Here is a 52,500-nt window from a genome sequence, read left to right as displayed (position 1 = left end):
GAAAAAAAATGTACGGGTCATTGTACTCAAGGAGATTTATTACTTAAATTAAACTATATTCGTTGATATTTTGATTATTATTTGTGTGACAATAACAACACGATTTAAATTAAATAATCTGACTAATTCTTGTCCGAATTATTTTGAATGATTTAGCGCGCGTTCCTAATGTAAACAATCCCATGCCATCATGCCGCACATTGCTACATTTGATGAGTACCAAGAGTTAGAATCGTTTATTGAAAATTTAGAGCGGGACACAACATCGCGGTTCATCACACAGAGGATAAGTAACAAAAGACACTTCAGTTTGCAACCCGGAGGTAAGATTTACTTGCTGTGAATATTACTTAAATGGAGGCTACATGACATACAGCTACAAAGAAAATAAACTCTGGGATCCAAAAAAAAATAATTACATTCATTGAAACTTAAAGCGTCTATAGATCTTAATAGTAAAGCTATAAATTTACATGTATTCAGTATAATTACTAAAAAACAAATCTTAATTCACACTGCATTTTAAGTTCACACAGTTCTGTCACTTAAACGATACTTACAAAACAGGTAAGAGATCAGTACCCTAGGCTATTGATACGGTCTACCAAGTACTACATTACATGTAAGAGATCAGTACCCTAGGCTAGGCTATTGATACGGTCTCTCCCGAATACTACAAGACAGGTAAGAGTCCAATACCCTAGCTAGGCTATTGATATGGTCTACTGAGTACTACAGGACAGGTAAGAGATCAGTACCCTATGCTATTAATACTGAGTACTACAAGACAGGTAACAGACTATTACCCTAGGCTATTGATACGGTCTACCGAGTACTACAGGACAGGTAAGTGACCAGAACCCTAGGCTATTGATACGGTCTACTGAGTACTACAGGACAGGTAAGAGACAGAACCCTAGGCTATTGATACGGTCTACTGAGTACTACATTACAGGTAAGAGATCAGTACCCTTGGCTATTGATATGGTCTACCGAGTACTACATTACAGGTAAGAGTCCAGTACCCTAGGCTATTGATACGGTCTACAGAGTAGTACAGGACAGGTAAGAGACTAGTACCCTAGGCTATTGATATGGTCTACAGAGTCCTACAGGACATGTAAGTGACCAGAACCCTAGGCTATTGATACAGTCTACTGAGTACTACAGGACAGGTGAGAGTCCAGTACCCTAGGCTATTGATACGGTCTACCGAGTACTACATGACAGGTAAGTGACCGAACCCTAGGCTATTGATATGGTCTACCGAGTACTACAGGACAGGTAAGAGTCCAGTACCCTAGACTATTGATACAGTCTACCGAGTACTACAGGACAGGTAGAGTCCAGTACCCTAGGCTATTGATATGGTCTACTGAGTATTACAGGACAAGTAAGTGACCGAACCCTAGGCTATTGATATGGTCTACTGAGTACTAGAGGACAGGTAAGTGACCATAACCCTAGGCGATCGATACGGTAGACCGAGTACTACAGGACAGGTAAGTGTCCAATACCCTAGGCTATTGATACGGTCTACTGAGTACTACAGGACCGGAAAGTGACCAGAACCCAGTACTCGGTAGACCGTATCAATAGTCTAGGGCACTAGACCCTTACCTGTCCTGTAGCACTTGGTAGACCGTATCAATAGCCTAGGGTTCAGTCTCTTGCCTTTCCTGTAGTACTTGATAGACCGTATCGATAGCCTAGGGTACTGGACTCTTACCTGTCCTGTAGTACTCGGTAGACCGTATCAATAGCCTAGGGTTCGGTCTCTTACCTGTCCTGTAGTACTCGGTAGACCGTATCAATAGCCTAGGGTACTGGACTCTTACCTGTCCTGTAGTACTCGGTAGACCATATCAATAGCCTAGGGTACTGGACTCTTACCTGTCCTGTAGTACTCGGTAGACCGTATCAATAGCCTAGGGTACTGGACTCTTACCTGTCCTGTAGTACTTGGTAGACCGTATCAATAGCCTAGGGTTCGGTCTCTTACCTGTCCTGTAGTACTCGGTAGACCGTATCAATAGCCTAGGGTTCAGTCTCTTACCTGTCCTGTAGTACTTTGTAGACCATATCAATAGCCTAGGGTACTGGACTCTTACCTGTCCTGTAGTACTCGGTAGACCGTATCAGTAGCCTAGGGTTTGGTCTCTTACCTGTCCTGTAGTACTCGGTAGACCGTATCAATAGCCTAGGGTACTGGACTCTTACATGTCGTGTAGTACTCGGTAGACCGTATCAGTAGGCTAGGGTTCAGTCTCTTACCTGTCCTGTAGTACTCGGTAGACCATATCAATAGCCTAGGGTACTGGACTCTTACCTGTTCTGTAGTACTCTGTAGACCGTATCAATAGCCTAGGGTTCGGTTTCTTACCTGTCCTGTAGTACTCCATAGACCATATCAATAGCCTAGGGTACTTGACTCTTACCTGTCCTGTAGTACTCGGTAGACCGTATCAATAGCCTAGGGTTCGGTCTCTTACCTGTCCTGTAGTACTCGGTAGACCGTATCAATAGCCTAGGGTTCTCGTCTCTTACCTGTCTTGTAGTACTCAGTAGTCTGTATCAATAGCCTAGGGTACAGGACTCTCACCTGTATTGTTGTACTCAGGTACTCAATGGAATGTATCAATATCTTTTGTTACATGTATTATACTATTCTGTTATGTTTTTGTTGCATTAAAGTGATCGACTCTTCAAACAGCCTTGTTTAATTATATTGTACTCAGAGGGAAGTACATATCATCAGTGCCGGAAAGTAAATGCTGTTATTAGTTTGATTATTTCAGTTCAAGTGAGCTTTTGAAATATTTGGAATAAATGTTTCATATTTTCTTCTTTTTTGTTTTATTTTATGGTGTTAATTTTTGTATTATTAAGCAAATAGATTATGCTGTTATTTATTTACTAATTAAACAGATTACATTTTATTGAGTGTTGTTTTCTATATGTAAAATTGATATTTATGTTTCAGTCCTTATCACTCTCATTTAAGTTCAATTTTTAAACTATTTTCTCATTTAAATGTTCTTTTTTTTTTGTAATATTCTTTTCTTTAGTTTTCATATTTATTTACGATTCTTTGAATATTCTATATTAATTAATAAGTATTTCCCTGATGTTAATCTACCAATTGAAATAGCTTAAAATCATTTTTTTTTCTCTCAAAAAATAACTAATTCATTTATTTTATGCATGAAATTTAACGTTAAATCGGTGTTTAATGCATTAAAAACAAAACATTGACATGGTTTTCTTATCAACGATGATTAAAAAAACATTCCGGAAATAATATAAACCACCGGGTTTCTTCTTATCGTTAGAGACATCTCATAAATATTCATAAATACGCTAGGCCCGTGATATTTAGACTCAACTAAAGCGAGATCTGAAAGATAGCTTGGTTTAGTGTAAAATTCATCGATACGAGTGCCATTCAAAAAGTTTCACCCGTTCAAAGGACAAATAAAATGCTGACGACTTTGTTGCACAATGACATGCTGGTGAGATAATTATGTATTCGTTTCAAAAGTATCTCTCTGTATATTATTTTCCTCCCCCAGGTTTTAAACTGCCCGTGGTAGCTGTTGCATATTGCCAGCGAGCAGCAACATTGTTTAGGTCTCTGTTATAGAAAAGGGTTGCTTATGCATCAGATGTAATGAATAAAACTATGGGAGAAGTTCAGTCCATTTGAGGAAGAAATTGTTAAGGCAAGAATATACAAATATATACAGGCATGTAGTATCATTTGTATCAGCCAGAAAAAAATATTTTACACTTGATTGAAAAAATGTTCACCCTACACCCGCAATACCCCCTGTCTGTTTTATGATAGGATTAAATTTTAGAACAATGTCTACACATTCAGTGTCATTCACCTAACACATATTAAAAAAATGAAGATATATTGATAGACTTTTAAAGAATTGATTTTTTTATATATATTTTGACCAACATCACAAAATTTATATAACTGGCCCAAACTGGCAGATGATGAAATAAGCAATTAAATGTTTTACTTTCCTATTTGTAAGCATTATGTGTCCAGTGGTGCGGAGCCTATTATAATAGCATAAAAAAAAGAATGTACAAATGTTAATAATTGATTTATCAAAAAAAAAAAATTTGATTTCCTTCTCCTTTGGGACTTTTTTATTCTCATGTTCATAACTAAACCTAAACAAAAAAAAATGCTGGCCTTATAATGAAGAAATGGGCCTCTTTCAAAATAGATACTTTCAGGGACGCTGGGTCAGGGGTACCAGGGGGGGGGGGGTACTTTGACTAAAAATAAATTAATGCTTTGAAATCTGACCTTTGATAAGCAATGGTGCCTTCTTCAAAATTTGTGAATTTCATGGCTTTTGGATTAAAACACGAATCAAATACAATCGCTGGAAAGTTGTTACATGATACTCAGGTGACCTATAAGGCCCGTGGGCCTCTTGTTTCAAACGTCAAAGAAATGCATTTGAATTTGAGGACAAAGTAAACTATTGAAGGCCACAAGCACAGTTGCGGTACTGGTACCATAACGAAGTAATTTGTATACATTGTATAATTTTCTTTAAAGAAATATTTTGTTTTTTTGAGTGTCATGCTGTCGTTCTTATAAAAAAAGCTTTCTAGAATGAAACCCATTCTTCCTCTGGACATTTTTGCAGCTAGGTTGACTATACATAAATATAAATGTAAATAAAGAGCGAGAATCGTGATGTTTTAACTGTAATTGTAACACCTATCTGATTAGAAGGTGATGTGTGGATCATTCTGATTTACCAATTTGCTCATTTTTAGCCGGGCTTATTGCTCAAAGAGCAATTGCCGGCTTATGTGATCCTGTTCAAGGCAGGATGTTAACCCCATAGTCGCCATTTCAAAGTTACGTGCAAAAATATAGTTCTTCCTCTCAACCGCGTTTGAGATAATACAAACACTAAATAAAGCAACAAAAATAAAACGAAGTTTTATCTATATAAAATAAACATTAGTAGTAATGACTTTGAAAACTTCATAAGTCAAAGAACATGGTTCATTAGCGTAAGGATTTTTGATAATCAGTGTTACCGTAGTTCTCTACACATACGAGGTAACGCAGGAGTGGGAACCAGACTGGCCTGTTTGTTTACATTCAGCTGCGGTACCAGATTAATTCTGATTCTGACAAAATCGGACCATGGTATTTGGATTGAAAAAACTCACTGTCAGTGTCTTATCATTTATATTGATACATGTAGTTTTAAAATATTTTTTTCATCAGAATATAAACGTGATTCATGTAAGAAATCCATTCTACTCTGTATGAGCCCGGCTCTCTGTACTTCTGAGTACTTTGATTGAATTTAATGAATATGACGATCTTTGTTCATTCTTATCCTGAAAATAATACCATTTGCTCCATTCACTAATCCCTGTCTGATATGTTCAAAGTCTTTACAATAGATACTCTTCCTCCAACTGCAAGACGAAGCACAAAATGCAATCCGCCTTTTAAATGACGACTTTCAGGAATATATAGTTTTCTTGCACCTTCAACGCTGATGTGATCATGGCATTGGACTGTAATAGTAGTTGTGTCTGTGGATTTCTGTAACTTCTGTCGATATGTTGGACTATGTGTGGACAGATGACAGACTATATTTCTTGAAGATAACACCAATATATCTTCTCTTGTTTGGTTCCCAACTCTCATTCTGCCTTTGTGCTTATGCCAATTCAATATATCGAAAGTGTTTTTTTTTCTCTCGCAGACAAGGATACACGATACACTGAATTGTTTGGAGAAGCAAACAAAGGAAAATTCTAAGTGGTGGTAGTTGTAGAAAATCAACAATATCTAATACTGAAACACCATCAAATGGATCATCATCATTCTTTTCATCCCTTATATCTTTCAGTCTTTTGTGAATGTTGATCACTGTTTGTGCACTAACCATATATGAATATTCTCAGATGCTGCAGTCTACACAAACATTCCTAAATTCGTTAATACGGCAAACATTAGAAAAATTCTTGCACCTTAAGAAAGAGAAAATAATTACAGTAAATTAATGTTTAACGAATTTTTAGTACCTGTTTTTGCTAGCTCAAGTTAAACTTTGCGCACTATTACAGCGATTTTAGCCATAATCGAAATCAACTATGTGGTAAAATTTAAAAATGTTGAATTCTGGTAATTACCTCCAAACCCTATCCCATCTCCCAATACATGTAGTTAAAATTGGTTTTAAAAAACTGCTCATAATTTTCAACAGTAAAATTTAATTCTTAAATATATTTCATCAGTGATGAATACTTTCAGATGTTGCAGTCTACATTTAAAGGAATTTTTGTCATTTTATAGAGGTATGTATTCATGATGACATGGCATTAGTGCTTCCTTGACAAGAAGACTCAATGCTGAGTGAATTGTCATGCCTTCAATATTAATATCTGCATTTCAGTGGAAGATTTTCCTTTGCAACCTTCTCCACTGAAAACAGATGAAATGGTTGGGAATTTGGTTTTGTTTGATCGTCCAGCACCAATCTACAATAAAATCATGCACCAATCTTTTTCATTTAATGTCTTAACCATACTACTGTACTTGTTTGGAGAAATATTTACATTGGAATACTCCATGGAGAAATGCTTATTTTGGTTTAATGAGTTTCATCAAACTCTCTTGAATTCTATGACAGATCTAAGTCTTGTCTCGTGGTATAAGATTTGCTTCGTCAATTTTTTCTCTTGCTCTGCCTGTGCAGCTTATGTATCCCATGCATGCTTCCAATTGAAGCTTTTGGCTTCTAGATTTTTAATTGAATTTTAAGAGTTTTTATTTTATTGTACATGTTGGATGCATGTCCTTGGAAAACATCACTGTCATTTTTAGAATCATTTCTATTTCAGTCTGGAAAACATTTTTAATTATGTGACGCAATTCTTTTCTGTAATTTTCATTCTGACTGAAATTCCGAGGCACTGCTCTTGGTGAGGAATTGTTCAGCAATGATTTCAAAGCTGCCTGTTCATATCATCTCTGATAATCTTGAATCTTTCCACTCCATTATACTTCACAAGTATCTATATAATGATAAAATATTCCATGGAATGCCTATTCTTTAGAGTTTAAACAAATTTCAAATATTGTAAAATGGTTTACATCCAACAACTGAAAAGCTAAAACAAATCAAGGGCACTTAGTTACTCTCCAAAGTCAATAAAAGCGCGCAAATGATGTTTTTCAGGTTCTACAAAATAAAGTAGAAAAACATTTTAATTATTTTGGTTTCATTGGGTCTCAGTCTCCGTACCTACTTCTTGTACGCATTTTCGTTCTTCCCTTGGCACAGTATTTAAAGCATCTGCTCTAGATGTCGTTAAGTAAAGAGTCAGTCTTTACGTCGCTTTCCGAATCCCACTTTTGGACGTGGAGACCGGTCCTTCCGCTGAGACCGTATAAGCCGAGGTCCCGTGTCGCAGTAGGTGCTGGCACGAAAAAGATCCCTCCCTGCTCAATGACCCTGATTGGGTGCCGAGCATAGGACAAATTTATAGCTCTGCGCCGGGAAGTGGTGGCGTCTCCATATGAGTGAAAATTTCCCGAGAGAGACTTAAAACAATATACAATCTCATCCCTTTGTGGAAAAATAAGTTACCCAGCAATATTAATGTTCAAATAACTCAACTTGTAACAAACGATACTGTAGCCACGCGGACGTTTTATAATCAGGGATGATTCTTCAACAACTTAATTGTCATTCAAGGATGCGTTCGCCATCTGTATGAGCTGACTTCATGCGCAAAGAGGCGACCTTATTTAAGCGATGCTTCATTTTTTGGTGATAGGGCCGTTTAAATGGCAATAGCATCCTTTTAATGACGAGTAAGTTGTAGAAGAATCACCCCATTACTTATTTCTTAGGTCTTAGGAGTTAGGCAAAAGATAGGCAAAGTCGCGACACCAGCTGATATCACTGAATTCCCACATTTCAATATGGTCTCCGCTCTGACTCTCCCCTGCACTTGTCCCAGTTGAGTATAAAAAGAAAGGTTTAAGTCAGAGTCAGAAGAATCTGGGATTAGGGTTACATATATTTATAGAAAAACCGTTGTTGAGAGAGACAACAGTCGTATGCAACCAGGGAAGAGGAAATCAACTAACAGAAGAAGGGGAGCTGCAAACCAGAATTCTTATAGACGACATCGTTAAATTGTACGAAAAATTCCTATCTGAGAATCCAGCTGTACAAATCATAGGCACTCCCCATCTTAATTGTTAAAAAATGTTAAAAAAAATATGTCTTTAGCAACATTTCGAAGTCTATGACTAAAGCATATCCTGACAACAACATTCCTCAGCCGATCTACCTGTCTCTGTACTCGTCACCAAAATCTTTGTATGTATTGAAATTAAGAATGTTTAAGACGCAAGGTTTTGATTGATTGTGTATTAAACGTCCCATTCAAGAATTTTTCACTCATATAGAGACATCACCGTATGCCGGTGAAGGGCTTGAAATTTAGACCTATACTCGGCACTCAGTACCATTGAGCAGTGAGGGTACTTGATCATGCCAACGCCTACCGTGACAGGGGACCTACGTTTTTAATGTCATATCCGAAAGACCCGAGACTTACTTCTAATACCGAGCGCTTGGCGAAGAAACACTAGTTTACGTCCGAGACTTTTACTTCTAATGCCGAGCGCTTGGCGAAGAAACACTAGTTTACGTCTTAGGTTTGATGCGGCGCCGAGAACGAGAATTGAACCCAGCCGTCCCGATCACGAAACGAACGCTCTACCACTAGGCTACCGTGACCAGTAGAGGGTGTTCAAAATATTATAGACATAAAATATACACAATTTCTATTTCAGAATAGGATCCACTTCACACCTAAGACATTCTTTTGTTGCCTTGTGCCACCACTGGTTTCTAATGGTTGGCGATCCAAAATTCGAATTTGGATTCAACAGACAGAGAGAAAAAAATTGCCAGACACTTGAGGCACACATTTTTAAATATTTTGCCAATTCTTTTTCCCTTATATTTAATGTAAAATTAGAGATTACGCAAGAGAATTGTCAAAATCTCTCTTCATCACCTTACAAAAGTAATTGATTGTATAAAATTATGTCAAAAGAATTTAAATACATGTAATAACAATATGCACACTAAACTTTAAAAGTAAAAAGCAATTCTATTTTGTTTAAATTAATTACTTATGCAAATTGAATGTAGGATTTGGAGACCTACATTAATCAAGAGGATACCTAATACATTCATTTTCAGAATTTGTAAAATTCTGCAGCCGTTTTATCGCTCATTTCCCCCAAATTCATGCAGCTATGTCACGTAAAGGCCTGTTGAGCTTATGTGCATGGAGAGCTTCTCACTCGTGGGAAATACGAGAGGAGCCTCGCATGCGACCTTCCCTTATGTACAGCAAGCTACAAGAAGCTGATTCAGTGCAACTCCTGTTTTAAGATGATGCCACCATGCCTTGGCATCTAGGAGAAAGACTGGAGACGTGAATTCATTGTGCATAGAACACTCGTATGCTTGAGCAGAATTTTAGAAAATATTTTTTTTTAATGTTTAGAAGTGTGTCTGATCATAGGGGCTTCTCTTTCGGATTATTAAATATAAAATAAATTTTAAAAAAATTGTACCTTCTTTAAATACACTTAAAAGTTGTTAAAATAAAGATCCTGACACTTTCAGCCAAGAAAAACCTTTAAAAAGACGTACCACACCTATATACATAAACTCTATAAGGGACGTAAGCTCCAATCTTGGAAAAAATACCACCGCCCACTTCAGCGCCAATTTCTGCACTCTTAAACCATTAATTTATTTCGGTATCATGGCTCTTTCCCCTACAGTGATGATCTTCCTAAATGTTGATGTGGTTGTCAGTCGTGAACATGCGTTTAATCAACAGTAAACGGATACAATTTCTTCGAATTGGGAGTTGGGAATTGGGAATATAGGTTCTGTAAAATAGATGTAATATTTGAACCAGAAATTTATTAACAGCCTGATTTTTATAAATTGGGCCGATATTTTTGACTTTATTGCTTGTGTATGTGGAAAGGGATCCATGCAATAAAGAATCCATGCAACCCTTATACTGTGCTTATTCATCATATATGACACGGTCACACATGTATATATTTTACTATTACCAGTCTAAATATATGTCTTATCTAAATAAGATGCTATGAAATAATTTACAATGAAATGGAATTTTGTCTTTTCTTATTCATTTTGTGTCCAAGAATGTAAAATTGAAAGGAACAAAACGATGAACAGTATATATGAGCCACATATATCCACAATTTATCAGACCATTAAAATATCGTGAGATTCAATAGTTTATTCCATATAGAACTGGAATATTTGGTGTTTTAAGAAGGGAGAGAGTAACATTAAACTGAAATGACTACCTACATTTATGGAAGTCTAATTTGGGGTACAAAATTTACCGGCCATATTATTTTGACTCCTCCTTTTTGTCCACTGAAATGAAAAGGAGGAGAGGTGTCAGAATTCTGAACGAACTTCTCCTAATGGGCCTATGAAAAATTAAAAGTAAGAGGGATTGTCAATATTTTGAAGCCAGTGTATCTTGAAACACGTTTCCATGAAACGTTTACTTGGGTAAATATTTACGATATTTTATTTAAACAAGAGGCCCACGGGCCTTATAGGTCACCTGAGTATCATGTAACAACTTTACAGCAATTGTATTTGGTTCCTGTTTTAATCCAAAAGCCATGAAATTCACAAATTTTGACACCATTGCTTATCAAAGGGCAGATTTCAAAGCATTAATTTATTTTTAGTCAAAGTACCCCCCTGGTACCCCTGACCCAGCGTCCCTGAAATTATCTATTTTGAAAGAGGCCCCTTTCTTCATTATTAGGCCAGCATTTTTTTATGTTTAGGTTTAGTTATGAACATGAGAATAAAGAAGTCCCAAAGGAGAAGGAAATAATTTTTTTTTTTTGATAAATCAATTATTAACATTTGTACATTCTTTTTTTATGCTATCGTAATAGGCTCCTTACCACTGGACACATAATGCTTACAAATAGGAAAGTAGAACATTTAATTGCTTATTTCATCATCTGCCAGTCTGGGCCAGTTATATAAATTTTGTGATGTTGATCAAAATATATTTCAAAAAATCAATTCTTTAAAAGTCTTTCAATATATATTCATTTTTTTTAAATATGTGTTAGGTGAATGTGTTGACATTGTAATTTGTTCTAAAATTTACTTGATCCCTAAAATTATAATTCCTATCATAAAACAGACAGGGAGTATTGGGGAGTAGGGTGAACATTTTTTCAATTAGATCTAAGTGTAAAATAATATTTCCGGCTGAAACAAATGATACTACATGCCTGTATATATATTTGTACATTCTTGCCTTTTAATAGTTGAATTTTTTGTTTTATTTCTTCAGGTTATTGTTTATTTCTTCCTCAAATGGACTTAACTTCTCCCATAGTTTTATTCATTTCATCTGATGCATAAGCAACCCTTTTCTGAAGAATGATGCTTAGACTGTAAGCTATAACAGAGACCTAAACAATGTCGCTGGCAATATGCAATAGCTAACACGGGCAGTTTAAAACCTGGGGGAGGAAAATAATTTACAGACAGTTACCTTTGAAACGAATACATAATTATCTCACCAGCATGTCATTGTGCAACAAAGTCGTCAGCATTTTATTTGTCCTTTGAACGGGTGAAACGTATTGAATGGCACTCGTATCGATGAATTTTACACTAAACCAAGCTATCTTCTCAGATCTAGCTTTATTTACCCGCCATTTCATCGTAAAACCGGAAGTGCGAGTTCGTAAATTTGAAATCTCGATCCCGACTCAAATTTGACACCGGAAAGAAATTTTTTAAAATTATTTTCTGAAAATTCAAAACCTTGATCGGAGGGTTTGTAAAACTGAAAATAAAATAAATCCTGGCCTTAAATATGTAATTAGGTCATTAGTATATTAACCAGGAGCAAAGGATAAGATGTTCAAAGAATTCATGCATTTCACTATTAGAGCCCCACCCTAAACCCCTGACCCTGGGGCCATAAAATTCACAATTTTGGTAGAGGCACTCTTGCTCATCATAACTATGTACTTAGTTAGTTTATTTAATACCCAGGAGCAGAGAAGAAGATTTTCAAAGAATTCATGTATTTTCACTATATAATCAATAGAGCCCCGCCCTAACACCAGAACCCCTAACCCTGGGGCCATAAAATTCACAATTTTGGTAGAGGCACTCTTGCTCATCATAGCTATGTACGTTAGTTGGTTTATTTAATACCCAGGAGCAGAGAAGAAGATTTTCAAAGAAATAATGCATTTTCACTACCTACTTATTTAGCCCCGCCCTAGCACTAGAACCCCTGACCCCAGGGCCATGAATTTCGCAATTTTGGTAGAGGACTAATTGCTGGTTATAATCATGCAAACAGTTTGACTGCTTGATGTCCAGAAGTAAAGAAGATTTTTAAAGATTGCATTAATTTTAGTGGTTTAGGCCCCACCCCTCAGGCCCCAGGGGGGCAGGGATCATGAAATTCACAATTTTTGTTTCCCTTCACCCATAGATGCTTTGTGCCAAATTTGGTTGAAATTGGTTCAGTGGTTGCAGAGAAGAAGCTGAAAATGTTCAAATGTTAACACACGATGGACGACGGACGACGCAGGACGACGGACGAAAACATATAGCAGTAGGTCACCTGAGTTTACTCAGGTGACCTAAAAAAAACCCAACCCCTCCAAAGTGAAACAGAAATCCAATATTTTTGCAATCACAATGGCGTAAAATTATCACACTCACAATGACACCACCCCCCCCCCCCCCCCCGAAGACTGTCGAGGCTGTAGCTCTACTGGACTGTACTAATAAAGGAAAAGTAGGAACTGGACTTGAAAATTTGAATTGCAACAGCAATAAATAGAATAGGTCGGCTTGGCTAAGCTGTTGCCATGTGGTCTCGCATCCTCAACCGCCAGCATTGGCGCGGTGGTATTACGGTAACAAAAAGCCTTGGACAAGGTTAGAAAACGCCTGAATAGTTTCATTGCTAGACATTTATAATGGCCGATGGAAGTATATTCGTTACCTCGAAATCCAATTGAAAAGCCTAGAATTGTACCTTATGGAGTGCACTTGTCCAAGCTCGGCAACAGTATGTTTTTGTACCGCATTCATCAAGGATTGCAGACATTTTTAACAAATCCTTCTGAGAAAGTGTCACCAGAACTAGGGGAATTTAGGCATTGGATGCGCTATGACTAGTTTGTGGGCCATAGTTTGGCACAAATAGGTGGCTTCATTGAATTTATGAGTGTTACTTATTTGCATTTCCCTTTTCAGGTTTGTTGAGATTTGTATGCAAGCGACGCTTTCGCTAAAAAAAAAATATTTGTCTTGGCAAACCACAATTTCTCTTGTTATTACCTGCCGTTAATTGGAAATGTTTGGGTATAGGGGTTTTTCTATTGTAGCTACTGATGGCACAGACTATGCAACCGCATATCTTGAAACATAATCAGGCTTACCAGTAGCCTCAATGGACTTGCTTAAAATACATGTATATGTGACTATTTGTCTGAAACTCAATTATTATGCTGTGAACATCTGTCCCTTGGGTTCACCATTTGCATTTTAACTTTTTAAGGGATTGTTATGTTTATCACTCTGTTCATAGGGTTCGTGAAACACACACAACATTAACTGACTATGGTTTATTCATCAGTCTACAAACGTGCAAACAATTATGGTTACTGGCCAATACACAAAAGGAAAGCATGCGTTATATCTAAATGATGAACCCAGTATGATAAGAACTCCGGATTTCCGGTATAATGGACATAACACTTTTCCCCCCTTAACAGAAATCCGAGATTGCAATATTATCAACTATTTAAAAATAATCAATTACAAAGTCTTTCAACTCTAAATCAAATCAGATACATGTACAATATTACATATTTAACACTGTTCGATCAGTCTCTGCGGCCTTCGATGTTCACGTCGTGGATATCGCGGTTGAGTATGATTGGTATCCTCAGCAACAAACGAAGGTGTGGAATCGCGGATTATTTCTGGTTCATTAGGCTTTGACGCAGAATCCTGAGAAGTCGGAACACAAGTTGACTTGACGGTAGACGGTTTCTCTGGCGGTTCCACTCGACTCTCAAATGGTACACTAACAGGCACAATACTCGTAAACGAATTCTGTTTCACTGGTTCGGAGTTGTTCAACGCGCACTGAACATCCAATTCACGAATCTGGTCGATATGTCGTTTCCACTGCATACCTCTGACATTCACACGATATCTGACAGGTCCAAGTTTACGTGTAATTATCCCGTCGATCCACGATACTTTTCCACCACGGTAATCACGTATCATCACTTTTTCGCCAGTGTGAAATATTCGAGTCTTCTTAGCAATAGCTGGCGCAGACTTTCTCTGAATTCGGTCTGTCAGATGTGGTTTCACAACATCTATTCTGGTTCGTAATTTTCGGTTTAGGAATAACTCCCCTGGTGTTTGACTTGTCGTGGTATGGGGGTATGAATGCTGCAAGTTTCTGATTTAGTGTTCCGGTCTCGCTTGCCATGTTTTTCATTGATTGTTTGAATGTACGCACCGCTCTCTCTGCCTCTCCATTTGATGCAGGGTGGTACGGCGCCGATCTGATATGCCGCACTCCATTCTCCCTCAGAAAAGTTTCAAATTCCTCGGACACAAACTACGGTCCATTGTCTGACACAATCTCTATTGGTAGTCCATATGAGGAGAATAGATATCGCAATGCATTAATAGTACTCTCAGAAGTTGTAGAATTCATCATCACTACATCCATCCATTTGGAATATGCATCCACGATTATCAAAAACATACGCTGCATGAACGGTCCTGCAAAGTCGATATGCACTCGTTTCCAGGGTGCGCTCGGCCATATCCATGGATTCGCTGGAGCTTTAGGTAAGTTTGGTAACTGCATCCTGCACGATCCACATTGTGAGACTTTGGTCTCAATGTCCGAATCCAATCCAGGCCACCATACATGAAGTCTGGCTAATGATTTCATCCGGACCATTCCTGGATGAGCAACATGTAATTCCTCAAGTACATCTTGTCGATACTTTTCAGGGATGACAACTCTGATCCCTCTCAGCAAACATCCATCTTCAATGGTTAACTCACTGCGTACTCTAAAGTATGGTAATAAGTTTATGTCAGGTTGTGAACTTGGCCAACCACTTCTTGTAAACTCCATTACACGAGACAATACAACATCATTTTTGGTTGCAGCGGCCACTTTATCCGCAGTCACAGGTAAGTTTTGGATCTGTATTTTATGTATAAGTTCTGTCTCTTTGTCAAGTTGTGTCCTTGAATCATCCATGAGATTCATCGGAAATCGTGATAGAGTATCCGCATTTTGGTGTTTCCCAGTTGCTCTGTATTTAATATCAAACTGGTAAGAAGTGAGTTGCAATGCCCAACGCTGTAGTCGAGAAGCAGTCAAGACAGGAATGCCTTTCTTTGGTCCAAATATGGTAGTTGATGGTTTATGGTCGGTGATAAGGGTGAACTTCCGTCCATACAAATATGAATGAAATTTGGTCACTCCGAAGATTATCGCAAGGGCTTCCCTTTCGATTTGCGAATAATTCTTCTCAGCAGCAGTTAAGGTTCGAGAAGCATACGCAATAGGTTTTTCACTTGCACCGTCGGTATGGGAGATCACAGCACCGAGTCCATATCCAGAAGCATCAACAGCTAACTCCAGTGGTTTGTGAGGGTTATAGTGAGCCATAACTTGAGAAGAAACTAACAGATCCTTGATCTTTGCACAAGCTTCAGAACATTCTTGGGTCCAGGTCCAGGTAACATCTTGAGCTAACAGATGTGTGAGTGGTCCACTTAGTGTTGACATGTTTGGTACAAATTTCCGATAGTAGTTCACTATTCCTAACCATGTCTGAAGTTCCTTCTTGGACTTCGGGTCCTCCATGTTCCTTATTGCCTCGAGTTTCTTCGGTGAAGGCTTAATCCCCTCCTTGCTCACAATAAAACCAAAGTACTCAACTTGGTCCTGCATGAACTGACACTTTGACTTTTGTAGCTTCACACCATAATTGTCTAATCGTTGAAGTGTAGTTTCCAGAATCTGTTTGTGTTCACCGTCGTTAACACCGGTAACTAGTATATCATCAAGTATGTATCCAACCTTGTCCAGACCCTGAAGAATGGTATCCATGGTACGCTGAAAAATAGCTGGGGCTGACGCAATACCAAAAGGTAAGCGAGTGTACCGATACAGTCCTTGATGAGTATTTATAGTCACATACTTCCTAGACTCCTTATCCAACACTACTTGGTTATCAGCTTGAGACAGGTCCCGCTTAGAAAACTTTTCTCCACCATTGAGTTTAGTAAATAATTCTTCACTCGTTGGGAAAGGGTACTCTGGGATATCTAGGTATGGATTTACGGTAACTTTAAAGTCGCCACAAATGCGTACTGATCCATCCGCCTTCATTGCGGGTACTATTGGAGCAGCCCAGTCCGAACATTCTACTTTCTCCAAGATACCAGTCTTTTCAAGTCTATCTAATTCCTTGGAAATTTTATCGCGCAATGCAAATGGTACTGGTCGCGGCTTGAAGAATTTTGGTTCCACATCATCCTTGACCTTTAAGGAAGCGGTTACTCCTTTAATGCATCCGAGTTTGTTGTCGAACACAGAATACTTTTTCAAGTCACCAGCCATAAAGTGGATTGAATGCCAGTCAAGTTTTATAGCTTCCATCCAATTTCTACCAAACAAAGCTGGTCCATTTCCTTTCACAACAACAACAGGTAAAGTTTTCATCTGTGTCTGATACTTCACATTCACTTTCACTTCACCCAACACTCCTAACGGTTCACCTGAATATGTCTTCAGAATAGCCTCACTAGGACACAATGTCACTTTGTTCTGTAAGTGAGTGTGGTACAACTGTTCTGATATCACTGAAATAGAGGCACCAGTGTCCAAATCCATTTCAATAGGTATACCTTCCAGTGTTACAGAAAACTTCATTGCGTTGACTCCTCTGTTTTCCCCTGACAGTGAGAAAATAGGCCAATGTTCATTTTCATTGTCGTCATCTGAACAGTTCTGGTTTTCGGTCACAAAATTTAACTTGGATTTCTTCTTTTGTTTCTTATGTTGCACGGATTTCTTTTTCGAGCACATTTTATGTATATGTCCCATTTCCTGACATGTGTGACATTTACTGTTCTTGTAAAAGCACTTATCGGGTGTGTGGTTAGTCTTCCCGCACCTGTAGCAAGGTTTACTCTTTACAACACTGACCTTGTGTACAGTTTCATGTCCGTGAGCATCCTGAGCGTCAGCCTTTAGTTTGCGGGCTTCGTTCTCAGCGAGTTCCATAGAAATTGCTATGTCCACGGCTCTCTTTAACTCTAATTTGTCCTCAGCTAATAATTTCCGCTGGGTTGCCAGTGATGAAAGACCACACACTAAACGATCACGTAATGCTTGATTCAAAAACTCACCAAAATCACAATGTTCACTAAGCTTTCTAAGTTCAGCAATATACTGACTAACAGTTTCCTGTTTTCCCTGATTTCTCTGGTAAAAGAGAAATCGCTCCGCAATCGCTAGTGGTTTCGGTTTCAAGTGTTGTGCTATCAACGTTTTCAATTCTGCATAGGATTTATCAGATGGCTTTTCCGGGGACGTTAAATTACGAATAAGTCCGTACATCCTCTGACCACATACTGTCAATAATATGGACTTCTTTTTGTCATTATCGTCTATTCCATTGGCAGTTAAACTAGAAGTCTCTGTCAAGACGGTAGCTCTACTGGTTTGTACTTATCAAAAACCATTGCACTATTTTATGTATCTTTGTGTAGTCTACTTGTGTGCCAACTTATTTTGAAATCAGACCAAAACTGTAGAAGGAGTAGCGTTTTAAAGGAATTTCACAGAAAATTCTATTTTTTGTAACCATGGCAACACCGTTCATCGAAATCAAAAACCGATGCACTATTCTATGTATCTTAGTGTAGTCTACTTGTGTGCCAAGTTATATTGAAATCAGACCAAAACTGTAGAAGGAGTAGCGTTTTTAAGGAATTTCACAGAAAATTCTATTTTTAGTAACCATGGCAACACCGTTCATCGAAATCAAAAACCGATGCACTATTCTATGTATCTTAGTGTAGTCAACTTGTGTGCCATGTTATATTGAAATCAGACCAAAACTGTAGAAAGAGTAGCATTTTTCAGGAATTTCACAGAAAATTCTATTTTTAGTAACCATGGCAACACCGTTCATCGAAATCAAAAACCAATGCACTATTCTATGTATCTTAGTGTAGTCTACTTTTGTGCCAAGTTATATTGAAATCAGACCAAAACTGTAGAAGGAGTAGCGTTTTTAAGGAATTTCACAGAAAATTCTATTTTTAGTAACCATGGCAACACCGTTTATTGAAATCAAAAACCGATGCACTATTCTATGTATCTTAGTGTAGTCTACTTGTGTGCCAAGTTATATTGAAATCAGACCGAAACTGTAGAAGGAGTAGCGTTTTAAAGGAATTTCACAGAAAATTCTATTTTTAGTAACCACGGCAAGACCATTCATCTAAATCAAAAATCGATGCACTTTTCTATGTATCTTAGTGTAGTCTACTTGTGTGCCAAGTTATATTGAAATCAGACAAAAACTTTAGAAGGAGTAGCGTTTTAAAGGAATTTCACAGAAAATTCTATTTTTAGTAACCATGGCAACACTGTTCATCGAAATCAAAAACCGATGCACTATTCTATGTATCTTAGTGTAGTCTACTTGTGTGCCAAGTTATATTGAAATCAGACCAAAACTGTAGAAGGAGTAGCGTTTTAAAGGAATTTCACAGAAAATTCTATTTTTAGTAACCATGGCAACACCGTTCATCGAAATCAAAAATCGATGCACTATTCTATGTATCTTAGTGTAGTCTACTTTTGTGCCAAGTTATATTGAAATCAGACCAAAACTGTAGAAGGAGTAGCGTTTTTAAGGAATTTCACAGAAAATTCTATTTTTAGTAACCATGGCAACACCGTTCATCGAAATCAAAAACCGATGCACTATTCTATGTATCTTAGTGTAGTCTACTTGTGTGCCAAGTTATACTGAAATCAGACCAAAACTGTAGGAGGAGTAGCGTTTTGAAAAATTGTTTACAGACAGACGGACAGACAGACAGACAGACAGACAGACAGACGGACGGACGCCGGACGCATTACTATCGCATAAGCTCTTCTGGTCTCTGACCAGTAGAGCTAAAAATGTTCTAACCTTTCAATGTACTCGTCCCAGTTCATGTCGAACTCGTAGTTCTCTATTTTTCCGTAGACAGCCATAGTACCAGTATTTGCGGTTGTGGGTTGTAAATCTCGTCGCCAATTGTTATGTTTATCACTCTGTTCATAGGGTTCGTGAAACACACACAACATTAACTGACTATGGTTTATTCATCAGTCTACAAACGTGCAAACAATTATGGTTACTGGCCAATACACAAAAGGAAAGCATGCGTTATATCTAAATGATGAACCCAGTATGATAAGAACTCCGGATTTCCGGTATAATGGACATAACAGGGATGATATATAAGGCTAAATATTAAAGCATCGGTATCCTCATTTAAGCGGTCATGGCCTATTCAGCCAAATAAAAAGCAAAGTCAGTTTGATGTTTTCTTGTTTTAATTACTTATTGTATTTACTGGGTATACTGGTACTCCCTGTTAACTTTCATCTTTGGTAATATACTAATTATTTATATTCATTTTCTCAAAAAAAAAATGTAATTTGGGATTTTCGTGACGAAGCTGTGCGGGATGTAGGAAATGTTACCGTGTTGTTTATAACTTTCTTTTATTACATGATTAAAATTACGGCAGAAAATAACTGCATATGTACGTAAAATATAGCAAATGAAGAATAAGATCAAATTTCCACTTTGACTTTCATTTGTAGGAGACAAAGTTGAAGATTTTAAAATTTGATTATGATTGGGCCACGACCATGGAGGAAAAAGACAAGAGTCAAGGAAAAGAAAGAGCTAAAACAAATGTTTTCCAAACTTCATAAAGAGCTGCTGGTAAGAAATTCATAATAGTCAAACTTGGCCAATTATATATGACTTAAAATATGTATTATTTTGCGATTCAATTACATCAAGGAAAACAATTTTCTTGTAGACAAAAAATCTGGAAAAGCAAAGTCAAAGAAAGAAAGGCATTACAACAGATATTTCTGAACATCACAAAGAACTGCTGGTAAGACGGAAGAGATAAAGTGAAAACTGTCTTATCTGGTACTTATGCAATCCGTCACACTGTGAATTCTGGCGTTAAATTTATTTTACATTGTACTATTATCCTTTTTTTCAACACTCTTAAGTCAACATTCTGCATGTCTATTCTGACACAGTATTTGCCTCTTGTGCATGTCGAATTTAAGAGGTCTCACAATTAATATCTCTCTAAGCTTCCACTATTCATCAGTTGTTAAATTAAAAAAAAAGTGTACTGCTCATAATAGGATTATAATAACCAGAGTTACCAGTCAATGAATGTTAAGTGTTATTGATAATTATCTTTTATTTCATGAAATTCTCTGTTTAAGGCATTCAAACCCTAATAGGATAAAAAATCAATGAAATTATATACATAACAGATAAGTAGGCATTGAATACTCAGTTTATTTAGACATACTTCCCATTTATTACTGTTAGTATGTATAGTGGGATGTGTCCTAGTTTATGACCTTGAATTTTGGTAAGACTTATCTCCCCTTTTTTGATTTATGAAAAAAAATCAATTAAAGAAATTGTAACTGGTAAAAAAAAATTGTTTTCAATTGTCATTCTATTTTAAATGCTCCGATGCATCTTTCCACCGCAGGATTTATTGATATTCAAAGTATTAAAATTTTTAATTTGAAAAAACGCTTTTCCCAATAGACTTGAATGCAATCCTTGTTAATTGACTACTGCTTAATTAATGAAATTTTTGAAACTTTCTCGCGGTCAATTTTTTTCATTTTTAAAATACTTTAATATAATATCAGAATATTATGTACTTGACGGACATTTAAGGGTAGAGAATTTGGTCCCATTAGGGATGGAAATCCTTAAAATTACCACAAAAAATAATTGCATACATTATTTAATGCATGTACGTAGAAAAATTGAGCGAATGAAGAATTCAAATCAAATTTCCACTATAACTTTCATTTTTAACAGACAAAGTTGAAGATGAGAAATTTGCTTGAAAAATTTTGGAGAGGGGGTATGGAAGTAATTAAAAATAAATGTTACTTTAAGAAACACAGTAAATGTAAATGATTTCAGTAATGTTAAGCTGTAAATGACTTGTATTTCATACAAATAGTCATCATCTTATTTTTGTATCATGTGTAAATAGTGCTAATTGGGAAAATAATCATTTTAAGAGTAAATATTATATATTTATTACTGGAAGGGAAAAAAAGACAAGACCTGAAAAAAATCTCTGGAGCAAGAGTTTGTTTAACAGTTAATTTTTCGTTTTTTACGGAATAGCAATTATTTTACATGTGTCAAGATGTCGTTTAAAAAAAAAACTTTATTTTTATAACCTGTTTCAATTTGTGTACTCTTCTGAGTGTTTCTTGATGCTTTTCTTGGATTTTTTTCTAAAAACAATACACTTATTTTGGTAGGAAAAACAATAAAATTATCAAACATCAAAATCAGACCATTTCCCCTATTTCTTATAATTATACGAATTCAATAAATATGGGGTGATATTTTTAGCTCTACTGGTCAGAGACCAGAAGAGCTTATGCGATAGTAATGCGTCCGTCGTCCGTCCGTCTGTCTGTTTGTTTGTCCGTCTGTCTGTCTGTCTGTAAACAATTTTTCAAAATGCTACTCCTCCTACAGTTTTGGTCCAATTTCAATATAACTTGGCACACAAGTAGACTACACTAAGATACATAATTCTGTGTATCGATTTTTGATTTTGATGAACGGTGTTGCCGTGGTTACTAAAAATAGAAATTTCTGTGAAATTCTTTCAAAATGCTACTCCTCCTACAGTTTTAGTCTAATTTCAATATAACTTGGCACACAAGTAGACTACACTAAGATACATAATTCTGTGTATCAGATTTTGATTTCGATGAACGGTGTTGCCGTGGTTACTAAAAATAGAAATTTCTGTGAAATTCTTTCAAAATGCTACTCCTCCTACAGTTTTAGTCTGATTACAATATAACTTGGCACACAAGTAGACTACACTAAGATACACAATTCTGTGTATCGGTTTTTGATTTCGATGAACGGTGTTGCCGTGGTTACTAAAAATAGAAATTTCTGTGAAATTCTTTCAAAATGCTACTCCTTCTACAGTTTTAGTCTGATTTCAATATAACTTGGCACACAAGTAGACTACACTAAGATACATAATTCTGTGTATCAGTTTTTGATTTCGACGAACGGTGTTGCCGTGGTTACTAAAAATAGAAATTTCTGTGAAATTCTTTCAAAATGCTACTCCTCCTACAGTTTTAGTCTGATTTCAATATAACTTGGCACACAAGTAGACTACACTAAGATACACAATTCTATATATCGGTTTTTGATTTCGATGAACGGTGTTGCCGTGGTTACTAAAAATAGAAATTTCTGTGAAATTCTTTCAAAATGCTACTCCTTCTACAGTTTTAGTCTGATTTCAATATAACTTGGCACGCAAGTAGACTACAATAAGATACATAATTCTGTGTATCAGTTTTTGATTTCGATGAACGGTGTTGCCGTGGTTACTAAAAATAGAAATTTCTGTGAAATTCTTTCAAAATGCTACGCCTCCTACAGTTTTAGTCTGATTTCAATATAACTTGGCACACAAGTAGACTACAGTAAGATACATAATTCTGTGTAGCGGTTTTTGATTTCGATGAATGGTGTTGCCGTGGTTACTAATAATAGAAATTTCTGTGAAATTCTTTCAAAATGCTACTCCAAATACAATTTTAGTCTGATTATAATATAAATGTTGCATGCAAGTAGACTGCACTAAGAACATAAAGAGACTTAATCAAGGATAATTATTCTATTTATCTGTTGAAAAGTTTCAATTTCCAACTGCTTAAGTACTTTTCTCTTCCTTTGCTATAAGTACAAACCAGTAGAGCTTCAGTCTCGACAGAGACTTCTGGTTTTTTAGACAAAATAATTCTGCAGGAAATGCATCATCAAAAATTTTGACAAAAGAGCATAAGGAACTACCGGTAAGTAGCTTTATAATAAAGTCAGGACAAGGCGCTTTTTGAAAAGATTATGAAAAATTAATGATTAAAGAACCAAATATACTGCTTGTTGAAGATTTTTTGAACAATTTAAATTATGCAAACACCTGATTTTATTAAGATATTTTATATATCCATTGCAAATACCTTTATACTTAATTTTAAAAAAAGTTTTGGTTTTTTATTCACTACAAAATTAAAAAAAAAACGGGAAGTATTCACTACAAAATTCAAGGAACGGGAAGGACGTAAGCAGACTGAGAAATCTCCACAAAGGATAAAAAATGTCTCTATGATGCAAGAAATTTTAAAGCTTCTCCTCTTAAAAATTCAAAACTGTCTTGCTAACATCGTATTTGACCATAAATTGAACAGAGATAGATTCTGTATGGAAAGTAGGCCACCTGAAGACAAACTTGTCAATATTCAAAAGATCGCTGCGAAATACTGAGTGTTGAACCTCCTATGAAATATTGAACCCGCGGTTCAAAATATAATTGCCATAAAATATTGATTCTCCCTGCTCTTTTAATTTAAGAGGGAGGTGGTTCAAAATATATTATGGACATAAAATATTTAGTCCCCCTTTTCTTTTAATTAAAGAGGGAAGGGGTTAAAAATTTTATAGCCATAAAATATTGAGTCACCTACCCTATTAATTAGAGAAGGAGGGGTTTGTTTCAAATTAGTTACTTATGCAATTAGCATTTGGTGACCTGCATTAATCAACAAGGTATCTTATACAATAATTTGTAGAATTCAGCGGTCATTTTATCGCACATTTCCCCTAAAGTCATGCGGCTATGTCACGTCAAGGCCTACAGAGCTAATGTGCGTGGTGAGCTTCTTACTCGTGGGACATTAGACAAAAGGAGCCTCGCATGCGACCTTCCCTTTTGTGCAGCAAGCTACAAGAAGCAAATCCAGTGCAACTCCTGTTTAAGATGATGCCACCATGCCTGCCATGGCATCAGGGTTCATTATATCGCAGTGAAAAAGTGAACACACCCGCGTGGTGCAGTGGTTAGAGCGTCTGCTCTGAAGTCGCGAAGGAGTTGATCCTTACGTCGCGGCTTCGAATCCAATTGTGCGATGTAGAGACCGGTCCTTGGATGAGACAGCATAAACCAAGGTCCCGTGTCGCATTTAATAGGTGCTGGCACGAAAAAGATCATTCCATGATCAATGGCCCTGAGTGCCTGAGTATATTATATAGGGCATAATTTGCAGTTCTCCCAATATACGAGGGGTAATCAAGATGTTAGCGAACTATACTTCTATACATGTATCTACAAAACCACAATTCAGATTTTACAAAAAATGGTACACACATAGCCATACACAACTTCTATAAATAGCATATGCTAAATAAAGTTTTTCTCCATGTTTGTGACGTGACAGTGTAAAAATGACGTCACTATGTAGATCACTTGTGACAAAAAATGGTTTCTTAAGTCGTAATCGTTCAACAAACGACTGTAAAATTTATGGTATATCTTAGAAATTCCTTTGCTTTAGTGTATAATAATTTGTACACAGGTCATAAAGACAGAAGATTTCCGATAATTTTTAATCATTGATCGTTTTAGTGAAGGAAGGCAGATGGTTAAAATTGATATTTGCTATGTTCATAATGTTGCCCACTGAAAGCAAGTTTGAAAAATTTTGTCCTTCAGATGAGACCGTACAAACCGTGGTCCCGTGTCGCAGTAGGTATACAGGTGTCTCATTATATCGCGGTACTTAATTCTTTTGCATAAAACGTGTCATTTCTAATTTTTATTTTAACTTACATTAAATGATAATTATAATTCTAACTTTGGCCTAACTTTTCAGTGTCCAATTTTTTTCCAAGCTTGCATCGTTTAATTTGTGGTCTATTTTTAAAACAGGAAGTCTTGTTTACCTCCTAAATTGGAGAGTCTCATTGTATCGCGGTATGGGAATACATGGAAACTTGTAAATGACACAGACCTCAATTTTTATTTTTGAATTTACGATGTAATTCTACATGAAAAAGTGAACAATTGTTTAAACTAAAGACTTAAAAAGATGAACTTTATTATAATTTTTACGAGGTTATAATTTTAATGGTCTAAATATAATTAAAACCGGACTGGAAATCTGAAAATTTCGTTTTATTTTTTTTTCAAACGGATGTTCCGTATTTCTTAATCATCAAAAAATTAAACATTCAGACAACATTCATATTTTCTATCAACAAAAAGAATATAGGCTATGTATCCACATTTTTGCGATATACCGCGATACAATGAAACCCGCGATATAATGGGAATCGAGTATACTGGCAAGAAAAAATCCCTAGGTTTAACACCCCCCCCCCCCCACTTTCCACAGACAAATCGCAGTATATAGATTAAAAAACGAGGAAAGTGGTGGTGTTTGGAAAAAATTTTGGTACTGAAGTTCGACCCCCCCCCCCCCTCCCGAGAAATAGGATTTTCGTGTTTGGGGAAAAAAGGACAACAGTCATTTCCCTTTTTCTTTTTGAAGACGATATAATTTTTTTTTTTACACTTAACCCCCCCCCCCCACTTTCATTTTGCTTCCGACGCCAATGATTAGCTTTTATATGCTGTAGATACTATATATCTCTCTACTTGTTAGAAAACAATCCCTCCAAATTAGTATCAGTAAACTGTTCAGATGCATCATAAAAACAAGATATTGTTAGAAAGTAAAATTTATTTAATATTAGGAGTTTTCTAATACAGAAGTACAAGACCATTAAGTTGGTGGCACAGTTTGTAGCCCCCCTTTTTTTCTTTTCAGTCATTGTAATTAATTAAAAATGAATATGACCGGGGTATTTAGTGTTTGTCATGCCCGTCTTCCGTCCTTCTGTATGTCCTTCCGTCACGTTTTAATGAAGTTGCAAAATACTGTCCTACATTTCTTTTGGCTATGTTTGGCATATAAACCTATTTATCTTTTGTAAAATATCAACTCCATCAATGTATTCATTTGCACAGCTTTTAGCAGTATTTTTTGACAACCATGTTGCCACTAAAAAGTTCTTATCTGTCATTGTCCATTAATTTTTTTTTTTCAAAGCTCGACCTTTCGTTAATTTACTTTATACAATTTGAAAACTGGCGCATTTTCCCCATCGTAATCCTCTTAAGTTTACATATATCGTACGCTACTCGGAAGACCTCTTCTGGTTTTTACCTTTTTCTGAAAAAAGTTAACAGCGACTAAAATTATACAGACTGTCGACTTCCGTTCAGAAACATTTGAAACGGCAGTTCAGAGATGATAACTATGAAAGTAAAACCTCTATATTTAGCGCAAAGCCACAAATGAGCATTGGACCTAATTTGTTTATCATATGTGAAAGTACAACGATCATCATTTGCAGATGTTAAGTTCTTTTCATTGAAATAATGTTGGGATTTCCTACTGAGGTGAGGATTTTTAGAAAATGGCGTCTGCAGAAGTTGCCTATAATCAGAGGGTATGTATTTTATGTAAGGCTAGTTTTAGCTTAAAATTTGATTTTTTTTAGTAACAATACTTTGTGAATATGTCATAGAAAAATATTTTAATAAAAAAAGTCAAAGAACCCTTGGTGTACGGAACACGGAAAAGGGGGGGGGTCTAGGCTGCGCTATGACTAGTTTGTGGGTCATATTTTGCCACAAATTGGTGGCTACTTTGAGTTTTTATGAGTGCTGCTCAATTTCATACCGAGTTTGTTGAGATTTTCATGCAATGATTTCGCAAAAAAAGTATTTGTTTTACAAACCACAATTATTTTTTGTTATTACCCGCCGTTAATTGGAAAAGCATTACTAGTATTTGTTTTGTTTGGGAATAGGTTTTCTATCGTAGCTGTTAGTGGGGCAGACTATGCCACCTCACAGTTTGGTGGCGGCTTTCAGGCATACCAGTAGACTCAATGGAGTTGTTTGATATAATTATATAAGTGATTATTTTGTCTGAAACTCAATTATTATACTGAGAACATAAATTAATTGATAAAGTCACCTCTTAGTACTATATGTGTACTTAGAAAAGCGGACTTCATATTTTAGTGGGTTTGGCGCGGACCAATAAAAGCTGATTCATGAATTCCTCTTTTTAAAAAAATCAGTTTTTAATACAAGACACGTCGCATTATTGTGATGCGCTTATTCATAACTACGCGAACAACTCAATTCTCAGTTAATGCGCCAAATATTGAATACGCCAATTTATGTACACGTACATTCATGAATTATGACCCCCCGGGGGTTAGGATGGTGCCACAATGGCCGATCAAAGTTTACATGGGAATATATAAGAAAAATTCTTAGAAATCTTCTCAAAAACCATCGGGACAGGAAAGGAAAATTCCCAGGACTATACAACCGCTGTTCCAGCGAAATGGGTTCGATTGGTTGTATATTGCTTAACGTCCCTCTGGAATTTTAATCACTATATTGAGACGCCACCACTTCCTGGTGAAAGGCTGCAAATTTTGATCTAGACTTTGCACTCAAGGTCATTGAGCAGAGAGTGATGCTTTTCGTGCTAGCACCCACTGCTACACGGGACTTAGGTTTATACGGTCTCATCCCAAGGACCGATCTCCACGTCCAACAGTGTGGTTAGAACCCGCGATGTAAGGATTAATTCCTTGCTTCTTGACTCCAGAGCAGGCGCTCTGACCACTTCGCCACACGGGCGACAAATAGGTTAAAAAACGGCGACGAGAGCGAAGACCCTCTTACTAAAGCAATTTCCAGGTCATTTTCTCCGTTAAAGATTGAGTCAACGGTAGTAAAATGTGATTAGAATTAGATAGATAGTCATTAGAAATTAATATGTTAAATAGGCTGTTCTTTGTTAGTCTTGGATGGTGGGTGGATTTTGGATTTTTGTATGTGTTTATTGTTATTGTTAACAAAAGAGTTAAAAGTCTCTTTTAGTGGAAAGATTGCAATAAGACTACAGTTGTAGGAGTAGCTTCTGATAAAACTTTACAGAATTTTCAATTTTAGTTACTATGGGAACTTCAATCAAAAATGCAAAACTGATAATTATTTATCTCAATGTAGCCTATTTGCATGCTAAATTATATAAAAATCAGATTAAAACTGTATTTGGAATAGCATTTTAAAAGTATTTCTCAGATATTTCTTTATTTAGTAATCACGGCAACACGGTTCATCGAAATAAAAAACCGATAAACAGAATTATGTATCTTGGTGTAGTCTACTTGTGTGCCAAGTTATATTGAAATCAGACTAAAACTGTAGGAGGAGTAGCATTTTGATAGAATTTTACAGAAATTAATATTTTAGTAACGCTGGCAACACCATTCATTGAAATAAAAAACCGAAACACAGAATTATGTATATTACTGTAGTCTACTTGTGTGCCAAGTTATATTGAAATCAGACCAAAACTGTAGGAGGAGTAGCATTTTAAAAAATTGTTTACAGACAGACGGATGCATCACTATCGCATAAGCTATTCTGGTCTCTGACCAGAAGAGCAAAAAAAAATCAAGGCAATTGTATATCTTAATGTAGTCTACTTGTGTGCAAAGTTATATTGAAATCAGACCAAAATTGTTTACAATCAGAAAGCGGACCGACTACGGACACCTCGCAATAAGCTCTTCTGAGTTGACATATGACATACTTACAATTGTATTGCAAATTAACATTTTCTAAACTTGTCCAAAGTGAAAGGGTATTCGCTGTTTACATTTTAAGACAAACATATACATGACAATGTAGTATAGATCTTTAATTTTTTTTTTCTGAAAGCAAGTTTGGGCCATCCGCAGACGGACGACATGCAGACAACGTGTGACTGGAAAAGATCATTTGCGCTTTCAGCTCAGGTGAGCTAAAAATTGAACAAATAAGTGCACATAGGTTTATTTTCATTCTAAGTTTTCCATAATTCATACATCTTTTTCAACTGATCACTTGAATGAAGCTGGACCAACAGTAGCACCAATGGCCTCTTACCTGAAAAAAAACCTCAGAGATATTAAACAATTTGTGTCAAAATAATAATTTTTCTTTAAAACATTAAGGTGGAAAAAAAACTAGTAATATATTTTTCACAACCACATACAGACGAACTCTCCCTATGGTTGATAGTTTGTATAAAATTACTAAAAGTACCTACAACTAAAGAAAGACATTTTATTTTTTGATATTTGTATCTGTTTAAATTATCATTTAAATTTGGATTAAAAAGATTAATTATTGTGTTATTGATACGTGCGTCTTAGTACGTTTCATTGATGGGGCGACTGGGGATTTATTATGTGAAAACTACAATAGCGAAATTCTTCATTTTTATACTATATATAACTTTCATTTACTTTAGGGCCGGAATTAAAAATATCTTTGTTTCCCCTAACCCGACCCTAAATTTTCAGGTTGGGTCGGTAGGTAGGTAAACAATTTTATTTTCTGACAGCAGCTTTGAAAATACATACTAAAATTTAATGGAAAAATACCTTTTTAAATAAGAAAAGTACACAAGAAAGCGATGTGTGAACAAAATGCCAAGTATCGTACACATGCCGTTTCAAAGCAAAATTCATGATTAATTAATTCACAACTGTTATTTAGTTGAACTTGTGAAATATCTCACGCCATTACATCTATTTAAATTGAAAAAAATAGGTCTACAAGATTCTCAAATACTCAAAGACCAGACATACGAGTATATTTTTTAAACCAATCAATGTACTTTTTTGAGGGCCATGAAATTTTCAGTGGTTCTGGAGCATATTGCTTTGGAGTTAAGAAGTAAGTGGTTAATTTTAAATCGCAGGTTCAAATCCTATTGAGTAACGTTGAAAACAGTCCTTCAAAGGGGACCGTAAAACTTATGCCCAGTGTCGCAGAAGATGCTTGCTCAAAAAAGATCCCCCACTGCTTAATGGCAAAAAAGTGCTGAGTACGTCTAAATTTGGAGCAATGGGGAAATGTTTAAATGTCGTCCTAACAAATCTCGAAGGGATTAAAAGCAAAGAAACAACCAATCTTCAAGGGCCTATTAAAGAAACACTGAACGTCTCAGGAAGCTGAACCTTGATTTCTAGACTATTTGAAAATAGTATGTTAACAATATTTAAATGAACCAAACTGAATCTACAAATGATAAAAATGCTATATACAATGTCACAGTCACGAAGTTTAACCACTTAATAAAGGCATGAAGAAAGGACATCTGAATTATATTTATCAGGATGAATATGCAGACATATTTACAACAACTCTTATGGTTCAATAATGGCATATAGTAAACATAGGAACATAGATGAATTGGTCATTAGATCAAAACTCAAATAAAATGCAGTGAAATTGAATGATATGTTCACTAGGTGGGTCCCTCATCTACTCATGAGGCGGGCCTTACCATGTATTACGCGTACGTACTTTAAATTCAAAGACAGGTTTGATTGTTTGTTGTTTAACGTCCCTTTCGATAATTTATTCACTCACATGGAGATGCCAAGACACCTCTGAAACACTCTTAATTAGTCATGGTAAATTTTATCAACGAATTGTTGACGATTGATTGTATACTGTTTAACGTCCCTTCTCCAGAATATTTCACTGATATGGAGACGTCACCATTGCCGGTGAAGGGCTGCAAATTTAGGCCTTTGCTCGGCACTCAGGGCCTTTGAGCAGGGAGGGATCTTTATCGTGCCACACCTGCTGTGACACGGGGCCTCGGTTTATACGGTCTCATCCGAAGGACCGCCCCATTTAGTCGCCTTTTACGACAAGCAAGGGGGTACTGAGGACCTATTCTCACCCGGATCCCCACGGGGCAATTATTAACGAATTGTGTCAAGAGTGAAGAATTCCAATTAGCTAAAAGCATAAGATTGAGACGTCGCCATTGTTTTATGAAGAGCTAATGCCCTGTAATCACATGTGGACGCCATTTTGTTTCCAACAAATACTTGAAAATCACAGTACAACAATGTCGGCCGTTCTGATAAAAACTGATTTTGATGAAATTGTATTTTATAAAACATGGTTAACAATAATAAAAAATATTTGAATCATCTTGTTTAAAAAATCTTTTCAGTCGGTGCGATTTAATTGGGTCGGTCGCGTTAGGGGAAACAAAGGTATATTTTATTTTGGCCTAGTGTACAAGCAAAGTGTGGGCGAAATCTACCGTCTGGGTATTTTAAGGGACCGTCTCAAAATATATGTACATTTACTATAGGATTATATAGTAAAGTGTCAATTTTTAGCACTTTAAAGCAAATTTTGAAAATACTATAATAGACTTTTTGTTCAAACTCTAATATATGATGAGTAATACTATACTGTACATAATGTGTAGGAAACACGAAATTCTACCGTCTTGTTACCAAAGGGGGCATCTCAAAAGGCCAAAAATTAACGAAATTTTCCTGTTTTTATAGAGTACTACAAAATATGACGGACGAAAAGGTATTATATGAAAAAAATGACAAGAATAATGGCGAGATTCTCAAATTTTTGTTTTAGATTTCAAGAGCGTATGTTCGCAACTTTTTATTCAATAACATTTTTATGAACCCTTTCTTTAAGAGCTTCAGTTTATCATAAAGTCAAAAACACACTATAACGACGTCAACCTACCTATCGGTTGCAAAATCGGTTAAAGATTCAATTATATGAAATTTTAATTACATTTTAAAACCTGTTATTTCTTAATTTTGTTTAATTTTATTCATCAAGTGAACAAGATGTGTTTGTGAAACACTATGCGTCCGGCGATACAAATTTGAAAAAAGCAATTTTTAGCATACAGTATAGGTCAAGGTCACAAGGTCATTGTGCTTGGTGTTATTTGAAAGAACTTGATTAGTGGAGTATGCATACCCATATGAAGTCTCTCATGGGTCAAAAGTTATGGTAAACGTTCAAAAAAGCTATTTTTAGCATATAGGTCACAGTCAAGGTCACAAGTTCAATGACCTTAGTGTTATTCAAAAGAGCTTTCTGCGTGAAGTAAGCATACCAAATATGAAGTCTATCTTTCATGGTACGAAAGGTATGGCGAAGGTTGAAGTTTGAAGACGAAAAAGCTATTTTTAGCATATAGGCCACAGTCAAGGTCTCAAAGTCATTGACATCGAAATCATTGGAAAGGGTTTTATTAGTGGAGTATTTCCCAATTATTTGGTAAATTTTATCGAATCGTTTTTCAATCTATTGATGCAATGATCACTAAATTTGAGGTAAAATTCATGAATATAGAGAAAATCTTCTCCTTAGATAGGTATATTACCTTGGCGATTGATGGCCATGGGAAACTTCCACCTCTTTGAATTTAAAGTCTCCATCTTTTATAACCGTTTTCTTTTTTGTTCTTCCGCCCCACCATAGAAAACCATTCACAGGTGTTGAGAAAAATTCCAAGGATACCAAAAGGAAAAAGATGACAAATACACCTGAAAACTATTTTGTATGATATATTTAAACTTATTTAAGACCATCTATAAAACTAGTTCTAATTGTAACGGTGACCGTTACAGATGTTCCCCAAACGCTCCCCAACTCCCTTTTTGTGCCAATATCCTTTAAAAAAATTTTTTAATATGCTCAGTATCGCAGGATTTCATAAATTTTTTTAAAAGGTACAGTGATATCAATTTTTTGTCATTTAACGCATTGCACGCAAACGCACGTGCATGCACATGCAAGGTGATCATGATATGTTTTCTAAACTATTAACATATCTTTATATTGCTAGAATCAGTAAAAAGTCATAAAAATATAGATGTTACCGTGTTTCAAATAAATTGTTCATTTTACGCAAATTGTGCTTGAGCAAGTACATGCAAGCACGTCCTTGCATTTAATTTATATAGTAGGATCATGTTGGAATCCATTATACCTATTCATATCCTAAATTTCATCCTGTTTTGTTGAAAAACAAGAAAGTTAAAGACATTTAAAGTTTCAGCCAATCAGATTGCAGCGCACGTAAATTTACTTGCTTTCATGATAATTCTTATATATCATACTGTAGATCTTCATAATGTATGACTATGTTCAAGATTTCAAAGGAGTATGACGTAAAACAAGAAAGATATTGAGACTTTAGTTTCAGCCAATCAGAGTGAAGCGCACGTGCGCGTAAGATCTTGCTATTTTGACCATGTCATTTTGTTGATAATACTAATATATCCATGCAGTGTGAGTTTCAAAATATTCCATCAAGAAATAGAAAGTTAAGGCTTCATCCATTATATTGGTAATTTTACATGTTGCACGTGCGTGCTCTTGTTATCACTGGTGCATGTACGTACTTTCATGAAAATTTTTATATATCATGCTGTAGATCTACATAATGTGTGACAAAGTTCAAAATTTCAAATGATTATGACGTAAAACAAGAAAGATATTGAGACGTTAGTTTCAGCCAATCAGAGCGAAGCGCATGTGCATGCGCATGAGATCTTGCTATTTTGACCATGCCATCATGTCTATACAACTAATATATTCTTACATTATGAGTTTCAAAACATTTCATCAAAATATAGGAAAGTTACGGCAATATCTATTATATTAAGTCATTTCACGTGTTGCTCGTGCGTGCTCTTGCAAGCACATGCGCGCAAAATGACCTTCGTTCGGCAAATCTACATAACATGCCTACTGACCCTAAAAAGGTTTCACCTTAGTCGGATGTGTAGTTTACAAGATCATTCGCGGAAAAGATTTTCCCGGGAAGAAGAAGAAGAAACAGAGTAAAAACAATATGTTCCCCAAATTCGTTTGGGGAACATAATAATGTTTGCTTGCCCTCCCCCGAATAGTGTAAAATTATCGAGTCGGTAGGTATAGGTGGGAGAATTTTTTTTACCTGAAGTTTTTCATATTTGTAAACGGGATAAGAGGAATAAAAAATTTATATGTACAGTGTCCTGAAAAAAAAAGTTTTGAGTGGAGCCATTTTTTAGTCAGTCGATTGGAGAAGGCAACTACTAGTATACATTTAAAAAAAAAAAAAAAAAAACAAGGGTCCGTGGGCCACATTGCTTACATGAGTAGCTTTGACCATGCTGCTCTTTACCCGATTTCCTCCTTGTAATAGCTATTGTGACCCCAACCTACACAATGGGTAACTTTTTTCTTTTATTTCTGTGTTAAACTTGGGATTCCCTATTGTGCCCCCGCCCTCAGGGCTAACCAGGGTGTCATGATTTGAACAATTTAAAATTCACACTACCCCAGGATGCATCCACGTTATATTTGAGCTTTTCTGGCCCAGTGATTCTTGAGAAGAAGATTTTTAAAGATTTTTTCTCCCCCTCTTTTCCCCTGCTGCTACGTGCCTGCTATTATTTTGACCAGGTCATCCTCTGTTTAATAAAGCCCCCAAGAAGGAGTTTTTGATTTTATATTTGTTTTTAATTTGGATTTGATTTTATATTAATTAGATAAGTCTTTAAGCAACCGACTGACCGAACAGAAATGTTTATGAAACATTTATGCCCCTGTATGATATATTGTAGCCAAATCAAAATCAAACATTAAGGTCAGTAGTAAATCGAAGTACTCAGAAGTACAGAGAGCCGGGCTTATTTACAGAGTAGAATGAATTTCTTACATGAATCACGTTTATATTCTGATGAAAAAATATTTTAAAACTATCAATATAAATGATAAGACACTGACAGTGAGTTTTTCAATCCTAATACCACGGTCCGATTTTGTCAGAATCAGAATTTATCTGGTACCGCAGCTGAATGTAAACACACAGGCCAGTCTGGTTCCCTCTCCTGCTTTACCTCGTATGTGTAGAGAACTACGATAACACTGATTATCAAAAATGTTCTCTGACTAAGGACTGAAGTTTTCAAAGTCATAACTACTAATGTTTATTTATATAGATAAAACTTCGTTTTATTTTTGTTGCTTTATTTAGCGTTTGTATTATCTCAAAAGCGGTTGAGAGTAAGAACTATATTTTTGTACGTAACTTTAAAATGGCGACTATTAGGTTGACTTTCTGCCTTGAACAGGATGACATATGCCGACAATTGCTCTTTGAGCAATAAGCCCGGCTAAAAAGGATGGTGCCCATGGAAAGGTTTTGTAATAACAAGGAATATATACCTATTAGTCATGTTACAAAACCAAAACTGGCTAATATTATAGCGAATTTGGTACGTCCAAAACTTCGACAGCTAAAGCACTCGTGTACATAAAATATACAGAACGCATTAAAACTTCAAAAGAGTTATGTTAATATGAATTTTTAAACAATGAATCTTCCTTTTGGATTTTCTACGACTGGGGAAAATTGAGCAATCGCTATGAATCTTGAATATGAATTTCATCTCAGCAATAATGTTCAACTTGATGCCCCCCCCCCCAAAGGTTATCTCAAGATATTGGCATGTCTTTGAGGACGCATATTGTTACATCTACCATTAAAATTTGCTATGCATAATATCATCAAACCTACCTTCATCGTTATGGCTTAATCTCATTTCAACGTTAGTTTTAAAGCAGAAATTTATAGATACAAATGACTCATCAATCGCCATAAATCCATTTAGAATTCAACGCCCATTTCATACGTTTTCGATAATTTGATAGTTAAACATGCATGAATTAGGAATATGCACTTCACACACAATTTTATTTTGAAGTCAATATGCACCACTCATGCATTTACGTCATCCAATTTATTTGTGATGAATTTATAATGAAGCGGTCATTTTTTGTGTGTGTATATATCATTTTCTTGTTTCAATTTCCTGATTTAATGACAAAGAAAAGTGCAACTATAAGTGCAAGCAATCTTACCAGAAAATTCCTAGACTGAAGGTGATTTATGTTTTTATCCCCAAATAAAGAGCTAACCAGTCCTCTCAATAAGTCAGAAAACAAATAAAGGTACACAACAATTTTAACTACTAGACTAGTATAAACCATTGAAAAACAAACATTGTGCTATGGCGTGCTTGTCGTAATTATTTATTAGATATAAAATACTTAACCACCACCCCCCTCCCAGGAGAAAGTACATTTTACTCTGGACACGACATAGTCCAGACTTTTTTACTACCATTTCTAATTTTGATATCCAAAACATTATATATCACTTGGTCGGAATTCTTAGCAGTATTCCAGGGTCTCATATTCAACTCAAAAACATCTCAACTTCTAAAAATATGAAGTCCAAAAAATCAGAATCCCATGTGAGAATATGGGTGAGATATTCAGTCTCACCAACTATTACACTTTATTCCCATGGGAGAAAAAATTCAATGGAATATTTTCTCCTAAAGAATTTTTTCTCTCATGACTTTGTTCAAATGGGATTAATCTCCAGATATTGACAATGAATCATTTTCTCAAACACATTGTTTTAGTTGGTAAACAAAATATGCTATATATTATGATGAGAAATTTGTTATTGTCATACTGTATGGGATATATTTCATGTATGTATGGGAGAAATTGTTTAATTGTCAATATCTGTGGAATTTATCCCATTTGAACAATTTTGTGGGAGAAATATATATATATATATATATATATATATATATATATATATATATATATATATATATATATATATATATATATATATATATATGGACAAAAGATAATGCTCCTGCTAAAACAAGACTCTACTATAATTTGTACCAAACTAAACAATAGGGCAACTTCACAAACTGGTAATTTTGAGTGACAATTAAATTGCACCCACAATAATTAGGACGTGATAAGCATAAATAACTAAATGTATATACCCCCCAGGCGCGGATCCAGAAATTTTTCAAAGGGGGGGGTGAGGTTTTTTTTTCAAAAGGGGGGGGGGGTTGAAGGCGAAAACAGTTAAAACGTACGTTGTACACATACAGTTAAATAACTCAATAGAATATCGATACAGAGTGGAGCATGGTTTTTGAAAGTGGGACGTTGATCAAGTACTTGTATACATTACCAGAAAGTTTTTGAAAAAGAAAGGAAAATAAATCTCCGAACATGAAAATCCTATTTTGTAAAGGGATGGGATTTTATTTTGTTTTTACAACCGAATTTCTTTATATATTACATTAGCCTTTCACCTTACATTTTCTGTAGTAAAAACGCAACAAAAAATTGGAACTTTCTTATTTCTCTTTCTTTTTTGCAAATCCAAAGGGGGTTGCAACCTCCGTAACCCCCCCCTCTGGATCCGCCACTGCCCCCGCTCCAAAGGAAGGGGGTGAGTAACTTGATCCGAAGGGTCATATCACGTCTCGTTGACAGTCGCGGATCATCATATCTAACGAGACGCGATGATCCGCGCCTGTCAACGAGACGTGATACGGCTCTTCGGATCAAGTTACCGTCATAATGATAAATTTATTATATACTCCCTCATAACTAGCTAAATATAGCAGAATAAAACTTAAGAGATAAATTGTATAATATTTATCGATAAAACAAAGCATAAGAACAAGGGACTTTTTAACACGCAAGAAAAACGTCATGTTTCTGCGTACTACGTCATCAGTTTCAGAGAGTGGTGATATGGATTCAGAAAACAACATACTGGTGATCCGGAAAGTCGGATCACGACGTCACGTGATAGCTTAAATTCAGCAAGAAAATTTGGTGATACACAATAGGTATATAATAAATATATATTATTATAACAGTAACTTGATCCGAAGGGTCGTATCACATCGAGTTGACAGGCGTGGATAATCAGATCTAACGAGACGCGAAGCGTCGAGTTTGATCTGATGATCCGCGCCTGTCAACGAGACGTGATACGGCTCCTTAGATCAAGTTACTGTTATTATGATGAATTTATTATATACCCCCTTATAACTAGCTAAATATAGCAGAATAAAACTTTAGAGATCAATTGTATAATATTTATCCATAAAACAAAGCATAATAACAAGGGACTTTTTAACGCGCAAGAAAAATAACGTCATGTTTTTTGCGTACTACGTCATCAGTTTCAGAGAGTGGTGATATGGATTCAGAAAACCACAGTGTGGTGATCCGGAAAATCGGATCAAACTCGGTAAAATTAACAATAACAAAAACAACGAAATTGATGGGTATATAATAAACTGTTTTATTATGTGTGTCTGTCGATCCGTCCGTCTACCGTAACTAATTTTCGTCGCAGTTTTCTTAGCAACTACTCATCGCAGATGCTTAAAAATTTAACGCAATCTTCTTAGAGGCATGCCATATGGTCGGATTCATCTTTTGTTCAAATCCGATGTCAACTTCCTGTTTGTCCATGCGTCTGTCCTCATCATATCATATAGCGGGTTTTTTTGGCGGGTGAGAACTTTGGCGTTTTGCTTACTCAAAGGTATGCCAATAATTTTGGCGAAATTTATTTTAGCGGACGTTTTAGCTCTTTACAGATGGATACTACGAAGAGTACTGACTATTTTAGCAATTAAAATTTTAGCGTACTATCGTCAGAGCGCCAAAATTAGCACCCCGCTAAAATAACCCGCTATACGGTACATAGTAAGTTTTGTCGCAGTTTTCTAAGCAACTGCTCATTACAGGTGCTTGAAATTCAAGCACATACTTTGTTGAGGCATGCCATCTTCCTAATCTGCCCATATGTGAACGTCGTAACTTAAAGCTGAACACGACTCGTAAATGGGCATACGCCATTTTTGATATCATTATCTACGATACATCAACACTCGTCGCATTCGTTACACCTGACTGCTTTATTGTCACGGGTATCGGCGTGGAATGTCGACCCGTGTTCGTGTTGATTATTAACTTGGATTATCTTGTTTGCATTTTATTAGGTCACCTGAGTCACCTATTGCTATCCGTTTTCGTCCTTCGTCTTGTGTCGTGCGTTAACATGTTACGGTTCCGTAATTTTTCCCGTTGCTATAAGTAACATTTTCTGTGGAAAGACATAGTACAAGTTAAACAAAAACTCCCTGCAATATACTGGACTATAAAACGACAAATTGTGTTCCGTATATTGTATGTTTTATTCCATAAACAATAATTGTATATTTACCAAGTGTAAAATTTGGGACGAGGTCGGTAATTAGTGACACCCGAAATTCCTCGATATCTTGCACTCCCAAGTCACACTTATAATGTTCATTATTGTTTTGTTTATGCTTGTATAAGTCCATCAGCGACAAGTATTATGAATGTTTCCCTCGGTAATTATCCGCGCCCTAGGGTGCGTGTTTCCTTTCGTCGGATTCATCGGCATGGCAGCATAACATGGCTTCTTTGCTCTAACAAAGATTGCGGGTATTTTCACTCTGCCGTGACGTCACGACAATCGAGCCCGACGTCATTATAAACCAGAGCAAATAGTCAGTACTTCACTTCGACTGCTAGAATCATATCGCCAGCATGTCTGGGAGTGATAGTCGATGGGTAATTAATTTTACATAATTTATTAATTAATTTTTGGGAGCTGATGAATTTTGTGACATATTTTATTATTACTTTTTACTATTTATATTGAATTAGTCTTTGGGAGAAAGTTAGTGGGAGGTAAAATAACTCTCCCATAGCTATATCTGATTATAATATAATTGTATTGCAAAGAACCCCCAATAGTTTTGGGAAGAGATAAATAATTTTTATGCTTTTGTAAATTTATATATTATTTCCTAATACATAAACCTCCCATTTAAGAATATTTTATTCCCATTCTGGGAGGAAAATAATAATTCTACGGGGTAAGAAATAGGGATAAACATTCAATGAGATCGTGCAAATTAAATATAACAAGCAATAATAAATTCTTATAAACTTTAATCCTGACTCATAGTTCTTTGTCCAGTATACAGAATTGGGAGACCCACAAGTTGTCTCAAGGGAGAAAACCCCTGAACGGCAACATTGGTGTCAGAAGTGGGATCTATAAATTTTAATTCCCATTATCTGATTGGACATAAGACAATTAATTAAATAAGTAAATTTTAGTAACATAGTATAAATAAGTACTCTCAAGAAAAAAATGTCACGGGATAGTAGTCATTTAGAAGATTCGGGAGAAATTGTTTTCAATCCAGGAGTCCTGGTAGAAGTAGAAAATTTATCCCATGAAGAAATCTGTCAAGATGAATCTTTGTCAAAGCAAACATCAGCTCCCAGTGGTTCTGAAAATATAAATGAACTTTTGTTAAGAGCAGTTGAAGGTTTGAAAAGGGATGTTCTATGCATGAATCAAAATTTTGAAGAACAATTATCACAAATGAGACATGAGTCCCATCAATTACATGGGAGGTTATCATCACTTGAGAATCATGGGGAAGCTATTGGTCCACATAAATATGGGAACTGTTTGGAAAATCCCAGTCAATCACCATTTCTAGGGGCTGGGGAGAGATTTGAACCTTTCGAGAACCCAATATCCCCAAATTCAAGCTAGGGTGAACAGAAATGACAATAGGGTACATTCTCCCAATCAAGTAAAACCAACAGTCTCAATAAAGCCACAAACATATGATGGGGTGGAAGATTTTGAAGATTACTTAGCCCAATTTCAAGTGTTAGTAGAACTGCATGGTTGGGATTATAGGACCAAATCTTTGTATCTTGCTAGTAGTTTAACTGGGAATGCAAGGGCAATTTTAGGGGAGCTCAATTGAAGCTCAGATTAGGGATTTTGATTCTCTGGTTAAGGTTCTCAGTATGCGTTTTGGATCAGTGGAAAGGTCAGAGATGTATCGTGCAAGACTAAAAAATAGGATAAAGGGAGAAAAAGAGTCCCTATCAGAATTAGCTCAGTCAATCAAGAAATTAATCGGACAATCCTACCCAACTGCTGATCCTAACCTCACAAACATTTTAGCCCTAGATCATTTTATTGACGCTCTCCCAGACCCAGATATGCGCCTTAGAATTCGGGAGGCAAGACCTAAAGATATTGGGGAAGCTGAAATTTTAGCAATTAGGTTAGAGACACATAAAATGGCAGATGCCCAAAGAGGAAAGCCAGTCCATGTTGTCACTTCAAACACTGACTCCCAAAACCATCCCAACAATAAAAATGAAGATTTAGTTGTTTCTATGTTAAAAGACATAAAAGACTCTTTGTCAAGTTTGAACGATTCTGGTCAAAAGTCCTAAAATTAAGGGAGATCCCGGGAAAACAGATTTTCAAACAATAGTCCCAGACAGTTTAACAATTGGGAACATGACAGATATGGGTCAAGAAATGGTTATGGAAATAGATCTAATCAGGGGAATCAATACTCCCAGAGGCCATCCTCTCATAGAAATGACTCGGGTTTTCAAAGACAGGCAAACCATCAAACGTCGAATTCATGGGGCGGAAATCGGCGCGAATTGGGAACAAGCCCCAGAATAAACCATTAAATAATTGTACAAGGGTTGGTCCGGTATCAAATAAGTCTATGAAAAGTCAAAATAGGGAGTTAGAATGTAAACCTCAAAATGAACAAAATCTCAAAAGTATTTTAGTGGGAGATGTTAAACAAAGAGATGAGGGAATTTTTATATCAGGGAAGATAGAAAATGTTAGAACAACAATATTAGTAGATACCGGATCCAGTGTGACTATTATAAGCCCCAAATTATTTGAAAAGATACAATTGGTAGAAAAGTCAAATGTAAAATCTTGTAGTGTGAAATTAAGATCAGCAAATGGAGAAGACATCCCAGTTGTGGGAGAGAGTCTTCTTAAATTTAGTCTTAGGGATATTGAAATTTCCCATACAGTGATTGTTGCAAACATTCAGAACAAATGTATTTTGGGTGTAGATTTTATGAAAAAGTTTTCATGTGAGATTTGTTTGAAGAAAATGAAATTTGTGATTCAGGGAGAAGAAATCCCTTGTTTTAGTGATGCAAATAGTGTAGTCCATTGTTGCAGGGTTCTTTTACTAGAAGATATAGTGATTCACCCAAACTGTGAATTTATTGCCCCTGCTAGGATAGAAAGTCCCAATTTTCAACAGGGTACAGCCATAGTGGAACCCTCAGATAAGTTTATGGGAAAATATGAATTGTTGATTTCAAAAACTTCGGTAGAAGTAGATGAGGAAAATGTCCCAGTACGTTATATGAATTTAGGTGACGAAAGTTTAAAGTTACACAAGGGTAGTGTAGTAGCCTCAAATAGAAAGGGTTGAAGATATAGATAGTGGGGAAGTAGTGAAGAACATAAGTACTCATTGTAATGGGAAAGACTCCCAGATGCCCAATCATTTACAGCAAATTTTAGATAGGGTCCATTCTAGTGTTAGCTCTGAAGAAAAACAGAGATTAGAAAAACTTTTAAGGGAATTTCAAACAAGTTTCTCCCTTTCATCACCTGACATGGGTTCAACAGATTTAGTAGAGCATAAGGTAAATACGGGAAATGCACTCCCGATTAAACAACCTCCTAGACGTATTCCTCTAGCTGAAATGGCTGAGGCCAAGAAGGAAATAAATGATATGTTGGATAGGGGGGTGATAGAGACATCAGACAGTCCATGGAGTTCTCCCATAATCCTGGTTAAGAAAAAGGATGGGACAATCCGGTTCTGTATAGACTATAGAAAGTTAAATGATGTCACTATTAAGGATAGTTATCCCATACCTAGAATTGATACAACATTAGATGCCCTGTCAGGTTCAAAATGGTTTTCTACGATAGATCTTAAGAGTGGGTATTGGCAGGTGAAAATGTCACCTGAAGATAAACCCAAAACAACTTTTTCAATCCCAGGGGGAAGACACTGGCAATTTTTAAACATGCCATTTGGTTTATGTAATGCGGGAGCAACTTTTGAAAGGCTAATGGAAAGGGTTTTATCAAATCTTTCTTGGAAAATATGCCTTGTCTATTTAGATGACATAATAATATTGTCTAAAACGTTTGAAGAACACATTGAAAATTTAAGAAAGGCTCTTGGACGACTGAGGGAGTCTTATTTGAAAATGAACCCAAAGAAATGTATGTTGTTGCAAAAAGAAGTTCCCTTTCTGGGATACATTGTTAGTGAAAATGGGATAGCCACTGATCCCTCAAAGATTGACTCAGTCAACAATTGGCTCATTCCTAGATATGTTAAGGAAGTTCGAAGCTTCTTAGGTCTTCGTTCATATTATAGGAAATTTATATACAAATTCTCAGATATGGCTAGACCATTACATAAACTTACAGAAGCAAATAGGAAGTTTATATGGGATAATGATTGCAATGTAGCATTTGACAAGCTAAGGCGAGCATTAACTATTTCTCCCATTCTTTCCTACCCTAATGAAGAAGGTTTATTCAATTTAGATACTGATGCCTCTAACATAGGTTTGGGAGCGGTTCTTTTCCAAGAGCAAGGGGGAGTAGAAAAAGTTATAAGCTATTATAGCAAGACATTCAGTTCTGCTGAACGTCGTTATTGTGTCACTAGAAGGGAGTTACTAGCTATTGTAAACTCAATAAAGCACTTTCACCACTATTTATATGGGAAGACATTCAAAGTAAGAACAGATCATGGGTCCCTCACTTGGTTGTTAAATTTCAAAAATCCAGAGGGCCAAATAGCACGTTGGTTCGAATTTTTGTCTTCATACAATTTCAAAATTGAGTACCGGGCAGGTCGCACTAATAACAATGCGGACGCTTTGTCCCGCAGACCTTGTCTCATGAGAGATTTTGACTGTAAGCATTGTAGTAAAGCAGAAGACAAATTATCATTAGGTCAACAAACTTGCAAAATGAACCTCCCATGGAAAACCAAAGCCAAGTAAAGAGGGAAATAATTTCTGAAATTAAACAAAGTGATCTAACTGCTAGTCCCAACATACTGTAAACCAATTATTATACGCGTCATCTTTTATTCGCGACTGACCGCCATAGAACTTATCCGCGACGATTTATTTCCGCGAACGAGTGGTCACATTTTTTTTTTATTTCCGCGAGTATTTTTGAATCAAATAAAATTTTATATCCGCCCATAAACTAGGTAAAATGGTATCGTGAGGTCTGCTTACGCATTATTCAAGACATTCTGTCCATTTAAAATCTTATATCCGCCCCTACAGTAGATAAAATGTTTACCATACGTCATGCGCATTTTCACAACGCTCAAACAAAAATCGGGGGAAAATCTAGGAGATTAAAATTAATTTCAAACTCTCAATTGTAAAAGTGCCTCATACTAATTGGGTAATCGACGCTTTCTAAGATCTACACAGCCAAGGAGCAATTATTATAAATGGTTGGGACAGAGCAGGACTGGGCCATAATTAGCCATAATTAACCAGGCTCTCTCTGACTCGTCTGTAACAATTAATGAACAATAATAACACAAGCTGAAATGATTATTGACATTTTAATCATTTTTAGACAAAATAGTTTTAGATTTGCCATTCGTTTTTATTTTTTCTGAATGTTTGTAATTAAATTTCAACTGCTTCTTGTACACTAACAGTAAAGTTCTTCCGTGATTACTTGTTGAACCGTCGGGATCGGTATTGAAAAAAAGGGCAAATAACTCTAAATAAATCATGATATAGGAATATAATGAACATCGAGGGGATGTTACTCGCGGAACTCGCAGATATTTATCGAAAGCGTATAATACTTGGTTTACAGTAAATAGTTTCGTACCTAAAAACTGTGCTGTTACCACAAGGTCCAAGGGAAATTCTCCATCCACTGGGATAAGCCCTACAAGACAAGAAGAAACTAAAATACTTCTAGAAAATGACAAACCAGAAAACAGTATTAGGGCTTTACAAAGTAAAGACTCAGATCTAAGGGAAGTAAAAAAAAATGGGTCAAAGCTAAACAAAAACCCCTTTGGGAAGACATTTCCCATCTGAGTGAAACATGCAAATATTACTGGGCAAGATTTGATTCTCTCCATTATATAGATGATTTGTTATATCATAAATGGGAAAGCGTGCAACCAAAATTTCAAACTATTTTCCCAAAATCTATCAGTGGGAAAGTATTGAAAGATATACATTTTAATATAACGGGCGGTCACTTGGGGTTCAATAAAACTCTGTCAAAGGCCCGAGATAAATATTTCTGGCACAAGATGTCCCAAGATATAAAACAATTTTGTAAAAGCTGTGATAAATGTGCAGCTAGAAAAATCTAATAAATTCCCAAAGGCCCAGTTACAAAAATACCTGGTTGGTGCTCCGATGGAAAGATGGGCAGTGGATATATTAGGTCCTTTACCAATGACTCACAAGAAAAATTCTTATCTTCTAGTTGTGGGAGATTACTTCACCAAATGGGTTGACGCCATCCCTATTAGAAATAAGAAATCAGTTACTGTAGCTCAAAAATTAATAAATCATGTAGTCTCCGTTTTTGGAGTCCCAATGCAAATTCATTCAGATCAAAGGCAGACATTTGAATCTGATGTTTTCAAAGAAATGTGTAAAATACTGGGTATAGACAAAACCCGAACTACTTCCTACAGACCTCAGTCTGATGGGATGATAGAAAGGGCAAATAGAACGATTGAAAATATGCTCTCAGCATTTGTTAGTAAAAATCAAAAAGATTGGGATGACTTGATACCCTTACTCATGTTGGCATATCGATCTTCTGCTCATGAGGCCACGGGAGTAGTATAAGGGGCCTAGCTAGCCCGGAAGTGACGTCATAACCGGAAGTGGTCTAGCGGAAGCGGAGGTGGGCTAGCCGGAAGCGGAAGTGGTTTAACCCTACGTGGTCTAGCGGAAGTGGGCCCTAGCGGAAGCGGAAGTGGGCTAGCCAGAAATGTCCTAGCCGGAAGCCGGCTGGATGACCGGGTCAACTGAGTGCATCCCCTGGGGGATAGCCGGATCAACTCAGTACAGTCCCCCTGGGGGATAGCTGGGTCAGGAGAGTGTAGATTTGGGGGGATAGGTGGGTTAATTCATTACATATAGTCCCCCTTAAATACTGGGTGTTTACACTGTGTTTACATTAGTACGTTGGTACTACGTTTTGTTTATGGACACAGGTAAATGCGCCGTGTGCAAAACATTGCAAGAATGTCATTATGACGTCACGCTTCACAGTCTAGACAGCCTAACCAGTTCAAACTGGATTTTTTTTTTACTGAAAACAATAACAACCTGGATTTTTACTGAAAACAATAACAAATAACACACACAAGACAGATTATAACAAGAATCAATACGTTTTACCTGCGTTTTTATACCTGTTTGCATCACCTGTAAAGAACCGTGTGCAAAACATTAGGGTCGTGTGCAAAAGAAATATACCTTTTACCTGTGTTTCCTTATATTCCTCTTGCATCCTCTATAAAGTGCCGTGTGCAAAAAGTACGATAAAACTTACCTATGCATTGTGACGTCATCCATGTCAGCGAGCTACCCTATGCATTATGACGTCATACACTTGTAAAATTAAAGTTTCATTTTCACTTGTTTCTAAGAAGTCAACATAGATTTTCAAAAAATGTAGGACTATCTTTTGTTTTTCCTCTCTTTTACTTTGATGATTGTTATGTTATGAAGCTTTCCTTGTATAAAGCTCAATTTCTCCATGACCACGGAAGTAAACATCCTGATGCATTCTTGTCATGTGAATGTTGAGAGCGTCTTCATTTTTGAAATCTCCTTTCTGACAGACATATTCTACAGGTAAGTTTGTCTTATTTTTGTTTACATTTCCTATGAAGGTCATCTTTGTATTTAACCATGATTTATATGTAAAGTTCTATTTTGAATTTAAATACTGTATTTATCCTCATTTCATGTGATTTACAGTTATATAACCTGCATGTAACTCAGAGTGCATTTAATATTTCTATGATGGGTCATTCTATGATTGAGTTTCAATCAGAAAAATATTCACTTAATTTTGGTAAAATACATGGTATCTTTTTACATTTCTATCCCTTTTGTCGGTAAATTATTGCTTTACTTACATTGTAAAATGAGGTTAATTGTGTATCACTGTATTGTATGATTTTTTCAGGATCAGCTGAGATGTTATTTCACTGGATTATTTAATGGATAGGCTTATTGGGCATATAGTTGGATATCTCTGGTAAGTTTGTCTTGTTTTTTTTTTAATTGTTTACATTTCCTATGAAGTTCATCTTTGCATTTAAGTATGATTATTAAATTTGGTTAATTTAATGACTGTGTAATACTTATGTGATCTGTTGTCTCTAACTTACATTCATATAAGAACACCCTTATTTAACCTAAAATATATTAACACATGATTAAGGGATCTTCAGAATATTATTAAGTCCTTTTGTATAAATCATGATATACATGTAATTTCATAATTCATTATGCATGTTACCCATGGAATTCAGACTTACTAAATGGTGATCAAAGAGATATTAGGAATCTAATAAGAGAAAAGCAGGAATTTACAAAAGATTTATTCTAAGTCAATTACTTTTGTTTTGATTCTAAATATGTGTGATATATGGAATGCATATATTTTCATTTTCACTTTTGTTTCTTGGTAATGAGCTTTTCAAAAAATGAAGGACTACATGTTGTACTGTGATGATGCTAAAAATATATATATATATATTTTTCTGTATGCAGTACTTACATTTATTAAACAAAATTGAATCTGCTGTTAATAAAAAGTCTTTTAGTGTCTAAATAATTAATTTGATAATAATTTTATTTGTGATATTAATACAGTAATTGTGCTTTTTTTATTTTCTTAAGATAACATGATGAACTTTTCTCATCTGGAGTTAATGTTAAAAACAATTTTTGAGATTAAAAACAAATATTTTCATGATCTTTTTGACATTGTACATGTTGTATTTAAACATGCATTGTTTCATGCAGTACTCTGTCATATTAAAAAATGGTTTTATTTCTACAGTCATCAACATGGAATGTATGACTTCATCTTTATACAGTCGGGTTCGGGTTCGGCGGCCATGGCGAAACTCGGCAAGATTTTACCCCAGTGAAAAAGGCTTGTAATCCACAGTGTAGGTCGTTTAAAGTTGTTTCACATTGTTTATGATTGTGATTATGTTATCGCTCACCTATATGTTTAATGTCAGCTATGCTAAATAACCCAGTTCTGCATAATTTGAGAGAATGTTTTTACATGTGGTTAAAGTATGGCGTGCTATTCATGTCAACATTTAAAGTCTTATCCTAAATAAATCTGTCTTACAAAATACATTTTACAAATGACATTTAATATGATTGATTAGAGTATAGGAATCCATATATAAAAGAGATATTATTTTGCTTTACATTTATAAGAGGCATTGTCTCATGTAATTTAAATCATAATAACAAAAATGGGTTTTATTTTCTGCAGTCCTCAACCTGGAAGATATGTTTTGTTCCTAACCACGGCACGCATCTATAATCCATTCTCTATGAAGTGAAGCCTGGCTGCTGGTCTTCCTTTGGAAATACACAGTTTGTCAATCAACATAGAAACACACAAACTTGAATGTAAAGTTTCAATGAGATACAATTGTAATATTTATTTATCTATTTTTATTTACATATGCATGTTTATATTTTTGAATTGATAAGTAAATGATATATTTAAATAAAGAGGGCTTGATGGTCATGGTCATGTTTAGACTATATTGATCTCCTTTAGAAGAAAAAGAAAAGAAATAAATATATACAAAAATGCATGATCAATTTTTAAAAACTAAAATGTATGAAATTCTTCTTTGCCAAATGATAGTTAACAGCTGAAGATAGCATATCTATAGAATAAGTTAAATATGGCTAATTTGTTAACCCCCAGTTTCCTTAATAGCATAGTTGGTAAAGATAGCAAGTTTTCACTTCAATTACTGGTGAATTCTGAATTTTCCATTTAATATTAACATTATATCACAGGGAAAGAATACTATAATGTGGTTCATTAGGATGACCAGAAAAGAAATCTTAATGACCCTCTTAACTATGTATAAAGTCTGTAACCTTATAACCGATGTAAGATGATCTGATTGTTTGGAATTAAAATTTCCTGGTGTTTCTATTACCCAAGGTCTTCTTATGAGTGCATGGGACTGTTGTAACCCTTCTCCTGTTTATAAAAATAATACCTTGGAGCATGACACTTTATTCATTTAAGGTACTTTCAATATCATTTCTATGAGTTTGTGTTCTTTTTCTTTTTAATAATCTAGTGTCATATCTCCTTTACCCTCATTAATATGCATGCTTCCAAAATCATTATAGATCTGTCTGTATAGTTTCTTCAGCTCTTTGAACACAAATACCCTGATTCAAACTTTTGAGGTAAACATCATGGAGACATCATAAATGATTATCAGAGTGTATATATCACAATCTTGACCATAAGGTCAATTAAAATGGTCAAAAGCACAACAAATGAAAGTGAAAACTTTCTTATCAGAATACATAATTTTGTAATAGTAATTCTTACCTTCTTTTGGTAATAAATGGTTATATTCTTCATTAGCTTCTTCTGCAATCAAGGATCTTTCTATGTAATCTCTGACAACATTAGGATCACCCTTTTCTGGACATAATTGGTTATATTCTTCTTGAGAAATGATCTTAGTAGTGCCATCTTTTTTAATTTTAACTGGTATACCTCTGTCTACATCTTTCTCTGAAAGAACTCTCTTTTCAAACTGAATTTTACTCATTCCTTTACTCTTTTCTTTACTGGAGGTGTTACCCATGGTTAATATGAAAAGTCAAAATCTGATATTACACCTTGTATTTATACCCTTTTTGTCTATATTTAGAATTCCATCAAGCTTATATTATATAACATTTTTTTTTTTCAACTAAGACATTATTTTTTATTTTCCAGGATTCTCAAGTGAGGGCTTATGGAAATGATCTATGTCTACTCTCAGAATGGTGAAAGACTATCAGATTATGCAAAGACTAACAGGATATCCTCTCTTGGAACACTGAAACAAGAAAATCAAACAGGAGGTGGATGGAGGATTTAAGAAGCATGGTGAAAGACTATCAGATTATGCAAAGACTAACAGAATATCCTCTCTTAAAACACTGAAACAAGAAAATCAAACAGGATGGAGGATTTAAGAAACACATAGATAAATATGATTTCCAACCAATTTAAATACGGTCATAGACTGTGATTTACAGGATGACAAAGAAAGGACCCAGGATTGTATCTTTTACTGTCAGACACTGACTATGGATAAAGTGTAATTATTTATCAGACTGAGATCTAGTCAAATCAAGTATTGAAAATATGATTTTCTGATAGCATGAGCTCTTTAAAAACTAATTCTCACTGACCTCAAGGTATCTAAATGTAACTTTTATTTTTACCAATTCATGTTGAAGACTGTTGTTATGTATGATTTTTATACATTGGATCCTTTATTTTTCATCTTATTTCTACAACCCCTAACAAATCACACAGATGTTTAAAAGCTGGATTTGGTGTAATTATTACTTTCCTGGAACTGTAAATACATTTTGTTTGTGTATGTATCATGTTTAATTTTGAATTTAATAGGTCTCAATAAGACCCCCAATAAAGATGCAAGTGTCCCATAATCTGTGGTTTAATAATATCTTGAATATCTTGAATATCTTTATCATACCATATTGTACATACTTATTACATATAGAATGGTTGTATGAATACACTTTGTTGTTTAGGACACTTTTTCAAGGTCAAAGCATAAGATTGAGATGACTTCTTTGACAATAATTTGTAACTTACAAACTTCACATCATAAGTAAAGAATGAATAGGAGATTTTCTATAGATTTTTTTGGATCATTTACTCCTGGGTAAAAGTTAGTTACTGAGATTACTGATATGAGTCTTGTAATGCAATAACTTCAACATTGTGTGATAACTTATAGACTTTATAAAAATTAGGTGCAAATTCATAGGAAAAGGATTAAAATGTTAATCAAATGTACAATGTTCAAGGGTGCTATGACTATTACTATGTAATACCTAGGGTTTCTGCAAAAATCCTATATTCACAACATAGATAAAGACCGGTATAATATATATTTTAAACTATACTTGTCAAAATTTCTAAGTCCCCACTTTTATTATTTTAAGTATTTGAAAACCTTAACATTAATTAACTATGTGTTCATAATTTTGACTTCATTTTTTAATGATTGCCTTTTACGGCCAAAAAAAATGGAATCGAATGTGTAATTACTCAACCATGACCGCTTTTGTTAAAAAGCATGAAGTGCGAGTTTCATATATTTTCGGGTGTATCTTTCATTCATTTAAATTTCCATGTGTTCGCCATCTTTAGTTGTTTAGGAAAAACAGAAAAAAGCTTGTTTGAAATGCCGTGTATGTACGAACGACAATGTGCAGTGAAGTTGATATGGTCCAAGCTGGTGGTAGTAAAGGAGATTTGTATTTCCTTCCTTTGTATTTCTTTATTTTATTTAAAACCGTTAAAAATACCATCAGGAAGATGCACAAAGCTTACATGTATCCCTTATAATCATTAAAAATTGCTAGATTTTCAACAAATGCCACTAAACCATCCTAGGGTTTAACCGGAAATTCATTGAAACCGGGACCGGAAGTGCCCATGGTCAAGGCGTATACACGCACTGCAACGACATATCAATAGGGCTAGTACATTAAATATACTAATTATTGTGGAAGGAACCTATCTGCACGTGCAATTGCTCTGCACTCATTAAAAATTAATTGAAGTGCCTTTAATTATCCAAATTATTAGAAACAAACTGGAAGAGTGGGGAATGCGTGTAAGGAGACCTTATGTACTCTAGGATAAATATTGTCGGGTACAAACAATTTCGGTAAGCTTCAATGTCATCCACATCTCAACCCTATGGAACATGAATGGGACAAGATGGGCCAGAGATTGAGCGCTTTTCCAGCAGCAGAATCTAGCGGAAATATAGAGGACGACATAGTCCATACATGGAATAACCTTCAATAAAGATTTTTCTTTAATTGTGTGAACTCTTTGAGAAGCAATTGTCTTGACCTTAATTCGTTTGAATGGAGGATAATAACAGTATTGAACGGTGCGACTTTTTAATTCTAGGGTGCCTTCACTTTTTTGCATTTTGTGTTAAAGTCCTTCAATAAAATTAGATTAAGTGAAAAAAAAAATGTTTTGCTTCTTTTTACCCTGTATAGTTATCGATTT

General features: G+C 35.5%; 1 protein-coding gene and 2 long non-coding RNA genes across 5 annotated transcripts; 1 reads left to right on the top strand and 2 right to left on the bottom strand.

The window, feature by feature from the left end:
- Nucleotides 1-14,790: 14,790 nt before the first annotated feature.
- On the bottom strand, nucleotides 14,791-17,823 carry LOC134237261 (uncharacterized protein K02A2.6-like). Its single transcript, XM_062719361.1, has one exon. It carries the CDS (start codon nucleotides 17,821-17,823, stop codon nucleotides 14,791-14,793), a length of 3,033 nt encoding a protein of 1,010 aa, XP_062575345.1.
- Nucleotides 17,824-29,293: 11,470 nt separating this feature from the next.
- LOC134237260 (uncharacterized) lies at nucleotides 29,294-35,977 on the bottom strand. The gene is made up of 3 exons (XR_009985789.1): nucleotides 35,881-35,977; nucleotides 32,692-32,861; nucleotides 29,294-29,402 (listed from the first exon to the last, which is right to left on the bottom strand). It is a non-coding gene; the product is annotated as an uncharacterized LOC134237260 (long non-coding RNA).
- Nucleotides 35,978-46,783: 10,806 nt separating this feature from the next.
- LOC134237259 (uncharacterized) lies at nucleotides 46,784-50,866 on the top strand. 3 transcript variants are annotated; one of them, XR_009985787.1, is made up of 5 exons: nucleotides 46,784-47,003; nucleotides 47,341-47,412; nucleotides 48,223-48,334; nucleotides 48,676-48,815; nucleotides 50,177-50,866. It is a non-coding gene; the product is annotated as an uncharacterized LOC134237259 (long non-coding RNA). The 3 variants fall into 3 exon arrangements; XR_009985786.1 differs by having other exon boundaries at nucleotides 50,167-50,866; XR_009985788.1 differs by lacking the exon at nucleotides 48,676-48,815 and having other exon boundaries at nucleotides 46,792-47,003; nucleotides 50,167-50,866.
- The last annotated feature ends 1,634 nt before the right edge of the window (nucleotides 50,867-52,500 follow it).

Source organism: Saccostrea cucullata, unplaced genomic scaffold (genome assembly GCF_032062105.1).
Source record: "Saccostrea cucullata isolate Sc308-1 unplaced genomic scaffold, CSIRO_AGI_Scuc_v1 ctg6522, whole genome shotgun sequence".
NCBI lineage: Eukaryota > Metazoa > Mollusca > Bivalvia > Ostreida > Ostreidae > Saccostrea > Saccostrea cuccullata.
This window is presented reverse-complemented; position numbering and strand designations above follow the sequence as displayed.

Bases quoted from the DNA above. Each gene is read 5' to 3' on its own strand.
- LOC134237261 (XM_062719361.1), bottom strand. From the start codon at position 17,823: ATGTACGGACTTATTCGTAATTTAACGTCCCCGGAAAAGCCATCTGAT.